This window comes from Camarhynchus parvulus, chromosome 5, assembly GCF_901933205.1.
Source record: "Camarhynchus parvulus chromosome 5, STF_HiC, whole genome shotgun sequence".
Lineage (NCBI taxonomy): Eukaryota > Metazoa > Chordata > Aves > Passeriformes > Thraupidae > Camarhynchus > Camarhynchus parvulus.
In genome coordinates, this window is record NC_044575.1 from 8255426 (window position 1) to 8324037 (window position 68612).

A 68612-nucleotide genomic window follows, 5' to 3' on the forward strand; every position below is an offset into this window, starting at 1 on the left:
AGATGCTCCATTCTCCCAGGAAGGGGATGAGGGAGGGAGGACAGTCCCTGCCTGGGCTGCCTGTGCCCTCTCGTGGCTGCCTGACTGTGCTGCACAACCAGATCCTTGCATGGCTTTTTAACGGAAAATGAAATTAAATCCCTTTCTGCACACAGCTCTCCCACTGTCACCTCCCAGAGGTGATGAGATCTTCCATGTTAATGTGCAGAGCCAAGCAAGAAGGAGAGCAAAAGGTTTTAGTGAAACTAGAGCGACTCAAAACCTCTGCCTGCTGAGAGGAGAAGGGGGAGACTGATCAGGAAAGAGGAAGGAAGAAGATCCTCCAATTACCCAGCACCAGTGCAGTGCTTCAAGCCAGCAAATTAAAGGAGACACAACCAAGTAGGAGAAGCCTCGGCTTCCCTCAGGAAGAACAGGTACCTGCCCCCCAAACTCCATCCTGTAGGATTTTCTCTTGCACCCCAACCCTCCAACTCCAACCAGGCTTGTAGAGGTTAATAGCAAATATTTATTTTCCTTTATGAAAGAGCAGGGTGCAACCATCCCGCTGCTAACGGAGTGACTTCATTTTCCTTCACAAATTGTTCTCTGCTTTGTTTGAAATGCAAGACAACCTCAGACAAGGCATTGCTCCAGTTACTTTGGTCTCAAAGTGCTTTTCAATGTGACACCAAGGGGGAAAAAATATCCCACGAACCAAAAACATCTCCTAGCCAGAGAGATCATCTCATTCCCAGTGCTGCAGTGTTTGTGCAGTGTAGCAGCTCACGGCACAGGAAGACATGGAGAGATAAAAAAGATGGGGGAAGAGATGCAGGGAGAAATTCCAGGGGTGGAATTCACCTGAGCTGAAATCCACAGCTGGGGAAACCAAAGCTGCGTTATTTCTCTCTCCCCTAGACAAAATCCAGCAGCTCAGTGGAAGAAAATAGAGTTCCTACTGTAATGTCCTTCAGGAGAGGATGGAATTATGGAGCCGAGGATGGGCACCAGCTTGCTGAGGGTGGCAGAGAGACAGGGTGACAACCCTGTCAGAAGTGGAAACCCCAGAGTGGGTGATGGCTGAGCTGATTCCAGAGTCACTGAAAAAAAGGCTAAATTAGCTACAAAATACTGTCATGGCTTTAATAAACCTGGGTCTGGGCTCAGGATGTGTCAGGCCTGTGCATTTCTACAGCTCCAGTCACATCCCTCCCTCCCAGCACATTTTGGGGCAGGCAGGAACCTCAGCCACATTCCTCATGGGCACACAAAGAGGTCTCAGATTCCCTCACCAGGGATGGCAGCCCAGAAAAAGTCATGATTCCCAGTGGACAGGCATCTCCAGCTCTGATGTAACACTGGGAAGGAATCTCCGGGCTTTGGGATTGCCCAGCCTGGGCACGCCCCTCCTGGAGGCACAAAGAACCCAACCTGGGACCAGGGTTCTGCCTGAAGAGTGGGAACAGGACTGCCTAAAGCTCCCCCAAGAGCAGGAACAGCTCCAAGACTTGTTTGTGGGTGAGGTTTGTGTTTAGGAGCATCACGGGGGACTTCACACCAGGGACTGTCACAGGGTCCTGCATCTGCCTCTGACAACTCCAGCAGATTCCCTAGGGAATTTCCAGGGGAAAAAATCCTGCAGCCTGCTGGGAGTTAGAGAATTTCTCTGCTCCCTTTCTTCTGCTGGAGGCCCCAGGTGCACAGCTCCAGCCATTCCCCAGCCTGCATAACCCAGTGCCAAACATCCAGCTGAAAACAGGAACAAATCCCTCTTTGTGACTCCACTGGCAACAAGCTTCTCTTGCAGGCTCCTTGAAAGGGAACAAGGAAGTACTTGGAAACAAACTGTTCAAGATTATTGTGCTCTGCTGGCATTTTCAGGGCTGCTGTGGTCAGCAGGACCTCAGGGACAGCACCCCCTCCATCCCAAAAAAACGAGTGGAACAGACAGCCAGCATCTGTCCTGACAGAGTGGCTCACAAGGAAGGTCCAGAATTCCCACCCTGCACAGGCCTGGCCTCGGGTTATGCCAAAGCAGGCTGCATATAAAAACAAAGGGTTTAAAAAAATGGATATAAACTGCATATAGGAGACTCCAGAGTCCATGGATGGCCATCCTGGAGCAGCCAGGGCCAGCCCAGCTCCAGGGGCAGCGTGGCAGCTGCATTCCAGTCACACTTGGAGGAGTGGGACAGCTGAAGATGGAACTCGTGCCTCTTGCTCCTTGCTCCAGGCAGAGGGAAGGTGGGAAGGAGCAGGACAGGCACTGCACTCCAAGCCCTTCCTCCAGGAGCAGTTTCCTCCAGGCTCAGGGCTCTGCTCACATCTCGCTGGGATAAAATCCAAGTTTGGCCAGAGACATCTCCCTGCGGAGCCGCATGACCTCCCAGTACATCAGCTCCACTGCAAAGCACAACGGGGGCAGAGAAGGGGGGAAAACCACCAAAAAGTCAGTAAGGAGGGCACAGCTGCCACCAGCTCCTGCTCTGCTGTGCTCCCAACATTCCCAGAGGGGAGGGAAGCAGGACAAGCCCATCAGGTTACCCCTTACCAGCTCCACCCCTGAGCAAAGCTCGCAGGAAGCTGAAAAGGAAGGAAGGGATGCTCCCCTCATGCCTCTCTTTTGTCATTTATCTGCTTCTCAAAGACACCCCCAGCTGACCCCACTCCTGTCACTCCAAACAGCTCCTCCCAATTGCTCCCAGTTGCCTCCACAGAAAGCATCCCCCTGGAGCCAGCTCTTACCATCCTGCCTCACCAGGCCTTGCTGGATATAGCGAATGTAGGTGAAGAAGTTGCACACTGCTGTGATCTGAGTGACAGAGAGAAAGAGGGGGGAAAAAAAGGAACAAAGATTTGAGACATTACTTTGGTGTAAGCAATGAAAATGAGTCAAACCCATGCACAAAAAACAACTTTTTGTGGGATCAGCTCTTCAAAAAGGCAGCTCAGGAAAGAATTAACTTCTAAAATCCTCCTCTGAACAAGAGCCCCAACAGCAACATTAACAAATGATCCACCTTCTCCCTCCCTCCTTCACAGAAAGGACAGTTTGTTCCCACAGCCAGGCACGGATCTGACTGGAACAGCAACAGCCTCCAAAGAGCAGAAAATCATTGTGTTTTACAAAGGGGAATTAAATAATAACAATAGAGCCAAACAATCAAAGCTCTGTACTGAATGAAATCATGGCAAGTGAACACACTGAAGGTTATCTGAAAGCAGAAGGAAGAGCTGGATCTGCCCCCAGTCACCAACTAAGAGCCACCTCAAGCTCAGGAATGACCTCAAATCCCAGAGTTTTTCCTCAGTTCCAGGGCTGACCCTCAGGAACTCACCCACTGCAGGGCATGGAATGATGTTGGAAGGTCAAGGCACCCTAAGAAGGACTCACCCTGGCCCTGCAGGAAGGGGAAATGTAGTAGTAATTCCCAGAATCCCCCAGCATGATCCGGTGCTTGCAGGTCCTGGGGAGGCCGCTCAGAGCACATTTCCTGCAGGAAAAGGGAACAGCACTTCAACAATCCAGTGGCACAGCACAGATCCAGCAACTCAGCCACCTGGAGAGATGGAAGTGAGAGATCAGAAGCCACCCCTGGGTCAGGCAGCATGAAGGAAAAAAAACCCCTTGGCTGATATTCTTTTGCTCCTGGAAATATTCCATAAATGGCAAGTTTAGGAGACTTTAGATGAAAGCACCTTTTCCCTGACACACAGCCCCACAGAGGAAACCACAGGAAATATTAAAGAAGTGAGGCTGGAGGAGAGCCTCAATGTCCCCTGGTCTCTGCACAGGTCCCCCACATTCCAGCAAGCTCAGGTGTATCAGCTTTCCTGCTGAGATGTAAACATGCTGGCTGGGCACCAAAGCTGCCCTCAGAACAGGTAAATCCAGCATTTGAGCAGGATTTCCACATAGCAAGAACTCAAAACAAGCCAACCCCTCCTTGGGCAGACAGGAAAGGAGCTTGGCTTCCCAATTTTGAGATTTCAGAGGGTGAAAAAAGCCTTTTCCATACAATCATCAGCAAGGGGTGCAGCATTCCTTTATTTTCTTCCCTTTTCTCCTGCTATTTGCAAGGCAGATGATTCCCATCACCACTTAAAGCAATAAAGCAGAATTTACTAGTGCACAGCTATCACCATGTTCCTCAGGGATTCAGTAAGAAGAGGAACATCACTCCAAAACTGCAAAAACCTTCTCTGGGGAGCCACAGGAGGTGACAGCAGAGGGGAGCAGGTGTTTCAGACACCTCCTGAGCTTGTCCTTGCGCTTGTTTTCCACTGCTCTCAAGGCAAACATTAGCCAAGAGTGGAAGCACGGGTTCCAAGTGTTCAGATGCAAGGAGAAGTAATCATTTACCAAATATTAACACAACCTAAGGAGACTGAATTCCCAAGAGGTGCAGGATGACCAAAAACTTTGTAAACAAGATACCTGTAAGAAGCCACATATTTGAGCATTGCAACATTCTGGAAAAGAGTGACTCTTGCTTGATTGGTACTACTTGGTGTTGAACCACAGCTATCACAATCAAACAAACCAAAATAGCCATAAAAATCAGTGTTTTGCATCTGGGGGAAAAGGGAACAAATTCCTTTTGGATCTTTTATTGCTGATGGGCTCCTTCCCTTCCTGCCTGGGTGGAATTTAGACAGAGTTAAAGAGTTAGGTCAGCTCAGCAAAAACCTCCAAGCTGCTAAATGGTGCTGAGTTAGTGACTTGTTAATGCTCCAGAGACCTTTGATCACTGGCTGAACAATAAATATTTCACTTACGTTACGATTTGTGACCGGAAGCCACTGTGAAGACAAAAAATAAATTTAAAAAAATCAAAAGGAAACTGATAAACACAAGATGGGTTGTTTGGGGAATAATTTGCAGGAAAGTGGTAGGAAACCTGCACGTCCCTTCTGTCACAGGGACAACTCAGAAGGTAAGAAAGGACTTCAATTTAATATCTGAATAAAATCCCTCCTCTTTGTTTGGAATATCACATCACTCCCGCTAGTGGGAAGTGGCCCCAAGCTGCCAGTGACACCACTCCATGACAGGGGACAAACCAGCAACAAGCAGGGGACAAGGCAGGGAGACATGGTCCTTACTTGGGGCCACCACACTCTTCTGCTGCCACCTTGCCCACAGGGACAGCCTGGGAAGCCACTGGCTCGATGGTGAGGGTGTTCTGCTCCACTGCCACTCGCACCAGCTCCGAGAGCTGCAGCAGAACAAGGGAGAGCAGGAATGAATTCCAGGAAGGTAACACTCCAGAGCTGCCAGCTGCTCCTGCTTCTCCAGCACTCACCTCCTGCTTGGTGAAGTCCAGACAAGGTCCTACATCTTCTCGGTAAATTCTGTCCAGGAAGGAGCAGGATTTGTCCAAAGTTGGAGATTCCTTCCAGGCCTGGAACTCAGCAAATAAGATGGAGTCGACCTGCAGCGAGTGTCCAAGAGGAGCAGGAAGAGGGACGAATACCTTGTCAGAAAGTACCTGATACTATGCAGGAAACCCATTAAACATCTGCTCTGCAGCTAGAGAGGCTCAGACATCATGGAAGTATCTGAGGGAAGCTGCCTGGCTCCAACGATCTCTCGTGTCCCACCCAGCAGCAGTGCTGTGCCAGAGTGACACAGCCACCCTAGGCTGTGTGTGCCAGAAGCCTGCATGCACCTCTCTATCCCATTTTCCTCCAGGTGGCTTCTCCTCCTTCCTGTGGCTGCAGGAAAGCCACCACACAACCACTGAATAGACAAAGTGCACACTCAACCCATGGCAGGAATGATGAGGGGCAAGAGGAGACTCTCTGGGATCTGGCATTTAAATCCCAGACGGATCACTGGGCAAAGCACCAACCTGACTGACACAGCAGCTCCTACAAGCCCAACAAAAGCTTCTGAAAGGAAAAAATAAAACTAAGCTAAGCAACACAAAGAACATGAGTGAACGCAGCTGGAAAAGTCCAGATTCCAGCACATCCCCTCTGTGCCATGGACACTGCTCACCTGGGACCAGCAACAGCTTCAGAGCCACAAGATGGGAAAAAAATGGAGAAAAGCAAAATGAAAGGGAAAAAATGGAGATTAGCATAAAAGGAAGCTGGAACTGAAAGGCTGGAAGCGTGAGAGGCAGGTGGGTCCCACCCATTCCCAAAGGTTGGTTACCTGCCGTGAGGAAGAGAAGGAGGAAGCATCTGCTCCCAAGGCCTGCCAGCCTGGCTCATAGGTGATGTGGATAGCCTTCCCAGGGAGGATGCAAAGGAGCAGGGAGAGGAGAGCAGGGAAACCAGACTTGGAGGGCAGAGGGAGAGACAGACAGTGAAGGAAGAGGTTTAGAGAGACAGGCAAAGAGGGAGGTAAAAAACATGAGATACAGAGAAAGGCTCAAGTCCTCCCCTGCAGGAACTGAGCATGGTCCTCAAGGCACCACAGGGCCACAAGCCACATCTTTAGACTTCAGCTTGAGGTGCAGAACAGGAACAGAAATTACCATTTTTAGGCCCAATTTAAGATCTTTCCCATAGAGCACCAACTCTCTGAATACCAGGTCCCCTTTTATCACTTCTCCCATAAGGATTCTGAGGGACAAAAAACCATCCCATCCTTGATACATAACATTGGGCACTCTGGAGGCTGAGCCCTGAGATTTGCAACCACAGGAGATCTGCACCCTGTAGAAGTTGCCTCCATGAAGAAATGACAGATCCAAATCTTTACCAAGCCTCTGTGTTCCCTTAACAATTCCTCATGACACAGGCTGCAGCTCCCAAAAAATCACGAGTGAGACATTCCAGCAGCACATTCTTCTTCAGTTTCATTTTTCCTGACCAAGTGCCTCCTATTTGCTTCCCAGGACAGCTGTGTCCGCATCTGGCTAGTGGAACTGGTTTCTGCTCAGCAGCTCTCCACATCTGCTCACAGCACTGGCACCCCCTGGATCGGCCCCTCAGCGATCCCTTGACTGCTTCCTGTCCCGACTAAGAGGAAACCCCCACAAAAGGAAGCCCTCCAGTGCCTGCCTCAGCACAAATTTAGGGAACAGGGCACAAACAGCTGCTCAGTGAGACCACAGAGCTCTGTGGGAAGCCTGGAGCTCCCGGAGCAGCGTCTCCGAAGCTGACGCAGGCGATGTCCCTGACCCACCTTTGTGCACTCCGGGCTGACAGGCTCTGGAGTCACGTTCTGGCTGGCAGCTGACACCATGGCACTGCTGGTGCTCTTGTTCCACCAGTGGCCCTTCCTGAAGCCAGCTCTGGATGCTCAGGATGTCCCCGACCCACCTCTCTGCACTCCTGGCTGGATGTCCCCAGCCCACCTCTCTGCACTCCTGGCTGGATGTCCCCCACCCACCTCTCTGCACTCGCGGCTGACAGGCTCTGGAGCCACGTTCTGGCTGGCAGCTGACACCATGGCACTGCTGGTGCTCTTGTTCCGCCCGTGGCCCTTCCTAAAGCCACCTTTGGAAGGGCTCTGCAGCTGGGGGTGCAGCTCCCGGTTCGGGGAGGACGGCGTGGATGTGATCACCAGCGTCTTCAGGGCTGTCACCTCCGCCTGCAGCATGTCAATCTGGGGACACAAGTAAGAGTCACCCTCGGCACCTGCTGGACTCCAGTTTGCTGCATCCCATCAAACATTGAAACCACAGGGAAGCAGCTAAAAGCCCAGCCACGAAGCCTCTTCACATCCTCCCAGTGCCACCATCATCCAGAATTTTAAACAGCAGCTGTTTGGGAATCTACCCCTTCTGTCTCTTTTCAGAACTAATCACTCCAAAGAAATTTCTCTCTCCTCAAGACGGAGCCATTTGAGCAGCCCTGTGGTGCAGCCATGTCAGGAAATTCCAACTCCCCAGGTTCCTGATCTATCCTTCCATCCCAGAGCTGTATCAATTGAATTCATTCTTTCTCTGTGGATCCATTTCCCTAGTGAGAGCTGGATCAGCAGGACACTGCAATGCAAGGATGTCCGTGAGGCCTTTTTCCCTCTCACTCAAGTGTCTGCTAGAAAGGGACCTCAGCATCTCAGAGAGATGAAGCTGCACTTCACTCTGCTCAGCCAACAAACAGCCCCGTGGCCAGGCTGAGCAGAGATATCATTACACCAACCCCAAAAATTAAGTCACAGAGAGTCACTCACCTTGCCCCGGGCCTCTCTGAGCTGTTTCTCTGCTGCAGCCTGTTTGGTGTTGGCTTCTCTCACCATCTTGTGGGCTTCCTGCACCAGAGAGAGTTTTAATCCACCTGCTGCACCCCAGTTCACACAGCCAACAAGGCAGGTCCCAGGTCTGTCACATCACATGTTCCAGGCAAGGGGACAGACATCCCTGCCACATCCAGGGGGTTTGTTCCTTCAGCCGTACGGAGCCTTCCCTCAGAATTTCCCAGAGAAGGCTCCCAGTGCCAGAGCCTGGAGTGCATCCCCTTTCCAGGAGTGTAGCTGGCTAAGTTAAGGAGTTTAGCTGGCCAAGGTCATCTCTCACTGATAGGGGCTGCTGAGAAGAATGCCAGAAGCAAGGACCTGCCTTTCCTTGCCCTTGAGAATTGCTTTGACATTAGAACCCACCTGTTCCACACCACAGCTGTGCCTGCCCCTATTCCAAGAGCTGTGACTCCAGCCTCACCTCAGCCTGGTTCCTGCAGTCACTGCAGCCTTGCTGGGCGATTCCTGCACTGGCTCCTGACCCTGACTGCTGCCTGTGGCTCTGATCCTGATCCACACTCACTGCTCAGTCATGGTGAGGGCACTGCTCCTGCCTGCCTTGTTAGTGCACTTTGCTCCTGCTCCCCTTTTGGAGCAGCTGGTCCCACTGCCCAGGCATGGCTGTGACACAGCAGGAGCTGGAGCTCACGTGGGGGCCAAATGGTGGAAACTGGCTTAGAAGCTTCTCCCACAGGAAGAGGGGAGTGGGATGCAGCCCAGCTGGGGTCTCCTTGCAGTCTGGAAACAGCATCTGGCCAAGGCCACCAAAGGAAGGGGACAGCCCTCGGCTACACGATCTCCAAGATCGTGCCTGTGCTCAGGCAGCCAAAATTTTTGGAGGGAGTGCTTCCTTGGCTCTCACAGCCCTGCATTTCAAAGGTACAGATGGGCTCTGGCTTTCCTCATTATCCAGACATTAGAGCTGCTGGTGAATAGGATTTTGCCAAGATACAGCTTGGCAAGAATCCCATTACAAAAAAAAAACCACCAAAACAAAACCAACAACCAACAAGCCTTCTGGACACTCACTGGAGCAGAGTGGATGAGGACATCCAGCATGTTCCCACCCCCAACAAGGGCTGGGATGAGCCAGGGAATCATCTCTATTACAGAGCAGCTGCCCAGACTGCAGAGCAGGCATGGAGAGGGACAGGGAGCTATGCTTGGCTCCAGCTCCAGGCATTCCCACATTTTGGAACCATAACTACTGTGCTCTTTATGCCACCCCACAGCTCCTAGAAGGGGAAGGAAATCCAGGTAAAAGCTCCACCTGCACCACTGGCCAGCTCTGCTTCTCCAAGTGGGAAAGAACAACAAGGGAGACAAGGAAATTGTGGGAGGAGAGCTGGAAGTCCAAGAAAAGCCTGTCTTAAAGGAGCTGGATGTAAGCTTAGCTTAAGAAATGATGGGAAAGGAAGAGGGTGGTACCTCAAACAGGCTGGCTGTTAACTCCTCCAGTTCCTGCTCCAGCTGTTCCCTGACTTTTGACAATCTCTCACATTCTTTGTCCTTGAGCTTCAGCTCCTGTTGAGGAAATGGGGAGGGATAGGAATGCTGATCCCTGCCCCAGCCTGTCAATCACAGCCCTTCTCCCACCCCACCACCTGATCCATTACCCAAGATTCCTGTCACCACCTCCAGGAAAGCCCCCTCTGCTCCAACCTGTGCCACGCTCCCCAGGAGTTCCCCAAAACCCTGGGGCTCACCTTCTGTGCTTTGTGCAGCTCATCTCTCAGGAACTCCGAGCCCTTTTCGCGGATCTCCACCGAGGAGCTGCGCAGCCGGGACACGTTGAGCTGCTCCGTGGACTGGGGTTCATGCACACCTCCAGCATCCTGGCACCCACCCTCTGGCTCCTCCTTGTCACCTTTGGATGGCATCAGGGGCTTCCAGTGTCCTGCAGTGGGTGGGTTCTGGCTCTCTTCCTCCAAACTGACCTGGCTGGGGGTAACAGCACAGGGAAAATGAGCATGGGGGTGATCCAGAGCCTTCCTCCAACACTCACAACACATCCAGCCCCGGGCACAGGCAGTGGGAATGTGGCAGGGAGGGTGATGGGGAAGAATCTGTGCAGCAAGAGCTACACTTGTTCCTCTGCCCTGCAACCCTATGGAAGTGCTTCACCCTTTTGGCAAGGTGTCCTTATTAACTCAGGATAACCAGGAGAATGAAGGACAGCTCCTCCAGGGATCCCATTCTCACCTGCTGTCCAAGAGAAACATCCTGCAGATAGATTTTTAGGATTCCAGGATACACCCAGTAGACCTAAGGTCAGACTTCCCTACTGAGGTAGCAAAAACAAAAAAGGAATACAGCTTTCCCATTCTTAATATAAAGATCCCAATCCCCTCTGCTGCCAATCCAGCCTTCCCCTACCTCCTGCATCTGCTTCAGAAGGAAAATATCTATTTTTAACCATTTTTTAACCTATTTCCCCACCTATTTCCCACCAAAATCCCCCACAGAGCTGTCTAAACCAGTGTATTTTCCCCAAGCTGAGTCAAAGCCCTATTTTTTAGTTTCAGTGGCCAGCAAGCAGACACGTCCTAGAAAGAAGAAACCAGAAGAGTGACCCAGGACTGCACTGGACTGACACTGCACCCCAGTGCTCAGTAGGGCTCTGTCAACTCCCAGATTAACACAGAGGCTGGAGAAATTTTAGGAATGGAAAACATCATTTGAGTGCCTGCATGCAGGGCACTGCTGTCACTGTGGTGTTTGCATTTCTCCTCTTCCTCACTGAACTCTCCCCATGGAATCTCCCTCCATTTGAAGGCAGGGGCAGTGTGTCCAAGCCCTCCCCACACAGAAGTTTTCTGCCCTGCCCAGACACAGACACTGCCCTGCAGATTAACCTGCTGCTCCTTATCTCTGGCTCACAAGCTCCGGCTGAGCTCTGGCACCCTTCTCTTCGTGCACGTCCTCCCACACTCCTGGACACTGCTCCTCACCCACCACCTCCTCCTGCAGAGCAGCCATCACCTCTTTTTGCTCAGGCTCGCTTTTTCCTCTTCCCTTGGCCCCATCTCTGTTTTTTCCTCTCCTTCATTCCAGCCAGGCCATGCTCCTTCCCCTTGCTCTGACTCCATACAGGCTGAGCTTATCTCCTCAGTCCCAGAGTGTTCTATCACCTTTTCCACTCTAATTTCTCCCTTTCTGTGCCCCCAAGCTGTCCAAGACCAACAGCTGTCCACAGCCACCTTCCAAAGAGGGTACAAAGCTGCAGCTCCCACTAAATCAGCTCAGGTATCACAGGAAAGCATGTGGAAAAGCACACATGGAGAAATCTCTGAACACTGGGAAGAATTCACACCAGAAAGGAGCAAGGAAACCAGAGCACAGAGGATAAAAATAATAAATAAAAAAGCAGCAAGGAAAAGGGACATTCCACCAGTCTACTGATATAAATACACTTAATCTAACCCACAGGAAGGAAAAATAATGTTGTTCCTTTATGACTCTCTAATTCTCAGCTGAAAGTTGCCTCAGGAGACAGATATTTCAGCGTATTTCCACACGCTATGGAAGAAAACTGGAGGATATGGAGGAATTAAACAGTCCCACCCACACTCTCTAATGCCAAAAACATATCCTGGAAAATCATCTACGACGGAATAGCTCATTCTTTCTCCACAACATGCAAATCATGCAAACAGAATCCCTATGGAAGCCTTAGCTATGCTGGATTCTGCTCAGTGTTCAGGTGGGGCTCTGAAATCCTATCCCAGAGACCAAAGAACCACCAGAAACACTCCCTCTCTTGCTGACTGGCAGCTATCTTTCCAGGAAAAATGGATCATATCCTAAGAGTCATGCACTGACACAAGAAATGAAAACCCACACCAAAAAAAAAAAAATCCCCAACACCCCATAACCTTCTAAAGTTGGTTTCTGTAGAAAAAGCAAAAAAATGTGCAGGATCTGCACTTTTTCCAGCGGGCCCTACATGTTTCCTGCAGCGCTGATCCGACAGGGTTGTTTCCTGTGCAAGCAGCCTCCAGCTCTCTCCAGGTCAAACTCTTACCCCCAGGTTTGGGAGCAGGGCCTGACTTTTCCATCCCCACTGGGATGGACATCTGACCTGCACTACATGGACCAGCATCAGTCCAAAGTGGCTCAGCATCATTCCTCAAATGTTTGGCAGAGCATCTGGCAGTGGTTTATTCTATTTTTATGTTATTATATTATAGCAGAACACACACTGATGTTTCTTGTCTTTGCCTCGGCAATGAAACGTCAAGTCCTGTATCTGGGGACGCTGCTGCCTCCGTATTCCATCTCCTTACTTGGCTTCCACACAACTTGTTCCCTGTGAGGGTGATGGAACGGATTTCCCAGAGAAGCCGCGGCTGCCCCATCCCTGGCAGCGTCCATGACAGGTTGGACAAGGCTTGGAGCAACCGGGTCTAGTGGAAGGTGTCCCTGCCCGTGGCAGGGAAAGATTAACTTCAAGACCCCCTTCCAATGCAAACCATTCCCGGACTCTACGGAGGCACACGGACGCCACTCCTTCCCCGTGCAGACCCGCACCTACCCCCGCAACATCGCTGGGTCCCGCTGCTGCCGATGCTGCTCACGGCGGAGGCGCGCCCGCCAGAGCCCCCATGGCCGGGGCAGCCGCACCGGGAGCGGGAGCCCGGGGGAGAAGCCGGAGCTGTGTCCGGAGGAGAAGCCGGAGCCAGAAGCGGAGACGCGCCTGGAGAAGCCGCAGCCGGAGCGGGAGTCGTGCCCGGAGGGACCCGAACCGGAGCCGCCGCCGGATCCGTGCCCGGAGGAGCCGAGCCAGGAGGGATCAGACCCGGAGGCTCCGGCGGATCCGTGCCCGGAGGAGCCGAGCCAGGAGGGATCAGACCCGGAGGCTCCGCGGATCCGCGCCCGGAGGAGCCAGAACGGGACCGGTTCCCGGAGGCTCCGGAGCCGATCCCGACCAGCCGCGGCCCCGCCGCCCACGTGATGCCAGCGCGGCTGCGCCCTGAGCGCCGCCGGCCCGGGGGGTCCCTGCGGACACGGGCGGGACGGGCTGAGCTGGCAGCCAGCGGCGTTTGTCACCCATCGACTCACCGCGGGGCAGGGAGGAGGTGCAAGGAAATGTCCGACCAACGTCCCTCCGCTCCGCTCTTCGTCCCCGGCTCGGAATCGCTGCTGGCCTCCTCCGCCTCCTTCCCGACAGCGGGATGGGGAATGGGGGCTGCTGTCTCTGCTGCTCCTTCTTCCTCAAGAGGAGGATGCCTCACACTCCGCCCCTGCTCCAGCGTGGGGTTCCTCCCACGGGAGAAGTCCTCCTTCTCCAAGAAGCTCTTCATGCACTGAAGAGCTCAGCCTGGGTCCCTTTCACAGGGTCAGGAATAGGCAGCTCCAGCGCGGGCTCCTCTCTCTGCACATGTCCTGCCAGGACCCTGCTCCAGCACAGGCTCCCTGTGGGGCCACAGCCCCCTTCGGGCATGCCTCTGCTCCAGGGCGGGCTCCTCCATGGGCTGCAGGTGGACCTCTGCTTCCCTGTAGCCCCCCGCTACCAAAACAGTGCCACACAAAGCCAGTACAGAGCCAGTACAGGGATCTAAACGCAGGAAGGTGAAAGGATGGGGGAAATCGGCTGCTGGTTGTCCAGGGTTTTTATACTTCAAGGGGAGCACTGGGCTCAGAACCCAACAGGCAAACCACTCCTGCTGTCACCCCTGTCCCACATTGGATCCCATTGACACCACTGGAATTGACAGCACTGGAATTGTGAACCAAAACCTGCTGCTGCCCTCAGAGGACATTTTCCATGACATCCTACCTTTCCATTGCCCTGGGCTTCCCTCCAGGCAGCCGTACTCCTTTGGAGCATTCACACACAGTGACAGCTCCCTCCCTGCGCTCAGCTTGTCCATCCTGTGCCTCTGGGACAGACCCAACGCCAGAGGCAGGAGAGTCAGACATGGTGATCCTGGTGTCTACTGCAGGATGTTGCTGTGGATACCACACAGGGAGCAATTCTCTGTCCCAGCATCTCCTGGGTGTCTGTGTCACCTCCAGCCCTGCCCTGCCTCATGGCCGGGATCCATGGGGACAGCACAGGCCAAGCCCATGCTCTGAAGTCTGGGAATGGAGTGTCCGGGATGTTTGTGTCTCTGGCTGCAACCTTTGCTATCTTCAGAGAACTTTTGGGAGGAGGGGAAAGATCTTCAGCTCTGCAAAGCACACCAGATGTAATTAGTCTTTGTAATTATTAACTCCTAAGGCTTGGCCAGCAGCAACAGAGGGTCCTCGGATTAGAAAGGTAGAAGTGCTTCCAGGAACCAACAAAGGCAGGGAGGATGAGAACTGATAGTGCTGACAGGAAACTTTGAGAGGGATGTGCTGAATCACAGCCACTTGAAAAAGTAACTTGTCATAAGGGGGAGAGTAGAATGTGCTCCCTTCTTCCCAGAAGAGAAGCAGGAAAGGAAAAAGGGGAAAGTGGAAATAAAAGAAAGGGAAATGATGGGGAAGGAAAGGGGAGAAGAAAAAGAAGAAAGCCAGACAGCAGCTGGGAAGGGAAGGAAGAACAGGCATTATCTTTGAGTTTGGAAAGCAGAATCTGACTTGCTGACACCCCTTACCCAGCAAACTCAAACCAGATGGTATTGCCAGGGAAAGGAGAACAAATGGCCTGAAACTCCAGGCTCCATCCAGCCCCTCCTGGCTGGCTCCTTGGCTGTGCCACATGTCTGCTCAGCTGGCTGCAAGGGCTGCAGCAAGGCTCCTCTGGGGTCTCTGATTTCCAGCACCAGCATGTTTGATCCTCCCTTTGGCACCTAATCCCCACCTAAGGCAAGAGACAAGGGTCCTCACTGAAGACCCTTCCCTCATTTTCATGCTGCATGCACTGAACTGTGCACATCAGAGGCAAAGTGAGAGATTTGTCACCATCCAAGCCCCTAAAAGCAAAATGCAAAGGGTCAGATGGAGCTTGGCACAGGGACAGGTACCCCCAGCTCCCAGGGCAGCAAGAATTAGTGAGGAATTCTGCAGCATAAGGGGAACAAGCCTGGGGGTGGTCATAAAAGCACTGCAGGATCACTGCATCCAACATTTCTGGCCAGCTCAAACCTCTGAGTAAATCCTGTCCATGAAAAACAGCATCTCCCCAGACACTTCCCACTTCATTTTTTTAAAAATTACATCAGATTTCAAGGAAGAATGTAGTTTGCAGAGACACCTCTGATGCCAGCTGCCTCTGTGTCTATCCCAGCACTGAAACTGGAGAAGGGAAAGGGATTTCACCAAGCTTTGGGACCCGCTGTCCCTAAATGCACTTACTGTTCTCTGGGAGAGAGCAAGGAGGGCACTGTGCCTTTCCCAGCCAGCTGCTGCTAACTCAGCGTTGAGAGCAGCCCTTTGGCATTCCCAAAGCAGGGATTAAACTCCCAGAACAGCAATTCAATCTCTACATCTTTAGCATGGAGAAAATGAGGATGATTCCAGGGCTCTGAAGCTGAGGATGGATGTCAGCACCTCTTTGCCTCCTGCTCTGCTGAGCAAGGCAGGCTTTCAGACCATCCTCCTCAGGATCGGAGGCCACAGGAGATCTGGAAAAAGATCCAAGCAGCTCTGCCATGCTGGTAGCCCCTCAGTTATTTACTTTAATATTAAATTCCACACATATTTCCTACTGTCTCTGCAGCAGCTGTGGAGCACACGAGCTGCCAGCAGAGCTGCTCTCAGAGGAGGGCAGCAGAGGCCCCCAGATGCCAGCACATCCCTCCACAAACAGCAGGACACTCCGGGGGTTATTGTTCCATGCCTCCAGGAGCAGCCAAACTGCTCCCAACAGCTGCAGCAAATGTCTCACCTGAAGCATTTTGGTCTCCCCGCGGTGTGTGGGGATGAGGGTTCAGGCACTAAAACCCTCAAGATCTATCTCAGCCTGCCTGTTCAGCAGTTCCAGCCCGGGAAGTGGATGGACCACATTCCCTTCAGAGAGGGTCCCCCTGCTCTCATGTCCCTTCACAGAGCACTGATGCCATGTTTTAAACCATGCTCTCCCTGCCACTGGCAGCAATTCCCAGACTGTACCAGAAATCCCACATCAGGCAGACGCCAGGCAGCACCTGCTCCAGAGGAGCAGTGAAACAATCCACCCCCCTTGTCAAGGATCAGTCACAGGAAAGAGAAAACTACAGCTGGGACAAACTGATCCCAACTACTGATGTTAACTGTCAAAGACAAAGCACAAAGCACAGGAGAAAGTTGGTTATTACAGGAGCCTGGGTCTCCAGCTGCTCTTACCTGCAAGGATCAGACCTGCGCTCCCTCTCCAGTGTCCCACAGCTGCCTAAACGATGGAAGACCAGTTCATTAAAAGATTTTGATTAAGAGCCTCATGGAAGGGGACTGTCCTTAAGACCTGAGCAGAAGCACTGAGGAGGTGGTAGAAGGGAAGGACAGTCACAATTGGGAAGGAGCAGAAAAGGGAGTAAGAACCCTGGGAAGACAGAGGGAAGGAGTTCCCTGGCTTGGTGGAAGTTTGAGGGCAAGGCAAGGACCAATGTTTCCCAGGATGTCATGCAAGGAAGCACAGTGACAGCTCTCAAGCACTGCTGGAAAAGCAAGACCAAAAGAAAGCAAACACATGGAAAGTGTCTTAGAGAACAAGTGGCAGAGTGGAAACCCCCAGCATCCAAACCACAGCTAGAAGAGGTGGCAAACTCATCCAGGGACAGTGAGGGATGATGGGGAAACATCCTGTGAGAGCCAGGCAGAGCATGGATGTTTCACTGACCTAGGGAAGAGAGGGCAGCCCCCAAGCACACCATGTTTTACAGACTTGGTGGAAAATTCCAGCCCTGCATAATCTCCTGGGGTTCCTGTAAGATTGTGACACAAAGAGAGGGACCAAACAGGAAAGAATTAGAGGAAAAATGCCTCTCTTCTGGCAGCCACCATGCCTGTGCCAGGAGTTAGCAGCAGCAGAGCAGCCAGCCCTGCCTCCCCCTCCTCCGGCCGCCTCTATAAACACACAGGGCTTACTCAGAAGATTAGGAGGGAACAGGGCAAAAGACAACAGAGTCTCTTTTGTAATGAGGAGGGATTACGGCATCAAGTGACCGGCTGCAGCTCCCAAGTGGGTCTCAGGCTCCTTAGCACACTGTGTGGGGCAGGTCCAATCCCCCTATGAGCCAAGAGGGCACGAGGATGCGGGCGGTGGCCCGGGCCACAAAGGACCCAGCAGGGACACGTGCAGGACCAAACCTTCCCAGCCTCCAGCACGGCTCAGGAGCCCATGACTGTGAGTATCTGGTCCTCCTAACAGCAGCAGGAGGATCACTCTTTCCTGCAGAGATCCATCTTCCTGCCTATCCGTGATCTGCTCTGGCTCCATCCCTCTGCTCTTTCTGCTCGTTGTCCGTCTGCAATACCTGCTAGGGTCTGTTTGTGGTGGGGGATGCACCTGATGTCCCAGATTCTTGCTTGCTCCCACAACTGAATTCCAGGTCAGTTGACTTCCAGGTGTGTTGGTTAGTCCAGAGGGATGAGCAGGAGATGCAGGCAGTGGCAGGCAGCAGCTCCCTGGGTGGGCTCTTCCAGCCCATCCCGACTCCGGTGTGCCAGTGAGCCACCTCCCACCACAGACCTCAGCCACTAATGGAACGTGCCAGCTGCCCAGTGACATCCCAGGGCAGCCCAGCACAGGCTGGCAGGTGGGCAGGGAGGCACCTTACCCATTCAGGGCTGGAGGGAAAAGCACTGGGAAAAGCCCCATACCCCACACAGGAGCAGAACAGAGTAGAGGTGGGCGACATCCATTATTTACATGGCCAAGAGCTGGAGTTTTCCTTCTTTGGTAAAAAAAGGGAATCTGAATTTGAATTACGCAATGAAGAACCTCCCTGAATGATTTCGAGCCCTAAAGCCCAGAGAAGAGACGCAGCTTTGTGTAAGGGGCCCCAAAAATATATGGGGTTTTGGGCAGGCTTTTCTCTTCTGGGCAGCTTGTGGGTTCAACCTGTGGGGCAGTTAAAACCTACTCTTCCAAGTCTTGTACCCAGAAATCCAAATGGAATGGACACAAGGATTTACTGAAAGGGGCATTTGTACAGCAGGGGACAGGGACAGCTCTGCCCCTCTGTATCACCCTTAAGAGGGGCCTCAGGGACCTAAGTTATGACAGGGAAACTCAAAGGAGGAGCAGCACCAAAAAGCCAAGCCCAGGACAAAGATGTTGCCCAAAAATTCAGACTTTGCTGGTTTTCTTCACAGCAGCAGCTCACTGGGACCTGAGTTGTCACCACCTAAATGTAAATCTTTCACTGGGATGCTTAAATGAGAAACAAATGAGGAACGTGGGCCCAAACTTACCTGCCTTCAGCTGCTTCAGGGTGTGACCTGTCCCTTGAAGTGCTTCTTCATCCCCATCATTCAGGGAAGAGCCAAAGGCCCCATAATCATTAACATTATTACCTCTGTTAAATAGCAATGCCTGGTGACATGTTAGGATTCAGAAATACCAATAGTTCACACTGGATAATTATTTCTAACCCAAGAAATCATTCACCAATCTGCCTGGCATGGATAACACTGGTGTCTTATTGTTTGTTGGGGTGTTTTTAAAATAAATTCAGCTTTATGCAACTATGAGTCTGATTATTAATTGATTATAAAGAATTATTTATGCAAGTTAGACTAGAAGTGAAATGGGGATGCTGCATGTCTGGGGAGCACTTCAGGAGCCTGAATGCCTATTTTTCAGCCACTGTGATTTATTATGCAACATATGGTTCAAGGAGAGGGGAGGTGGAGCTGCTGGAATTTGGGCCCTATGAGCCTGGCTGAACTCCATCCCATAGATCTCCAACAGGGAAGGCTGCTCTGCCTACATGACTAGGACCAGCAGAGTGCAGATAGCTATCCTTGCTGGGATACCTTCATCTGGATCAGTCCCAAGAAATTTTTCTGGGGGTTTTCCTTTCCTTTGGGTTGGGTTTTTTTTTTCCAGCAGTATTTCAGGAAGATGCTTCCCAGCAAGCAGGTTTACAGAAACATATTTGGAACAAAAACTATATTAAGAAAATTACTGGGTTAAGCATAAACTTTGCAGTTTGTGACCCTGAGATTAATCTTACTACAAGTGTTCGGTGGAAGGGAAGCACATGAGCTTTGGCCTCTTCAGCCAACCAGCCCCACTTGAATGCTGACAAAAATTAAATGCTGAAAACAAAGGGATCCACCAGAAAATACATCCTTGGTCACTATAACCAGCTCAAGGACAGAGAAGGATGGGAAACTCATCAAATTAATTGCCTGCTGTCAATTTCCTCCTGGTTTTCTGTGCTGCTGCCTACATCTTACCCGGCTTTTGCTCTCAGCTCATTCTGTTTTTTCCTTCCTTTCCATCTTGCTTGGTGGGAAACATGGGATGTCCCTGTGTCTCCTCCTGGCTCAAGCTCCAAGCCCTGCTTGTCGTGTGCTTGCACAGGAGTTGTGATGACAGTGACCTACACCAACCGCGTGGCTGATGCCCGCCTGGGCACCTTCTCCCAGCTCCTGCTCCAATGGAAGGGCAGCATCTACAAACTGCTCTACTCCGAGTTCCTGATCTTCATCTCGCTCTACTTCACCATCAGCCTTGTCTACAGGTGAGCAACTTCACACCCACAGCCTGGCCTGGGGCAGGACACGGGAGAAACACAGGATTGGGACAAGGATCCTGCTGGGCAGACACTTGCCAGACCCTGTTCACAGGAGGCAAGGGGAGGGGGAAAGGAGAGGGAGAACTGCTTCTGTTTGTCCCTTTTAGGCTGATCCTGAGCGAGAGCCAAAGGCTGATGTTCGAGAAGCTGGCGCTGTACTGCAACAGCTACGCCGAGCTAATCCCCGTGTCCTTTGTGCTGGGTAAGGAGCTGTCTGGAATCCAGCAGGGAGGGGAATGGGACAGCATTTCTTCTCCTTGGGTTGGCAGAGCTCTGCTGGCAGAGCAGGTCCCTCCCTCTGCCTTTGTAAAACTCCTCAGGTGGGATATATGCTTTACTGTCACAGCTCTGAGTGTCCCCAGCACAGGAAAGCAAGCTCCAAGTGGCACCAGATATGCCCAGGGAACCTGTGGCTGCCTCACCCCTGGAAGTTTTCAAGGCCACACTGGGTGGAGCTCTAAGCAACCTAGCCTAGTGGAAGATGTCCCTGTACAGATCAGGGGTTTGGAATGAGATCATCTTTAAGGTTGCTTCATAGAATCAGAACAGTTTAAGTTGGAAGGGAAGTATGAAATCCAGCCTCCTTTTAGCATGGAGGACTGAATTCCCCTCCAGACATTCCTGCACCCATCCCTGTGTGAGCAGAAGAGAAGGAGATCAGACAGAGTGGGAGGAAGAAGCTCTTTTCAGATGCCTGACTCTCAGCTCCCCTCTAGGTTTCTATGTGGCCCTGGTGGTGTCCCGCTGGTGGGCCCAGTATGAGAGCATCCCATGGCCAGACCGGATCATGAACCTGGTGTCCTGCAACGTGGATGGGGAGGATGAGTACGGGAGGCTCCTGCGCCGCACCCTGATGCGCTACAGCAACCTGGTCAGCGTGCTGATCCTGCGCTCCGTCAGCACCGCCGTCTACAAGCGCTTCCCCAGCATGGAGCACGTCGTGAGGGCAGGTCAGCACCGCTCCTTGCTGCTCCTCCAGGGGCAGGGGACCCTGGGAAAGCTTTGGAGTGGTGCTGATCCCTCAGGGAAGGTGGGAATTCAAGCCCCAAGTCTCCAAGCTTAACTGCTGGGCACGCTGCATCTTCCTGGGAGATGTTTTCCTCAAGGTGCAGCAGAGTTCCCAGTCTGCCCACATTGTCTGGGTTCCCTTGGCAATCCAGAGAGAGGCTATTGTTGGCCTCCTAAAAAGAAAAGGCACTTCAGGGACACAAATTATCCCATTCTCAACAAGTATCTATGGACACCAGGCAGCTGCACCCTCAGCAGTGCTTTATCTCCCTGATGGTTTTTATCTGATGTGCTGCAGACAACCAAAGTGAAATCCCATTATCTCACCTCCATGACTCAATGTTTTAACAAGGAGACTTGTCCTTCTGCATGTCTCCCCAAATTCCAAGTCTTTACTGAGATTTTTAGGGAGAGCAGAGGCATCCACCTGAGATTCAGAGGTCTTCATTCCAGACCAGATCAGTTCCTTCTGCCCTCTATGTCCATCCCTCTCCCAGCTGCTCTTTCCCATCCAGGTCTCATGACACCGGAAGAGCACAAGAAGTTTGAGAGTTTGAATTCCCCTCACAACAAGTTTTGGATCCCGTGCGTGTGGTTCTCCAACCTGGCTGTGAAGGCGAGGAATGATGGGAGGATCCGGGACAGCGTGCTGCTCCAAGGCATCCTGAATGTGAGTGACAGGGGACAGGCAGGGCTTTGAGGTCCTGGGGAATGGGAGGCACTTGTGAAACAAGTCCTTGACACATTCCAACACAGCCAGTGCAGGTTTCTAGGATCCAGATGGAAAGCCACAAGGAAGAATGTATCTGGAAGTCTAGGGGACGTCAAAAACATCCTCAACAACTGAGGTCCTGTAGAAAACATTGCTGTTAAAAACTCTTAGATAGTTTTGGGCAACAGGCCATGCTCTACAGGCAAGACCTGGCAACAATCCCTGCCCAGCTGCACAGAAAAAGGCTCTGGAGCAGCTCATCCTTCTTGGTATTCATGTGCAGAGAAAGTCACGTGGTTTCTGTTGCCTGGAGCAGGATTCATCTCCCCAGAGAGAGAGAAACCTCCCTGTGGGATATTTATCTATAGACAGGAGAGATATATGGATACTCTTGAGGGTATTCTTGGCCTCACCTGTTGGCTGCTCATTTTGGGAGGAGCAACTCTGCTGTGAAGTGAGCTAGGAAGGGATCTTGGGCTTAGGGGGAGACATCCAGGCAGCAGGGAACTCCTCCAAGGCTGAGACTGAGCCCCTCTTCCAAAGAAGGTATAAGCAGAAGGGAAAGGGCTGGAGCAATGGAGGACAGGGGTGCTGGAGAGGCTCTGCAAGGAGATGGGAAGTTATCCTGACATGCCATTCCCTTTTCCCTGCTGCAGGAGCTCAACACCTTGCGCAGCCAGTGTGGGAAACTGTATGGATACGACTGGATCAGTATCCCCCTGGTCTACACCCAGGTGAGAAGGGAATCCCCACACCCATTGCTCCACCACTGCCCGTGCACATCCCCACTTACACCCACACCTGGAATTATTTGGGTTGGAAGGGACCATAAAGCTCACCCAGGTACACCTTCCACTATCCCAGGTTGCTCCAAGCCCTGCCCAGCCTGACCTTGGGCACTTCCAGGGCTGGGGCAGCCACAGCTTCTCTGGAAAACCTATGCCAGGGACTCACACCTTCTTAGTAAAGAATTCCTTCCTCATATCGAATCTAAACCCGCCCTCTATCAGTTTAAAACCATTGTTCCTTGTGCTGTCACTATCTGCCTGTGTAAAAAGTCCCTCTCCTTCCTTTCCATAAGCTCCTTTGAGGTACTGGAAGGCCACAGCCTCCCCAAAACCTTATCTCCAGGCTGAACAGCCCCAGCTCTCTCAGCCTATCTTTGTAGAAGTGCTTCATAACTGACCCACCAAGAAAAATGCAGGTTATTCTTGAATCCCTCACCCCTACCTGCTCTCTTCCATTGGTACCTCAGCCCACACCCAGCCCAGCCTCCTTTGCCTTACTCAGACACATCCACCTCTCCAGAAATAACCTCTATCCAGGGCTAACAAATCCCCAGAGACCCATGGAAAACACAGGAACACACAGACACACTCCCTGCACCACCTTGCAGGGATCACACCCTGGGCAAGATCCCAGAAGGTTGTGCCAGGCATGTATTCAGCTGTTTATCAGCCCAGGCAGACACTTTGGCACCACCTTGCTCCTTTGTCTCCTACAATCCAGCTGCTCAGATAACAGGGATGCCCTTCACCATGAAACAGGAGCTGTGGCTGCTGCTCTGGCAGTGCCAGAGGTTAATGGGGAACATGTAAAGTGCATTCCTGTTTTGAGCCCACTTTTTTATATCAAGGGACCACGTGAGAGTCTTGGTTACTTTTAACTTGAAAAGGGGAAGTTTCCAGTCCTGTGGTGACAGGGAAAAGCACAAAGCTCAGCATTGCCCGAAATCTAGGCAGGCAAATATTAATAAAAGCTCAGCATGAGGAGAAGGAAGGAAGGAGCAAATAGCAATGCCAGGGTTCCCTTCCTGGACTTGGAAGCAGCCTGCCAGCATAGACTGAGCCATGAGACAGCTTCCAGCCCACTCAGGATGTCATGTGCTTGCTGCTGCCACTGGCCTGTGACACCTTCACAGATACCGTTCCAGGGACAGCACACAGTGTAGGTAAAAGCTGCAGGGAAAAGGGAATGTCTGTAGCTTTCTGTAGGGAAATGAATCCTCCTGCAAAAAGCCTGTCAGAACTGAATCCAAGGCTTCCCAGAGGCTACAGAGCTTGGCCTTGGAGCTGTGTGGAGTGGAACTGAAGGGAGATGCTGGGAACTCATGCTGCCCTGGTGTGTCCCTTTGGCATCCTTCCCAGGTGGTGACCGTGGCTGTTTACAGCTTCTTCCTGGCCTGTCTGATTGGGAGGCAATTCCTGGATCCAGAGAAAGCATATCCTGGCCATGAGCTGGATCTCTTTGTGCCTGTCTTTACATTTTTGCAATTCTTCTTCTATGCTGGTTGGTTAAAGGTAAGTCCCAGAAACCACAGCTGGAGCTGGAATCTGACCCAGCCAAGGGTTTTTCCCAGTGTGAGCTCACCAGGAACCCTGCTGTGTTCTTTGATCTATGGGCAATAACAGGAAGCCAAGAGGGGCTGAGAAAGTGTCAGGACTTTCTAATTTTCCACCTGTCTCATTCTGGACACCAGCTGCACTTTCCTAGGCTTTGGTCCTTATTAGAGGGAAAAGAGGAGCTCCTTAAGTTGCAGGAGGGTTGTGTGAGCAGGTGGGAGTTATTACAAATTCTAATGTCTCCCAGCCCCTGGGATGCTTCCACTTTTAACCCACCCCCTTTTGGGAAGAAATACATGGCTTGGAATTCAAGGGACATCACACCTGACTTCTCCCTGCAGGGAAAGGGGCAGGGATGACAATGGTGACCTCTGCTGTGTGCTCTCCACATGCAGGTGGCTGAGCAGCTCATCAACCCTTTTGGGGAGGACGACGATGACTTTGAAGCCAACTGGCTCATTGACAGGAACCTGCAGGTAAAGGGCAGGAAGATTTGCCAGTTGAGCCTCACCTGAAGAGGAACACCAAGGCAGGACAGTGAACAAGTTCTCCCGCAACACCTCTGCCTCCACCTCCCTGCCTGCAATAGGAGAGATCCTCCCAATCCACAGCAGGGAATCTGGGGCTTCTGGCATGTCTTTGTACACAGAGGCTGCCTGCAGCTTCAGTCCATGCTCTGGCACATGGGCTAGATCAAGGCTGCTTGTTTAAGGCCTGAGCCGCCTTTGAATGACACATCATTCCTGCCCCCCTTGCTTTCTCACCCTGTGTCCATCTAAAATTGCCTCCTGTGCTTTCTGCCATGCAATAACTCCACACCTCCCACCCACCCTTCTGTCCTAGTGAGTCTATTGCTTTCCTGTCTCCTTCAGCACCATTTTCCTTCCAATTAATCAAATCTCAGTGTGAGAAACAACCCAAATGACAGGAAACCACAGCAACCCCAGCCACTTGCCTGGTTTCCATGCTGCACCGCTTCCTCCAGCTCCGTGTTCCTTCGTCCCTTGATAACAGGCACACCAAATGCTCCTCACTCACCCCATATAACATTCCTGCTGTCCCCCGCAGGTCTCCCTCATGGCAGTGGATGAGATGCACCAGGATTTACCCATTCTGGAGAAGGACCTGTACTGGAACGAGCCCGATCCCCAGCCACCCTACACCGCAGCCACCGCTGAGTACAAGCGCCCGTCCTTCCTGGGCTCCACTTTTGACATCAGGTGAGTGCAGGGACAAAGTGTCACAACACCTGGATCAGGTCTCATGTAGGACATTACACCTGAGGAGCTGTTAGGCTCATCCACAACAGCTAACATTCTCCATGGAAAAGGATAAATCCAACCTCTTTTCCTCACTCACCTGTATGATGAGCATCCCTGTTTTGGGGGGGCTAATGGTAATACAAAGAGGCTTGCCACTGGCAGCAGCATTCCCAGTGCTGCCAGCCTTTCCAGGAAATCCCCCCTCCCTCTGTGGCTCCATAACAGTCCACTTTGCTTTCCCAGCATGCAGAAGGAAGAAATGGAGTTCCAGCCCCTGGAGCAGATTAAAGAGAATGAGGAGGCCAACCATTCCACTCCCTTGCTGGGACACCTGGGCCGCCTCCTGGGTGTCCAGTCCCCGAACTTCTCCAGGTCCTCTTCCCGGATGAACCTGCTGCGCCGGCGAGGAGATCCCGCGTCACCCTTCTCCCATTATACCTACCAGGACATGGGGAAGGCTGGAAGCCCTTGTGGCATCAATCAGCCAAGGGGAGACTCCCAGGAGCAGTGGGACAGCGAAGAGGGAAAACTAAGGGAGTTTGATGCTTTCATGTCCACCCCCTTTTACGAGAGGCCTGGGTTCTACAGCGCTCCACAGACGCCCATCAGCTCCATCCCCATGATTTTCCCTTCCCGGCGCCAAGGGCGCAAGAAGCCACCGGCGCTCTCCAGCATCGCCGCGTGCTCCACTTCCCTTCGGGATGTCATTGTCAACGCCTCCCCTTCCAGGGCCAGCGATGTGGACAAGAGTCAGAGCTCCCTGGGCTCTGCTGCAAAGGAAACCTTTGTTTGGCCAACAGAACGGAGTAAAGGTCCTGACTCCATGGCCGTGACAGTAGAAGAAGGAAAGAGCGGCTCCAGGGAAGCTGCCACCACAGGAAGTCCAGGAGCGCAGTCCACAGCATCCAGCAGCCCCAAATTCCCCTTCCTGCCAGAGCCCCCTGAGCATGAGAAGCACGGCAGCTTCAAAAGCCTAAAGAGTTCGAAAGCCTCACGCCCACCCTGGCTAAACCTGGAGAGCTCGGCCTCAGCCACTCCCAATTCGGAGCATTCCAGTGCCTTTCATACCCCCAGCAACAAAACCCCCGGAGGCAGTGCCTCCCTCTGCTTCTCCTTCACTCCCGTCACCTCTCCAGTGCTGGAAAGGTCCCACAAGGGCAACCTGGGCCCTGAGGCTCGCAGCCTGAGTTTGGAAGATGCAGCCAGCGCTCCAGAGCAGCACCCAGAGGTTTCCAGGAACATGAGAGACACTGGGAATGGAAACACCAACCCCCCAACTCCTAAAGAGGCCAGGAGAGCAGAGAGTCCATCCCCCAACGACTCTGGAATCTCCCTAGCCGAGGGTGACTACGTGGGCCTGATGGAGGTGATCCTGGAGGCCAGTGAAAGCCCAGGGGAGGAGCAGATGGACCAGTACAGCTAAAGGGGAACCCATGGATCCATGGGATACCTGCCTTATCCTGGCACTCACCCAAACAGAGGTGCTGGACATGCAGCTGGAGCTCAGCCTGGCTGAAACCAGCACTAAGGACACACTGCTCCTGGCCTCAGCTACAGCAGCAGGCACAACTTGTGTTGCAACAAGAACAAAAGCACCAAAAAACCCAACCTGTAGCGAAAGAACAAGACTTGGAGTGTTAAATAATGCAGGTACCAGCCTGACCAGCCAAGTGCACCCCAGAACAGGAGCACAGTTAATGTAGCTACTTCTCTCCTCACAGCAAGAATGAGAACTTGAGTCCTTTCTCAGGCAGGACTTGCACTCCTAACAAGATAGTCCAGGGAAAAGTAAGGGACTAAATAAAGTCCCATCACTTGTGATGCAGACACACAGTGCTTCTTCCAGTCCTGTCTGGCTGGTATTTTCCAGTACTGGGATAAGGCGAGGTAAGGGCTTGCCAGCACAGGCAGCTGCAGCATCTGCCCAGCACATTGCTTCTTCCTTCTCAAGTTCCACATCTCCCACCAGGAATTTGACAGTGCTCAGAGAAAGCTGGATGGCAGCAGACATCACTCAGCTGATTTTTACTGCCCACTCTCAGAAAATAAAAAGCGAGGCTCAAGCCCAGGACCTTGGTTTCGTTTCCTCATTTTAGTTCCCTGCAAGGAATTTAAAGAAACCACAGAGATTTTCCTACTTCTGCCTTCAGCAGCAGCTGCAAATCCCCTATGTCACACAACAAATTTACCTCCCACTGCCTTCACTACAGCTGCCTACTCTCCCCCTCCAAACTAAACAGGAAAAGCCAGCTGGAACCAAGTCACTTTATTGGCCAGAGGGCAGTACATAAAACACAAACAGAACAGGGGATATTTGGTACAGAGTATGGAACTGTTTAGCTAAGTAGCTGAAGCTGCATGCATGGCTGGACAGTAAGTAGGAGTCCCACTGAAACCCAGAGCATGGCTCTCGGCAAGGCTTCAGCTGTGACACTCCCCGAGGGTGTGCTTGTCGAAGAGATACTCGGCCATGCCGTATTTGGGGGCCCCCATCTTCCGCAGGTTGGTCACGTGGTCACCCAGCTCCTTGATGGCTTTCACCTGCTCATCCAGGTAATGGGTCTCAATGAAGTCACACAACTGAAAGGGAGACCAGAGGTTTAAATTCAGGCCTGAAACCCTACTGAGGCTCTCTAAGGAGAGGATGCAGAATTTTCAAGCTGAGAGGAAGCAGCCCCTAGGTTTTGTTGCAGAACAAGATCAAAGTGAGCCAGGTTTAGGTAGGCTCATTTGCTCCAGAACCCTGCAGAGCCAGGCAGCTCAGGAAGCCTCTCCTCTTCCTCACGGCAGGAAGCATTAGCCAAGCTCCTAAAAAGATCTGAGACACCCCCACTGCACAGCAAACCCACAGTGGTGAGGATTTACTAATCCTCAGTCCCTCTAACTTAGGCAGGACACTGCCAAGAGTGCCTGGATTCTCACATGTATTAATATCTTCCTGCTATTAAGCAACCACAATCGAGCCTTGAAAAAAACTTCCATCTGACAAGAATTCCGTGTTTTCAGACACTGTTCTGAAACACCAGGGCTTTTAATATTCCAAAGCAGCTCTGGAATTTTGTGGCAAGAAAACCCTCATGACAAAAAGCCTTAAAAAGATGGAACTCAACCCCCTCAGAAATGGTCTCCATAGAGACTGTTCACAGACACTCCAGAGAGAATAAAGCAGGTCTCTGCCACTTTAAAAATGCTGCTGAAAGGACAGCAGCAACCCCACCAAAGGGCTCTGGAAGGGCTGCACCCCTGGTTCACACCTTTTTTTACCTTTAGCAATACCAGGGACACACAGCTCAGGCACAAAGCCACACAATTAACAGGCACATCCTTGGACAGCCACGCTGATCCTCAGCATGCACTTACGTGGGGGTCGTTCTTCTCGGTGGCCAGTTTGTGCAGCTCCAGCAGTGATTGGTTCACGTTTTTCTCCAGGTGCAGGGCACACTCCATGGCAGTCAGGCCATTCTCCCAGTCATCACGGTCTGGCTTCTGAAAGGGGAAAGCACAGGACATGTTTGCTGTAAGAACCCACAGACCAGCAGGGTGGAGAGCCTTTAGGTCACTCTCTGTTTAGACCAAGTTTAGGCATTTCTGCAAAGTCAAAAGTTTGAAGTGCACCCTCAGAAAAGAACTGAGCAAACCATTAAAGTCCCACTTCTCAAAACAGTGCACAGAGCACATCTGCCCTGTGTTAAGTTTAATGATGGTGATGAACCACTTGCCTTCTGGCTCTGCCCTCACCCCACAGCAAACAACCTGGGGCTGAGCACCCTCTCCTTACACAAGAAGTACTTCTTTATTAGTCAATCAGCACAAATAATCAAATTGCTCCACATCTCAAATTATTGTGCCTCTCCAGTGTCAGCTTCTGCTCCTTCTGGGGAGGACCTAGAGGAAGATTGATCCCCTTGCAGTTGGGGGCAGCCCCCAGCTCACCTTGATGTCCTGCAGGAAGATGCGCCCGCCCCTCTGGTTCTGCAGCTTCATCAGCTTCTCAGCGTGCTCCCGCTCCTCGTGGGACTGATGCAGGAAGTACTTGGCAAAGTTTTTCAGGGCCACATCATCCCGGTCAAAATAGTAGGACTGAAAAATAAAAGAGTTCACAGGCTCTAAACCTCTGCTTCAGGATGGCTGCAGTCCAAGCCCAGACCAGAAAGGCAGTGTGGAACAATTCTCCCCTTAGTATCATTTGATTTTTTCCAACTAGGATTAAATTTTAACCTATACTCCTACCAAGGACACAAATAAATGGTGTTTGTGTCCTTGGCTCAGTTCCAAAAAGACAAAAACAAAACAACCTAAAACCCCACAGATATCTGTTCTGAGCACCATTAAACTGCAGCCTTGAAAGGTCTTTTTCACGGAGAAATCTTCCCTTTGTTTGCCTGAGCTTGTTTACAATGACGACATTGCAGGTCAGGGTCATAACTTGCAACACCAGGTAAGGGTGAGCCAAGAACTTTTAGGTACTCCTGCAATAAAGTTCTCTTGCTTCACTAGGCTTTCCAGGGATTAGACTAAGAATACACTTTCTACTTTTTTTGTGGGGGGAAAAAAGTGACATTTAAAATACAAGAGATAAATTGAACTACGGTATGAATTTAACAGCAACTAAAATATGAATTAAGCTACTTTTGTGAAAGCAAAACCAAAAACCTGTAACAGCAATTAGAAGCCGTGACACAGCTTGTTTATTCCTTGGTCAGAGCCATTACCAGGATTCAATGGAAAGTTCTGTATGAACTGCCAATTATTTACCAACCTACTACAGAACTCTCTGCTCTTAGACCAGCGGCCTGGAGGTTCAAGGCAAAGCACTGGTACTTGTGTACCACTATCACCCACCAACAGAAGCTCTAAACAGGGCTCAGAAGCAAATTAACACAGAAAAAAAAACCTACAAAATACGTGGCACAACACGGCACAGTGTCCCTAAGAAGTCTCAATGTCCCAGCACGCCCAAAGCACCAGGATTGCTGCACAGAGGTCAGGGAACAGCTATAATGGGCGCCTCGGGCCGAAGGAGACATGTAAACACAAGGGCCGAGGAAACCATGGATTCCTACCGATTCCTGGAGGAAAACCCGAGCCTGGGAGGCGAGCACGCCTGCGGGAAAGGTGCCAGGAGCCTCCTTAGGCACCTCCCGCTACCCAGCCCGGCCCCAAGGGCAGAGGTGCTGAGCGCGGCTGATAACAGAGCCGCCAAGGGCAACGGCGGCGGGGCCGCGGAGCAGGAGAGATAAAAGGGCCTCACCTACACCCAGGGGACGGCCCAGACGGGCCTGAACGCAGCGGGGGGGAGAAGGAGGTGGAGAAAGAGGAGGAGCTGGGCGCGCAGGCACCGCCCGGCACCCAGGAACCCCCCGCCGAGCAGAGGCCTCGTGTCGCCCCTCTATCCCTCGCAGGACCCTTCCCCCCTCAGCCCGCCGCGCCCGCGCCCTCACCATGCTGAGGTACACGTAGGACGCGTAGAGCTCCAGGTTGATCTGGCGGTTGACGGCGGCCTCGCAGTCCTGATGGTAGTTCTGGCGCACCTGAGAGGGGGGCGCTGCCATGGCTGCTCCGGTGGGTGATGCAGTGACTGTGTAGACGGCGGTGTTAGGGGGGGTGGCGGCGGGCCCGAGCGCGGCCGGTTCCGTCCAAGCACTGTTGACGCAGGAACCCGCTCCGCTCCGCTGCCGACGCGCTGTGAGGGAAGCCCGCCCGCCGGCGCGCCTTTTATATCGCCGCGCTCCAGGCCACGCCCCCACGAAGACGCGAGGCGTCCCGGCGCCCTTCTGCTGGCCCGGCGTGACTCAGCACCCGCCCTGGCCACGCCCACAGCGGGGCGGGGCCTGCTCCCCGCGCGCCGCCGTTTCCCGCCGCGCGCGCGCCGTCCATCCCGGAATGGCCCGTGTTGGGAAACCCCCCCAAAAATCAGCGGGCCCGGCCATTTCCCCTGGGGCACGCTGCCCAGCCTGCTGCCAAGCCGTGTCCCACGTCCCACATCCCTCCGGGCACCGGGGCTCCGCCACTGCCCTGGGCTGTTGGTGCCAATGCCTGAGCGCCCTCTCTGTGAGAAGAAAAAGTTCCTAAAATCCAAGTTAAACCCAGAAACTGAAGGCCAGATGTCCAAAGCTGAACCTGTTGGTAATGAGATGGGTATTTCAGCTGCTTTTAGTGCTATTCCAGTCACTCGATGTGTGTGCCATCATTTATTTTCAATAAATTCTTCAGTCATTCAATTAAATCATTAATTTACAATAAGCACTCGAGTCTTTTAGTATCTGCTTTCTTAAATTTTAACCAGATTACAAGGAAATAGAAAATGCTTAAACTGAGATCATCCCACAGCACTGAACACCCCAATCTTGGCTTTTCCTAAGACACTGTTCAACCCTGGTTTTTCCCAAGCTAATGTTCCTGCTGAAATCCACCAGAAATACAATTTACTGAGCCTGTAAACTCAGAATAAATAATTTTTTCTCCACGTACTGCGCCTGCAAACGCAGATTAAATATTTTTTTCCTGTATGTACTCAGACCATAAACTCAGATTAAATAATTGTTTTCCTCTCACCAGTTCTTTCTACACATTTTTATCTGGTCTTTGACGCTTCCCGGCACTGTGGGATGTCCCACGCGTGACTGCACCAGTGCCTGTGTGTGGGTAAAGGGCAACACCAGAGCTTTTTTCCAGACACTCCAAATGCCCTGGAGGGAACAGGGAGCCTCGGCCTCCCTTTGTTTCAGGGTTTTCTGCTGCTCCTGTCGGTTAACCATCACAAGTAATTAAGATCTATAAGATAACGTGGGTCATACCTATGCTTCGGCAGGCTGCCAGGTACATTTCAAATCTCCTGTTCTCCTCCCACATAAATGCTTATGTAAAAAGGAAAAAAAAAAGTAGCTGCTGGGCAGACTTTTTTTTTAATTTTTTTTTTCTTTATTTCTGTGTTCACAGTGGAGTGTCTTCACAACAGGAACATCAAGCAAACTCCATAATTGCAAAGTTTGTAACAGAATATTTCCTCTGCAGCTCGGACAGTCTGTGCCACTCGTGATCACACGTCAGTAGCATTAGGGAAGTCCCGAATTCTGCTTTCTGGAGTTGCACAATGCACATTGTGTTTGATGACAGCAGATTTACATGGTCAGGAGAGGAAACACGGGGTTGCACAGCCATGGGGGTCATGTCTCAGTAACCAAGGTGAAGAATTCACCACTCTGCTCTCATACAGGATTCAGCCTTTCCCAGATCTTTCCTGTCCCAAATTACTGTTTTAATTTCGACTCACTTCATATTGTTTCCTCATGGTTTGGTTCTGGCCTCCTTTTATCTTGTGCTGCTCTTCGTGAAAATGCATTTATAATGAAATCCCTGAATGATTTGGGTTGGAGGGACCTTAAACATCATCCTGTTCCACCCCTGCCATGGGCAGGGACACCTTCCACTGTCCCAGGCTGCTCCAAGCCCTGGCCACAGCCTGGCCTTGGACACTTCCAGGGATCCAAGGGCAGCCAGAACCTCTCTGGGAAAGCTGTGCCAGGGCCTCACCACCTTTACAGAGAATTCCCTCCTAAATGTGAAAGTCACTTGTGGGAACCCAGGGCACCAGGAATATTTCTCTCTCTGCTCTGGGGTGCCCTGACCCCCAGGGCAGCACTGACTTTGACCCTCATTCATGGAGAAAGTCTCCTAGGCTTCAAGATAGACTGGAATCCACAAAAGTGTGAAATAGATTACAGAGAGCAGTGTAGGTGTATCACTGGGTGAGAAATTGAGGTTTTGGGGTTTTTAGAATGTTGTGGATGGACACAAGGTGGAAGGCACAGAATGTCTTTTGTCCTTGGTTTCTTCTTCATGCTTCTTCTTCCTTCTTCTTCACGGATTTGGGTGGCATTTTGTAATTGGTCAAAAAAGTCTGCACTGGGGGCTCTTTGGGATCAGTTATTGGGTTAAAGGGGAAAATAATCTAGGTGTCAGCTCTTAATTGGATAGTTTAGTCTTAAAAGACCTTGTAAAAAAAATTGTTAGCCATTTTGTGCCTTCTGATGAAAAGCTGCTGAACTCACAGTAATGAAACTGTTTTACTAATAAGAAATAATAAACAGTCGAGTCCAAACACAAATTACTCTCTCAAGTACCTTCAGTCCAGACCCAAAAAAACCTACGACTGGTACCCCCACAGTCACTTGATGGAAAGCTCAGCTGAGTAAGGTGATGCTTTTAGCAGGCTTCTTCCCAAGAATGCCTGTAAAGTTCTTCAGAAAAAAACCTCTTTACTGCTTAGGGAGAAACTCTTCCCTTATTTTAGTACTTTTTTTAACCCTCAGCATTCCCAGCTGCCCAGGGCCTGCCCCATCCTCTTGGTTTGAATTCATGTCCCTCTCAGCTGCTTTCTTGGGCTGAAGTAGAGGCATGTTCATGCTGCCCACAGGCAAAAACAATGTATTGTCTGCCTACACAAGCTTCAAATTGTTGAAGACAATCCCTGTTTTCCTTTGGATGATATCCCATCAGGAACAATGGAGCAAGCTCTCTTGTTGTTTACAGCTTAGCTACTGTACACAGGGCACAGACCCCAAAATCCACCCAGTTAGGGAGAGTAAACCTGGGTTTTAAGCATGCAAAAATAATCAGAGATTCTTTGGCGAGTGTCTGCACATGCTACAGAAGGTTATTAGGTCAGAGATCAAGATGTACCCAAAGGGAAAGTTTCCACGCCTCCTACCCCCACTTTAATATCATTTATCCTGACTCTACCCATGCCCTTCTTGTGCATGACCTTTCCAAAGGGGCAGAAAACAGGACTCCTAAACAAATACTGGACAGTATTTGCCCAAAGTAAGTTCTGAGACAGATTTTTGCTGATACAATCCCTGAGCAAAAACCTTGGCATGTGGCTTAGGCATCCAGTTAGACCTTCAGAGAGAGGGCTGCCTTGGTGTCAGCAGAAAGCCAGAATGCCCAGGAATGCATACATTTTATTTCTTACCTGTAGAAATGGTTCACCTCTAGCTTTAAAACACTTGATTTTGCTGTGCTGGTTTAATGGCCAGAATAATAACAAATCCCCGTTAAAAATCAACAACAGTTCCAATTCCAGTGAGCAAGAAAGTGCTGAATATGCCTCAAATGTAAAATAAACAAAAATACAGTAACCCTTTTTTTTTTTTTCCACCCCCAAAGCTCAAAGTCCTGTAAATAAGAGAAATTGCATCCAGTCAAATATTTGTTATGGAGAACCTCCACTCCATCCAAAAACTTCAGTGTCATTCAGCTTCCAGGCTTTATGCAAACACAAAAGCAACTCTAAACTTGGCTCCAAGGTTGATCATGCGTCTGGAAATTTGACACTGGTCTCAACTGTGAGTTTTGAAAGCTGTTTACTAAAAACATCTGGGCTCCACTTGCTCTGGGAGTTTAACTGAAAACTCCTTCTTGTTGCTCCTTGGGCAAAACACTCAGTGAAAACTTTTCAGTTTGTTTCTTTTAGGTGCCCGAATTTTTCCAAGTGGGAAACCCGGGATTTAGGCAACGAGTTTTCACTGGGTACTCACAGCACAGAATGCAAATGGCTGGGGTTCACAGAGCTGCTGCCTCCTGGAAACACTCTCCAAAGGGAGACAGACAAAGGATGTTTCAAGTTCTGCCGGGAAATTTGCTTTGGAGACCGAAAACGAAGCTATTTTTATGTAGGAAAAAAGAAGTCCAAACACAGAATAATCTGTAGCTTTGTCCTACAAGATTTTATAGACAAGGATTATAAAACCCTCTTTAGACAGACAAACTTCTTCTAAATTGTGACACAGGATTTTTTTTTTTCCTCTGGAGTATTTTTACACACAGTCTAAACAAAATGCTGTAGGAGATTGCAATTCTCTAATTTGCCCAGAACACCCTTTCATTTATTTTTATTTCTTTTACAAGCCTTGTAAAAAATACACTTTGAACCAAGAGAGTGAGGAAGAACAATGTTAATAATACAGTAATTCTGTCAGCACAGCCAGAAGAAGGATCTGGTGAATTTACTTGGATGTGTCATCCCTTTTTAAACTAATTTTCAGACTGACTCCACTATCTGTGAGGGAAAAGCTCCATCCCTGATTCCAAAGGCAGCCTGTGCCCCAGGTGCACGTACAGGAGCTTTCACAACATGGATTTGCCCAGCTGCAAAAGCCACAAGAAGTTTGATTTTGACATTCCACCACAATATTTGCCACCATCCACAATATTTGCTCTACTGTCATGATCCTCCCATGGTGCCATCCACCTTTTTTTCCCCTCTCTCAGATTCACAGTGTTAAAAGCAAGGGGGTGGGGATCATTGCTGTCCCCTGTTTCTGTTGTATTGAACTTTTTCTTCAAATACTGTACAAAAACTGCAAATAGGCCACCCATCCAAAGTCAACAAAAATGGGGAAATTTCTCAATACACCACAGAAATCCCCTCCTTCTGAGCATGAATTTTCCTGGAAAACGCTGGTGAGTGTTGAAGTCCTCACGGATCACCAGGCAGCTTTGATTCTAGATACATGGGTGAAATGTTCTTTTTTTAAAAGAAGTTTTACTTGGGAATCAAAGAGACAAACAGGCTTGTCCCCCCTGAGGCCATCAGGTCATTTTGTGAGGATGCACAAAGGTGTTCCTTGGATTTAGTGCAGCACTGAGTTTGAGCAGACACTGAATCTCTCAGAGGAGGCTGCTTTTGTACTCAGCCACCCAAAAAGGGATGAGCAGCAAATGCTTTCAAGCATGAGGAGAAGAAACAGGCTTTTACAAGGAGCTGGCAGTTAAAGGACATGCAGCAGCCTGATAAAACACCACAAAAACAAGCAGTGGCCCATGGCTGATCTCCGTTGGGCAGGATGGGTGGGGGGCACCCCCAAAACTGCTGAGCAGGTCTCTCCAGGAACTCATTCCATGGCTCATTCAGAAGAAGTTAAGGGATTCAATCCATGTAGAGTGATGTTCTCAGCAGAGGGGAGGCACAGGGAGAGTTTTCTCTGGGAAAAACTGGTGTGCTGGGAGGGGACACTGAAAACACTCCCATGGCTCATGCAGAGGTGCAGCCACAACTCTACAGGTTCCACACCCACATCCACCTTTCCTGCTGGGTGCAGCTTCCTCCTAAGCCACGTTCAGGCCCTTGGCATCAAAGTAAAAACACTGAAAAGCAGCTCAAGGGGCTCAGGTTGGGCCTAAAAACACGGTGTAGCATGTGGAGCAGCGAGGCAGTGCTGAGGTGTGGAGTGCTGTCCTGGACACAGCTCCTTCCTCAAGGTGGGGAACAGACCCACACTGAACAAACTGGGGGGAAAAAAGCGAGGACACTGCACAGAGAGAGAGAGAAATAAACCAGGGGAAATCATCTCTGTTGGGGCAAGAAATGGCTGTGACACTTGAAATGGGGTTGGCCTTCAGGACTGTGTTGAAGCTGTCGTGCTCAGCTCAGCAGATGTTGGGCTGTGCCCACAGATATCAGCGTCCCAGCAGGCCATAAAGCAGGGACAGAGAGGCCACCCACTCGGTGGGACAGGGAGATAAGGGGTCAGGACAGCCCCAGGAGCCCCTGAGCAATCCCACAGGGCTGTTTCAGACACTGCTGGGCTGGGCAGAACCCTGAACCCGGGCGGAGCACCCTGGCCCTCGTGGTCAGAGTCCTGGGAAGATGCTGCCATAACAGCTGTGGAGGCAAAGGCCTCAGAGTCCCCTGAGCCTGCAGCCAGAGGAATGCTCTGCCTGGCCTGAGGAATCTTCCACCCACTTGCTTGCTCAGTCATGCATGGCCACAAACCTGTCGACATAGGCAGCGATGACCAAGACTGAAACTCAAATCAGGAACTTTCCAGTCTGACAAGTAAAAACAAACAAAAAAGATTTCCGCTCCACACGTACTTAGCACAGGCCAGGCCCTTCCTTGCCTGCTGTTTGGTGCTCCTGGCTCCTTCTAAAAGTGTATGAGAAGGGACACAACTCACAGCAGGCTCAGAGGAAAGAAGATGAAACACTCCCACAGCCAAAAAGGCTGCATTCCTCACACAAACACCCCCACACCTCCTGTGTCTCTCTTGCCTGTCTCCAGCCACCCTGCTGACCCCTTAGAGTGTCCCTGCAGGCCCTGAACTGAGCAGAAAACAGCATTTGGGACCAGTTTCTTTTGGCCACTGGATGGGTGTGAAAGCTCCAGAGTTAGAGATACACGGAGGAGCTTAGTGACTCGAGGGCAAAGGGTGATCAAAGAGAATTTCCCCAAAATGCCAGGACCCTGAGGGGCAGGGAGGATGTTCACTCAAGCCCAGAAGGAAAAGTTCTCTGACAAAGCATTTCTCCAGTCAGGAGGTGCAGGTTGAGCAATGGGCTGACACCAGCTGAAACAACAGCCTGGGAGGGAGCAGAGGGATGCAAAACCACGAGGATATCTCTGAGGTCACCATGGAAAACATTCTCTGACTAAGAAGAAGAAGAAAGAAGTCAGAATTGCAGCATTGTTACTTCATCCAGGGAACTTTGTTCAATCAAAACCAGCGGGCTCAGCATGACCACACAAAAAAAAGTTACCAGACTTTTATTGGAATTCCTGCCTGTATCCCTGCCTCAGGCAGGTTTAACTAGCAGTGGACTCTGCCTGGAAAAGGCAATTCCCACTTTATTCCCTGCCTGTGTTTACTCTGATCTACTCTGGAGTCACCAGGCCCTCCTTCCCTCCACATAAATAGAAGCATTTCAAGAGGAACAGGGAGGTTGTCAGCCTTGGATAGGAGAAAACATCCACTTCCAGAGTTTTCTGCTGGAAACCCTTCTCCTTCAAATCACCAGCCTTGCTGTGGTGAAAAATGTTGTCACCACAAAATTCCTCAGATGGGAAGGGTTCAATCCCTTCTTGCTGGATTCCAGAGGCCAGGAAAGCAGCTCAATCCATAGAAAGGAGCATTTCCTGAACTTATTTCAGGAAATATTTATTCACATTTATATTCTATATAATATTATATATTCATAATTTTAAATTCACAATAATTATTCAGTTATTTCAACCTAAACTGTCACACAGCCACTTCACAGGCCTACAGTGACAAGAGTGGGAACAGAGCTGGGAATTGCAGAGACTGGAAAAGAAGGAGGAAGGGGACTGAGAATCTGTGTTTTTACAAGAATCTGTGTTTTTACAGCCACATCAAGCGTGAGAAGCACCAGTGCAGAGAGGCTGAGGAATAGGAAGAGAAAGTGACACCACCTTTACTTTACATCAGCTGGAAACTTTCTCTTCTTCTTCCTGGTCCTTCAGAAGTGGCTTTTTCCAGAAGTAATTGGGAGAAGACAGTTCTACCCCTTTCCCCATATAACCCTCCACAAAACCAGGCAGATCTCTCTGTTTCAGGCAGTTCCTGCTTTCCTGTCAGGTGGGAGGATGAGGATTGAGCAACAGCATCTCCAAAAGCAACCAAACCTCAAGAATGAGGAATTGGGAAGTGGGTGGGATCTTTTCCCAACCATCACATGACTTTTATTCATCCTCCTCCTTGGGAATGAGGTAACATTCCATTTTCAGTCAACAAGCTTTGCCTGGTATCTACAAGAACCAAACTAAGAACGTCATGATTAATTTAAAAAGCAGCTTTATTTTACCTGAAAAAACTTGTGTGATACCATAAACCAGGAAATGAGTGAAAGGTTAATCAGCTGTAATTTCAGTTCAGTTGCTCTGTGAGGGATGCTGTCCTTTACAAAAAGTAATTTTGTTAACATTCCCATTGTGTTCCAGCACTAAGATTACAGCCAACAAACGGGGCACTGTTGGAAGTTGGTCACTGAAGAAGCTCCCAGCACCCTTCCAAGTGATATTTCCCACCTCGCCTGCCTGCCAGAGGCTGCCTGGGAAGGGAGGAATCTCCCTGCTGTGTCCCAGAGCTCGTCCCGCTCACTGTGATCTGGGAGGGGGAGGGAAAAGAACGGGAGAGGGGAGGGAAGCGACCGAGAAGAACGGGGATACGAGGGAAAATGCTGGGCCCAGGGTGTCAGGAGACAGAGAGAGAGAGCTGGAAAAGGGGTGGAGGGAGAAAGGAAAGGCATCTGGAGCCATCTGCCTTTTCTGGGAAGGGAAGGGAAGGGAAGGGAAGGGAAGGGAAGGGAAGGGAAGGGAAGGGAAGGGAAGGGAAGGGAAGGGAAGGGAAGGGAAGGGAAGGGAAGGGAAGGGAAGGGAAGGGAAGGGAAGGGAAGGGAAGGGAAGGGAAGGGTCGCAACACCTGGCCCCGTTCCCAGCCACCAGACTCAGCACGGGGTCCCTCAAGGCAGCCCGGGCGAGGCACGGGAGCGGGGGGCAGCCGAGTTGTTTCGGTTTGTCCCGGTTTGTCCCGGGTTATCCTGGGTTATCCCGGGCGGTCCCGGCCCGGACGAGCCACCACGTGGGGGCGCCCGCGCTGCGCTGCGCCCCCCACCCCGCGGGCCAATCAGCGCGCTCCATGCGCCGCTGCCCCGGGACACGCCGGGAGTTGTAGTCCCAGCGGCGCGACGGCGGAACGGTGCCTACCAGCGGCTTCTGAGCGGTTCGGCGGGGTGGCTCCGCCTCTGTTGGCTCCTCACGGACACTCGGGACCTGCAGGGTGGTTTCCGCCATCCCGCAGCGCCGCCGGGATGCAGCGTCGGTGTCGCGTGGGGATGCCGTCAGCGGGAGGGCCGAGCGGGTGTCATGGCTGTGGGGGAGCTGCTCCCTTACAAACCCGCCCTGGCGGGGGAGTGAGGGAGGGCAGTGCCCTGGGCTGTGTAAACAGGAGCGCGCGTTGAGATAATCCCAGTGGAACCTGTGCCGAACATAAAATGTTGCAACAGAAGAGTGAAATTGCAACCTGAGTTTTATAAGGAACATACTCAAAATATTTGGTTCCTCTGAGAAATCACCATTTCCAGTGTTTATAGAAGTCCTGATTATCACAGAGTCAGACTGCTTTGGGTTGGGAGGGACCTTATGAAAAACGCCAATCACTTGTTTTTAAAAAAGTATAATACTAATAAAATGGTTATAAAATAGTAATATAATTAGAGTAATAAGAATTTGGACAATTGGGATTAGGACAATATGAGACAATAAAAACAAAGAGTTACAGACGGTCCGGGTACCTTTTTCTGGGCAAAATAAGCCTGAAAAAGGACACGCGTTAACAGAGGATTAACCCTTGAAAGCAATAACCTGTTGCATATTCATACACCTCATACATGATGCATAAATTCCATTCAAACACAGGATTCTGTCTGGTCAGTGTCAACTTCTTCCTCTTAATCCTGACAGTGTCTTGAGGGCTGAGCAAGGTGGGAAGAAGTTGGTTTCTCCTGATAATGGAGCAATAAATTCTCTTTCTCTGAAAGATTTCGGTGTCCTGTGGCTGCTATCTTGGTGCGAGTACCTCATTCCTCTCTTTAAAAAAATATCCCACATACATAGTTTCTATTTTAACTTTATGTTATAACCTAAAACTATATTTAGCACACTACCTAAGAAAATTAATACAGCATAACTTTCTAACATAACACATATAATATTCATTTTAATATTTGTGAAAAGCCAATCATAAAATACACATTTTTCACAACCTTAAAAACCATCACATTCATGGGCAGAGACGCTTTCCACTATCCCAGGCTGCTCCAAGCCCCATCCAGCCTGGCCTTGGACACTGCCAGCGATGGGGCAGCCACAACTTCCCATGGAAATCCATTCCAGGGCCTCACCACCCACACAGGGAAGAGGTTTTTTCCCCAATATTCCATCTAAACCCACCCCCTGTCAGTTTGAAGCCATTCCCACTTGTCCTGCCACTCCTTGTCCAAAGTCCCTGTCCAGCTCTCCCTGAGCCCTTTTGTCACTGGAAAGCTCCAAGGTTTCCCTGGAGCCTTCCCTTCTTCAGGCTGGACATTCCCATAACCACCAACAAGCATTTTGTAACACAATTAAGCAGAAATAAAAATCTAATTATGTTGTGGGAAGGGAAACCAGGGCTTTTGGTCTACATGCAAAAAGAGAAAATGGAAAAATATGTGAAAGTGGTGAAATTGTCAAGAAAGCAGGATGAGAACAGGCATGAAAGATGTTTGGTGACAGCAGAACAGGCCATAAAAATATGATAAAATGTATAAAAATTTCATTCCTTTCTCTACAGAGGATATGGCAGAGCTGGCAAACAAAGGAAGTATTTTCCCTGTACAAAAGCTTTTAGTTTTCCAAGTTTAAAATTAAATGTCGCATCTGATTCTGGGATTTCTCACAAATATTTGGTGTGTTTACTTTCCTGAGGCTGATTAATTTTGTAGTATTTAATGGAAAGCAAGCCATGAGCGTTGTTTTTAAATATTCAAACCCAAATATCTTTAGATTTTCCAAGCAATTCCCCTCTCACTTCTTTTTTACCTGAAACTTGAATTTGAATTGGACTCAGTCTGCTAAGAAAGGAATTCTGGATATTATTTTAACCTTACAAGAAAAAGCACATCATTTAACCCTAACTTTGCAAAAGTTAATACACATTTCTGCTGATGCCAGGATAAATTCTAGGCAGGACAGAGAAAGGAAGCCTGGATGAGCAGTATAAATTCCACAGTTTTAGGTGGTTACCCTTGAATGAGATAACACAAAGCTGTCTAAAATGGGATTAATCAACAACCAGATTTTTACCACCCCCAAAGGGATAAATTTCTCCCCAATATCTAATCTAATCCTTCACTCCTTCATCTTAGAGCCATTTAAAGCCAAGAGTTTAAAGAATGGCCACAGAGAGGACAAAGTCTCTTCACAAGGAGCCTTGATTCTGTGAATCCATTTTTTGTATAAGAATTAAAAAACAGGGATGAAAGGGAGGTGAAGATAGCACTGAAACACCAAATGCAACTTTTTTTTGATTCCCAAGGTCCTGGGAATTGTAAAGCCAGAACTGTAGCCCAATATGAACTTCACAAGTGGATGCTATTTTTAGAGGAGAAAAATAAATCATTCACATCCTCTTTTATGTTGCATATTTTCATATCTGGCAGCACTATAAAAAAAAATTAGAGGGGAAAATCTGCTCTGGTTTCATTGCAAGTAATAAAATCCACACATAAATAATAGAGTTGGACTACTTTGCTTAAGGAAAAAGAAAGGTTTGGTTTTGGTGGGTTTTTTTTGTTTTGTTTTGGGTTTGTTTTGTTTTGTTTTGTTTTGTTTTGGTTTGGTTTGGTTTGGTTTTTTTTGAAGGCACATCAAGAATTTCAGGAATTCTTTATCATGGTCTCTCACTAGCTAAGTGAGATTAGCAAATAATAGGTGAAATCTGAATTTCAGTGGCAAAAGCAAAGTGTAAATGCACAGAGGATCACTTCTGTGGGAATTTCATAGACAGAGTATTTTTCCTCGATTTACTTGGTGCTGTCTGTGCTCCCACCCCCATTCCAGCAGGGCAGCTGCACTTCTAGGAATGTAAGAGGATCTCTGTGCTGATGAGTCAGTCCAGGGGTATTGATTTCCAAGAGCAGCCAAAAACAGACATTCAAGGAAAAGAGGAGCAGAAACTGGGTGAGTGCACTATGATCCTTCCCTGCTAAATTTTCCCAGTGGTGCCAAAGAAAATCACAGCTGTCTCCTTCCAGTGTCAGAGGTTACTGGGCCATGAGGAAAATGAAAGAGGACGTCTCAGTTTTGAGGAATATTTAGGGATTAGCACCTCGATTCGTGAAGGGGTGATACAGCTGATGATAAAGAGTGAACCTCTAATGGACACTTCCCACCAGACCAGGTTGCTCCAAGGCCCATCCAGCCTGGCCTGGAACACTTCCAGGGATGAGGCAGCCACAGCTCCTCTGGGAAGAAGGAGAAAAGAAGGAACAAATTCCTTGCCAAGTTACCCAAAGACTTGATGCCAGCTTTTGCTGTGAGCCTTGTTTTGCCCACTGGCAGCAAGCAGCTCCTTACAGTGGATCTTTTTGGGAACACATGGCTGGGGTGGGTGGAGAGGGAGGGAACTGTAGCAGAATTAGACTTGATAATCCAATCTTTCCACCTTCACAAGCCAGGAGAGGCATCAAAATCTCCCATCTGGACACACATTGGAAATCGGGTTCTAGTTTGGTACCTTGGAATTCAGATGCCTCTTTTAAAAGGCAGCCAGGGTTTGGAATAGCACACAGGCTGGTGTCCATCCTTAGGCATCTCTCCACACATTTAGATTCCATCACCTCTGGAATGAGGAGCATTCTCCAGTCCTGCAGGCAGCAGCCACCCAAGGCCCTTCATCTTAACAAGCCCTTTTGGTCATCCTGAAGGAGCCTCTAATGTTCTTAAAACCTTCTTAGGAAGCTCCTGGTGGACCTCCCTCATCCTTCTAACCAGTCCCCAGGGACAATTTCACAGGCACTGAGGAGAAGGAAACTTTCCTCCTTTTTCAAGAAAATGAAAATTTCCAAAGCAGTTCAGTTTGTCCCAACTTCTCCACACCTTGGTTGGAGAATTCATGGCTTGGTCAAAACCTCTCCAGTCCTCCACTTGGTTGGTGCAGAAGTTATGGGAGGAATTTGAAGGACAATTATTGATCCTTCATCATTATCCTTCACCAGCTGCACCAGCAGCTTCCCCTGGCCAACAACTTGTGGTTGGCAGAAGTCACTAAGAACCTTGTGGAAGTGCCTGGGACATCCCAAGGTGGCCATCAACAGCCTGGAACGAATTCCAGGTTCCAGGGGTTCTAGTCAGGAGTGAAGTTGTGCATAAAGACAAATCCAGCTCCTGTGCCCTGGTTGTGCTACCATTCAGCCATTCAGCCAAAAAGATTTTTTTTTCCTTCATAAATATCCTGCTCACAGTTGTAATCTTGTTCACACTGATAAATTTTCTTGCATTTCAGACACCTTAAAGCTACAATTAATACAAAGTCTCATCGCAGAGTGAAAGTATTTAAAAATTCAGAGGCACCTGTAGCTAAATAAAAGAGATTTTATTAAACCTATTTCATCATAAACATTGGGGGTCACCCAAGTGAGAATAATCTCATCATTTTTAGGAATTATTTATTACTTCTCTACAAAGAAAAGAGGTGGTGAAAAGAGGGATGAGATACAGGAAGCAGCATCACCTCTCTTTCATTAGGACTTGATGCAGCAAGGAGAAAAAAAATGGGAAAAAGGAAAAATGTAGAGGCAAACATGGCTTCAGAGATGGAATTCTGGCAATTCCAGCAAACAGAGATACCCAACGAGGGGAGAGAGAGAGAGGAGAGTGATTTCAGGGCTGATCCATAAAACATAATTTAATATATTTGGAGTTGGATTTTGAAAGGGATATAAACTGCTTTCATACAGTGTATCTAAGTATGTCTGAGTACAAATTCCCAGAATTTCTGCCGTAAAATATGCATCCAACACCTGCCTGCTCTCACCTCAGCTTCCTCAGTGCTTAGTGGAGAACAGCATTCCCAGCTGGACTCTTCTCCTTCTGTGAAAATGACCTGAAGATGTGCCATGCAATTCTGGAAGTACACGGCTCTCCCTTCTAACTGCAGAGGGAGCCAAAAGAAGGAGTTTTCAGCCCAGCAGACTAATTTTCAGCCCAGAAAATGAATTTGGATTCCAGCATTTGATTTTTAGATGTCAGAGTTAGAGTGGATCAGTCACAAACTGTAGTTTCTACCCAGCTGATGGTGGAGGCTGAGCGAGGTTTTCTTGTCTTGTTAAAGCCCTTCTCACCTGGCTGATCACTCTTTTTAGGGCACATTTTACCTCTTTGTTCCTGAGGCTGTAGATGATGGGATTTAGGAGTGGGGTGAACATTCCATAGAGCATGGACACGACCCTATCCCAGTGTGGGGAATAGGTGGAGGAAGGGCGGACGTAGGTGCAGATGGTGGTCCCATAAAAGAGGCAAACTACAGCCAGGTGAGAACCACAGGTGGAGAAAGCCTTGTGCCACATCCCAGGGGACTTCCTGGCCAGGATTTCCAGGAGGATACAGATGTAAGAGACCACGGTGACCACGCAGGCGCCGCTCCCCAGCACCCCGGCTACCACCAGGATCACCAACTCCCTGCTGTGGGTGGACGAGCAGGAGAGGGCCAGCATGGGAGGAATGTCACAGTAATACTGCTGGATTCTGTTAGGACCACAGAAAGAGAGTGTGAAAACCAGAGAGGTGTGCAGCAGGGAGTTCAGAAGCCCTGTTGCCCAGGTGCCCAGGGCCAGCTGAGCACACAGCTTCGTGCTCACGATGCTCGGGTACCTCAGGGGGTGGCACACAGCCACGTAGCGGTCGTAGGCCATCACAGCCAGGAGGAAAATCTCTGTGCCCACTACAGCAATGAGGGAAAAGTGCTGGAACAGGCAGCCAGAGAAAGAAATCTCTTTGTGCTCCAGCAGCAAGGCCCCCAGCATCTTGGGCACGGTGATGGTGGGACATAAGAGATCCAGCAGGGATAAGTTGCCGAGGAAGAAGTACATGGGGCTGTGCAGGTGGGAGTCAGTGCTGATGGCAACGAGCAGAGTGATGTTGCCTGCCATGGTGGCCAAATAAATGAGCAGAAAGAGCACAAAGAGAAGCAAACGGATTTCTGGAGCATCAGAGAGGCCCACGAAAACAAACTCAGATACTGCTGAGAGGTTGACTCTCTCCATCTTATCTCTCATTGTGGGAATGAGGCAGCGGTTTCCCTGGAATAAAGATGTAATCACAATTTCATCCCCATTTTAAAGATTGCGAGGGTGGTTTTTTTTTTTTTGGTCTGTTTTGAGGTTCAAAACCATTTCCAAGCATTGCCACACTCAAAATTTAAATTTTACCCACATATTCCTAATGCAAAAGGCAAAATGTAGGTATTAAACTTCATAGCGATTAAAGCAAAATGTTAGGTTTTGCAAGTTGCCACCTCAGAATGAAGAGCTGGAAGTTGAAGTTACCTTCCCTGTGGCATCCAGCTTGGACACAGCTCCAGGCAACACGAGGAGGCTTTCAGGGTTCTCTGAGCAAGGGGAGTGTGGTATAGATCCTAAAATTCCTTTCAACATAAAATACTTAGTATTAATAATACCACTAAAAGGGTCTAGATTAGTAACAGAAGCTAAAACTTTTTAAGGGAGTAATGCTGTCAGAAAAGAATTAAATCTCTTGTAATCAGCAGGTAGATGCATGTTGGGGTTTTTTTTCAGCTTTTGGATGGGGCTTGGAGCAACCTGTTCTAGTGGAAGGTGTCCCTGCCCATGGCAAGGGTTTGGAATCAGCTTTAAGGAGATTTCCAACCCAAACCATTCTATGATTCTATCACAAAAATAAGTTATAATTTGGCATCCTATTAAAGACTCCCAGTTTTCTATAAATTTTACCCTACAGACTTCCATAATACCATTAGTACTTCTGGCATCTATCTGGACTTTCCCCTCATCCCATTTTCCCAGTTCAAAGAAGTCTAAACGTGGCAGTAAAGGATCTTCCCATTTACCCCACACTGCTCCATGGAATGTAGCTCAGTATTTGCAGTAAGGATTTACATACCAGCCCTAGAGGGAGGGAAAGCAAAGTTCAGTCCAAATGGCTCCTTTTTGGGAGAATTTGGGATTTATTTTGAGATGGTGGGAATATTGTACCACATTCCCATTTGTAAGATATGCAGAGATAAATAGATTGATGAAATATTTCATCTGGCCAGGCTCCACTGTGGTCTCATGTTCTCCCAGAAGCTTGAGAGGGAGCAAAGTCAGGGCTTAAACTAAATAAGAAATAGTTAACTCAGCAGAAATAAAAGGGACATCACTTGTTCATGAAATGGGGAGTTCATTCAGGTGAAATAGCACAGAAACAACACAGAAATACTCACTGCTGCACAGAATTAATTACAGGTGATTTATAGTTGTCTGTAGCTCCAGGAGACAAAACAATCCTTTTCCTTCTTTCTACATGTGTCAGAAAAATGATTTCACTCATAAGGAAGAGATGAATCCCAGCAAAGCAGCATTGGAATATTCACACAGACACCTGCCAGCACTGGCACAAGGGATGGCTTGGCTGCAGGAGTAAGCATCTCTCTTCTCTAATGAGGTTTTATAAATATGAGGGAGTGTCTGGGGACAAGTGTGTCTGACAGTTTTTTTGGATGTTGCCTTAATTGCATGTGTGAGGGGTTTTTCAGAACATTGCCAAAGGGGCTGGAAATTGAAGGAACCAAAATTACCAGCACGACTTTGAAGAGCTAACAAAAATTCCCCTCTGGTCCCATTAAGCATCCATGTGTGATTTATGGGAGTGCCACTCCCCATGTGATGTCCAGGATTGGGTGCAGGCCTGTTCCTATTCCAGCAATACCTGACCATAAATTCTGCACTGTTCACGTGAAGGACTCTTGCTGTCCATCATCCTTCCAGCCTGTTTGCTGTGTTTGCAAACTCCTGGAAAATTAAAGATTCTGCATCTTACACAGCAAACAGTGATAGGACAAGAGGGAATGGTTTTAAACTAAAAGATGAGGGATTTAGATTGGATATTAGGAAGAAATTCTTCTGTGTGAGGGTGGTGGGGCCCTGGCCCAGGCCCTGGCCCAGGGAAGCTGTGGCTGTCCCTGGATCCCTGGAAGTGTCCAAGGCCAGCTTGGATGGGGCTTGGAGCAGCCTGGGAGAGTGGAAGGTGTCCGTGCCCCTGGCAGGGGCTGGAACAACATGGACTTTAAGGTCTATTTCAACCCAGACCATTTCAGGACTGTATAAACTGGAATTCCCAGGGGTCACACAGCACAGGCTTATCCTGCCATGGGAGTGCAGAGCTGTGGCTGGAATAAATCCCCATGGCCCAGCCCTTTCCCTGTGGCTGCAGTTACCCCAAGGATCATCAGGCATCACACTTCCCATGGAGTTTTGCAAGAAAGAATTTCATAATAAACCCAGATGCCAGAAAGAGATACAGCAAAGAGATCCATCCCTCAACTCTCCCTTCCAAGCCATACAATTCTGTGATTCTGTTCCCCTCATGAATGTGCCAGTCACTCAGGCTCTCAACTCCAGATCTAAGTTGCTTATTTGCAGGGATAATCTTAGCTGGGTTATTTAGAAGTAGAAGCACAGGATGGTTTTGGAGATAAGTGTTCTGCCTCAGGGTAAATACATAAAAATTATATTCCATTCTATTTTATGATAAAAATTCATTAAAAACACCCTCAAAACAAACAACAACAAAAATATCTCTATTTGCAGAATCCAGATGTGGACTAATTGATGACATGCTGGATTAGACCCCTCTTGCCCACTCCTCCCTGCCATCCCCACTGTTACACAACCAAAGTGATTTGATTTTTGTCCATTCTGGGGCTACCCAGCTTTATCATTGTTTGATTTCCATCTAGGAATGCTTATGATGAGCCCAGACTGATTAGAGTCTGTTGAAAATGCTCCCTTTTCTCTGATGTCCATTTGTGTTTCAGTCTCATAGTCTTTAAATAAATTTGATTAGCCTGGGATCTCTTCAGGCTTCTTGGGATTTAACAAAAGCATTGTAGAGGTCCTGCCAGTTCTCAAAGGATTTTTTTTTTACCTTTGAGGCCATTTTTCACTGTCCTCTAGGTGAAAGCAATAAATCTGAGGATGAGCTCATAGAGCTGATAATTTCCAGGAGAGAAAGAACTCAGGATTTTAATGGTGCGCAGTGGAGCCAATTTACACATAGGGACAAACTCAGCTGCCAAAGCTGCACCTTTGCAATTTGTCAGGCACCAACTTTTTAACAACATCTTCTGAGGCCTTGTTAAAGTCGTGCTAAAATGTTTCAAGGGGAAAAAAATCAATTATATTAAATTGTTTGTCTTCATAGAATAGTTTGGGTTGGAAGGGACTTTCAAGCTCATTCCATTCCAACCCCCTGCAATGAGCAGGGACATATTCCACTGGATGAGGTTGCTCCAAGCCCCTTGTATTGAAATCCCAGCTCACAAAAATATGGAATTTTTATTTATTTTATCAAAATTGGAGCAGTTCCTTCAAATCAGTTCAATGTTGATGCCCCCAGTTTATACCTGGTGAACAAATTGACACCAGCAAAATAACTGGACCACAGCTCCAATTTGCCTTGCACCGATTTATACATAAAATATTTATAGAAGCTTTATTGGAATGTTAAAAAAATATCACAGTAATACATTTTTTTTCTCAATTGAAATTTACCCTAACTGGCCTAAAGAACATTTTAATTTTTCAACATTTTTCTCTAATACTAAAAAAGAAAAGCTCCCTTCCAGCCCAAACCATTCTGTGATGATCCTGAGTAGAAATTCACTATTAAAAAGAAATCTTCTTTGCACAAGGATGGGAGATGGTTGGAAATCTCTTTTAACCAGGAAGATCAATGACTCACTGATGCTTCTGATCCTCCTCTTCCTACAGGTGTGGGAGTGAAGGCTAATTTAAGACAGTGAGGAGAGACTGGGAAAGTGGAAATCCTTTCACTTCCTATGGAGCAATTTAGATTGGATATTAGGAAAAATTCCTTCATGGGAAGGGTTTTCCAGCTCTGGGACAGGCTGCCCAGGGCAGTGGTAGAATGGCTAATGCTGAAGGGATTTAAAAGCTATGTGGATGTAGCACTTGGGGACATGGGTTATTGGTGGCCTGAGTAGCCCTGCATAATGGTTGGACTTGAAGATCTTAGAAGCCTTTTCCCACCTCAGTGATTCCATGATTTTATTTAGGTGGGATGAATCCAATCCTAAGTCATTCTAGGACAAAGAAATTGATGGTGTTCCTCCCATGACAACCACTAAACTTCTATCCCTAATGGACTTGGTGCTGTAACTGCTGCCCTCACAGAGGCAGTTCGGGTGGGAAGAGACCTTATAGACAATCCCATTCCATCCCCTTGCCATGGGCAGGGACACCTTCCACTCTCCCTGATATCCCACATTGCTCCAAGCCCCATCCAAACTGGCCTGGAACACTTCGACGGACAGGACTGCCATGGCAAACCCATGCCAGACCACCACAGGGAAGAATTTCTTCCCAATATCCCATCTAAACCCACACCCTGTGCTAGTGTCAAGCCATCCATTCCCTCTTGTCCTGCCTCCATGCAGGACACTCTTTGTCTGTGGAGTCCATCTCCACTCCTTCTCCTTCCTCTATACATTGTGCCATGTATGATTTTAATAATTCGCTTCTGTGAGAGAATTATGACTAAACATTTTCTTATATGTCAAAAGGAAACCCTACAAGCAGAATCTGTGCCGTCTCTGTCTTCCAGTGTTGCTGGGTGAATTTGGGGACACTTAGTGCATGTGCCTCTGCCATCTGCTGTCACAGCACAGGAAAAGCATGTCACAGAGGGAGACAAGCCTCCCCCAGGATTCATTCCTTTATTTGAAAATTATGATCCCACATGAGTGAAAGTGTTTAGGAAGTTTGGGGTTTTCAGCATGGATATTTAATATTAACAGTAATATGTGTATAGAAATGTGTTTGTACATAATTTGAAATCTGTGGGCTTTAGCCCCTAAGTCTTTATTGTGTAGGAATAGAGTAGGAACGTGACTCCAGGTGTAACTCTGAACTCCAGGGTTCTGCCAACCCAGCCTGTCTCAGAAGGTTCTGCAGCGCTTCCAGAGTCTCCACATGGATTCCTTCACCTCGCTGCTCCTCAGGGTGTAGATGAGGGGGTTCATCATGGGTGACAAGATGGTGTAGATGACACAGATGTACTTGCTGGTGGGCAAGGTCCCAGCAGGCCGCAGATAGGTGAAGATGCAGGGCATGAAGAACAGGGTGATGGCCATCACATGTGAGGCACATGTGGACAGCGCCTTCCAGTTCCCCTGGGAGACGCGGGCCCAGACCTTGGCCAGGATGAGGGCGTAGGAGGCCACCAGCACCAGGAAGCAGCCCAGGGATATGAGGCCGCTGTTGGAGGCCATGAGCCACTCGGTGAGGGTGGTGTCGGCGCAGGCCAGGCGGATGATGGGTGGCACGTCGCAGAAGTAGCTGTGGATGGTGTTGGGGCCGCAGAAGGGCAGCTGGAGCATGAGCACAGTCTGGACAATGGAGTGGATAAAGCCCCCGGCCCAGCAGGCAGCCACCAGCGCCCAGCAGGCCCGGCGGGCCATGATGGCCGTGTAGTGCAGGGGCCTGCAGATGGCCGTGTAGCGGTCAAACGCCATCACCGTCAGGAGGAACATCTCTGAGGAGCCCATAAAGTGCAGGAAAAACAGCTGGGCCATGCAGCCCTCAAAGGCAATGGCCTTGTGCCCTGAGAGCAGGGCCACCAGCACCCTGGGGGCAGTGACTGAGGTGCAGCAGATATCAATGAAGGACAGATTGCAGAGGAGGAAGTACATGGACGAGGAGAGCTTGGGGTCAGTCGTGACTGTCACGATGATGAGGAGGTTGCCCAGCAGGACCATGGTGTAGGCCAGGAGGAAGAGGGTGAAGAAGAGGAGTTGCAGCTCCCGCCTGTCGGAGAGCCCCAGGAGGATGAATTCAGTCACCCGGGAGGAGTTGTCCTGTGCCATCACTGCAGCTCAGGCTGCCATGGCATAGTTTGGGGGGTGGCCAGGAAGGGAAGGGAATGTGCTACAGCTCCAAGGCTCATGGATGGCGTGAGCAGGATGCATTTGCTGCTGCAAAAAGCACAGTGTCATGTCACAAATGACAGAAAGCAGAGTTTGCCCTCACCCCCTATTCTGCCCCTACTCAGGTCTCTGGCTCGCCCTTCCACGCTGACCTTCTCCCCTGAACTCAGTCTGACCACTGTTTTCCTGTATCATGGTTGGTGTGCTTCCATTTCTCTGTCAGAGAGAAATCACAGAATTATGGAATTGTTAAAGCTGGAAAAGCCCTCACTGAGTCCAATTCTCCCCCCAGCGCTGCCAAGCCCTCCACTAAACCATGTCCCCAAGTGCTACATCCATCCTGCTTTTAAATTCCTTCAGGGATTGTGACTCCAGCACATCCTGCTCTCAGATAAACAAGAGCCATGAATGCTGCAAAAATGCTGTGCTGTCTTTTTACCTGCTGGAAATTTGAAGTGACTATAAGCAAATGCTGCCATTCTCAAGCATGAGCTGTTCCATGTTCTGATCCTAATGCCACTCCTCTAAACTGAGGAAAGGACTCTCCAGTTAGTTTATCCACTCTGAAACTGGGCATACATGCACAGAAATCAGGTCTGGGAAGTTCCTCGCTGGAGAAACTGGGGTTTCTAACACAGCAGAAGCTTCAAAACCCTGCGTGGTTTCTCTACCTTTATAATTTTAAAATTAATTTTTCAAGTTTTTCATTAGACAAATATACTCACTGTTCTGTGGAGGTTAAAGTGGGACCAGCAGAGGAATGCACTTGTCCATTTAAAATCCCTCCAGGAAATTCCTTTGCTGCTCCTTTTGCCCGAGGAGTTTATAACTCAGCAAGCAGGAGGCTACAAGTAAGAAACCAGATGTCTATGATGCTAACAGCATTGAATAAAGCTGCCTTAAAAGATCCAAAAGGCCAAATCATTAGACAGGGGACATTAACAGGACACACACATTGTCCTCTAGTATGTTGAATATCCTCTGTATTTCTTCTGCTGTCTTTTTGGGACAATTTCAGTTTAAAGGCAATGCTTCCCTGAAGGAGTGACAGTGAAATCCAAGCCAGAATATGTCCCTGCCATGTGTAATAACAAGCTCTGATCATTCAGCTGAGGAGGGTGGTAGAAAAAATACCCAGCTCCTGGCTATGGTGTGAAACACCCCTGTAGTGAGACTGGGCTAGTGAACGAGATGTTGTGACCCTGCTTTACTGACAAACACCCACAAATCCAGCCTTAGAGCATTCCCATGCAGAACACCAGGATCTCTAGTGTGTGCTATTCCTGAAAGTGCTCAAGACCAAGGTGGACAGGGCTTGGAGCAACCTGAGCAATCCCCTCATTGCAGGGGATCAGAACAAGATGAGCTTTAAGGTGCCTTCCAGCCCAAACCATTCTGGGATTCTAAATCTTCAACTGGTTTTTAAATTTTTTTTCTAAGCCATAAAATAGACCTCCCAAAAGTCACTCACCAGCAATGCTGCTTTGCAAAGGCAGGATTTCAGTGGGGCCTGAGCAAAACAAAGGAACAATCCCAGAACACTTCCACAGAGCTCACTTGCTGTCGCTCCTCTGACGGCCTCCCCAAACCACTTCAGGGGCTTCCATCAGAACCTCTCAGTTCCATCAGAAACTCTCTGCAAGGTGCTGCTGAGAAGTTATGAAAGCAGCTCTGTATCTCTGCCAACTCTAAGCCCTGAAAAGAACAGCCCAACCTTCTGTATTTCCCATTATGCAAAAAAAACCCCACATAAAACCAAACAAAAAAGCAACCTCCAGGCGCATCTTCAAGTGCAATTATTTCTGTAGCAGAAATAGTTCAAGTAAATCACACCACAAAGCACAAGGCTATCAGGAGTAATGAGATCCCAGAGGCAAAGGGAGTTTTGTAAAAAATCATCAGTGGCAAGGAACTAAAATTGATCCTTAGGTAATTATTACTTTAATCCCTGGAGAGAGACATCAGATAAAGATGTCTCTTACATAGGACATTTATATAAATTCATATAAATGCATACAAATTTTGCTTTCTGTCCTAAGCCTGCCTTTCTCATCTACAATCTTATTTCTTACTAACCTACATGTTAACAGCAAAAGCAAAAATATCACTGATGTTATCCCTTAGACACCTGACTTACAACTTTAAAACAAGAAGTAACTCAGGAAATAATTTCAAAAAATGCACAAAGATTTGTGGTGAGCCTTCCTTGCTCACCAGGTATTTTTACTGACACAGTAAAGCAAAGAAGCAACTTTTGAGCTCAAGTATGAAATTCTTGTAAGAATTCATTGCAAAGTGTAGAGGAGCCTGACACTGTTTCCAATGACAATTTCCATAAGCTATGGGTGAATATTTGCTCAGCCGCACTCAGAAATCAGACCTCTAAAAAACCCCACTGTTGCTCACCTCCAAAGAATTTAAAAACACATTTATTTTATTTAGTGCTATCTTGGGCAGAGATAGGTGAAGTAGGTAGAATTATACAATTATGGAATTGCAGAATAGCTGTTTAGATTGGAAGGGACTTTAAAGACCATCTCATTCCAACCCCCTGCCATGGGCAGGGACACCTTCCACTCTCCCTGATATCCCACATTGCTCCAAGCCCCATCCAAACTGGCCTGGAACACCTCTAGGGAGAGGGCAGCCATGGCAAACCCATGCCAGACCACCACAGGGAAGAATTTCTTCCCAATATCCCATCTAAACCCACACCCTGTGCTAGTGTCAAGCCATCCATTCCCTCTTGTCCTGCCTCCATGCAGGACACTCTTTGTCTGTGGAGTCCATCTCCACTCCTCTTCCCTCCTCTATATATTTTGCCTTCTGTGATTTAAATAATGCACTTCTATGAGAGCATTATGACTAGATATATTCTTATATGTCAAAAGGAAACCCTACAAGCAGAATCTGTGCCGTCTCTTGTCTTCCAGTGTTGCTGGGTGAATTTGGGGACACTTAGTGCATGTGCCTCTGCCATCTGCTGTCACAGCACAGGAAAAGCATGTCACAGAGGGAGACAAGCCTCCCCCAGGATTCATTCCTTTATTTGAAAATTATGATCCCACATGAGTGAAAGTGTTTAGGAAGTTTGGGGTTTTCAGCATGGATATTTAATATTAACAGTAATATGTGTATAGAAATGTGTTTGTACATAATTTGAAATCTGTGGGCTTTAGCCCCTAAGTCTTTATTGTGTAGGAATAGAGTAGGAACGTGACTCCAGGTGTAACTCTGAACTCCAGGGTTCTGCCAACCCAGCCTGTCTCAGAAGGTTCTGCAGCGCTTCCAGAGTCTCCACATGGATTCCTTCACCTCGCTGCTCCTCAGGGTGTAGATGAGGGGGTTCATCATGGGTGACAAGATGGTGTAGATGACACAGATGTACTTGCTGGTGGGCAAGGTCCCAGCAGGCCGCAGATAGGTGAAGATGCAGGGCATGAAGAACAGGGTGATGACCATCACATGTGAGGCACATGTGGACAGCGCCTTCCAGTTCCCCTGGGAGACGCGGGCCCGGACCTTGGCCAGGATGAGGGCGTAGGAGGCCACCAGCACCAGGAAGCAGCCCAGGGATATGAGGCCGCTGTTGGAGGCCATGAGCCACTCGGTGAGGGTGGTGTCGGCGCAGGCCAGGCGGATGATGGGTGGCACGTCGCAGAAGTAGCTGTGGATGGTGTTGGGGCCGCAGAAGGGCAGCTGGAGCATGAGCACAGTCTGGACAATGGAGTGGATAAAGCCCCCGGCCCAGCAGGCAGCCACCAGCGCCCAGCAGGCCCGGCGGGCCATGATGGCCGTGTAGTGCAGGGGCCTGCAGATGGCCGTGTAGCGGTCAAACGCCATCACCGTCAGGAGGAACATCTCTGAGGAGCCCATAAAGTGCAGGAAAAACAGCTGGGCCATGCAGCCCTCAAAGGCAATGGCCTTGTGCCCTGAGAGCAGGGCCACCAGCACCCTGGGGGCAGTAACAGAAGTGTAGCAGATATCAATGAAGGACAGATTGCAGAGGAGGAAGTACATGGGCGAGGAGAGCTTGGGGTCAGTCCTGACTGTCACGATGATGAGGAGGTTGCCCAGCAGGACCATGGTGTAGGCCAGGAGGAAGAGGGTGAAGAAGAGGAGTTGCAGCTCCCGCCTGTCGGAGAGCCCCAGGAGGATGAATTCAGTCACCCGGGAGGAGTTGTCCTGTGCCATCACTGCAGCTCAGGCTGCCATGGCATAGTTTGGGGGGTGGCTAGGAAGGGAAGGGAATGTGCTACAGCTCCAAGGCTCATGGATGGCGTGAGCAGGATGCATTTGCTGCTGCAAAAAGCACAGTGTCATGTCACAAATGACAGAAAGCAGAGTTTGCCCTCACCCCCTATTCTGCCCCTACTCAGGTCTCTGGCTCGCCCTTCCACGCTGACCTTCTCCCCTGAACTCAGTCTGACCACTGTTTTCCTGTATCATGGTTGGTGCGCTCATATTGTGTCAGGGAGAAATCACAGAATTATGGAATTGTTAAAGCTGGAAAAGCCCCCACTGAGTCCAGTTCTCCCCCCAGCACTGCCAAGCCCTCCACTAAACCATGTCCCCAAGTGCTAGATCCATACTGATTTTAAATCCCTTCAGGAATGGTGATTCCATCACATCCTGCTCTCAGATAACAAGAGCCATGAATGCTGCAAAAATGCTGTGCTGTCCTTTTACCTGCTGGAAATTTAAAGTGACTGCAAGCAAATGCTTCCATTCTCAAGCATGAGCTGTTCCATGTTCTGATCCTAATGCCACTCCTCTAAACTGAGGAAAGGACTCTCCAGTTAGTTTATCCACTCTGAAACTGGGCATACATGCACAGAAACCAGGTCTGGGAAGTTACTCCCTAGTGAAATTGGATTTTCTAACACAGCAGAAGCTTCAAAACCCTGCATGGTTTCTCTATATTTTTAAGGGAATTTTAAAGTTTTTCATTAGACAAATACACTCACTGTTCTGTGGAGGTTAAAGTGGGACCAGCAGAGGAATGCACTTGTCCATAAAGCTGCCTTAAAAGATTCAAAAGGGGATAATCAATAGCCGGAGACATTAACATGACACACACATTGTCCTCTGGTATGTTGAATATCCACTGTATTTCTTCGGCTGTCACTCATTCAGTTTAAAGCCAATGCTTCACAATGCTTTCAGTGAGTGAAATCCAAGCCAGAATATGTCCCTGCCATGTGTAATAACAAGCTCTGATCATTCAGCTGAGGAGGGTGGTAGAAAAAATACCCAGCTCCTGGCTATGGTGTGAAACACCCCTGTAGTGAGACTGGGCTAGTGAACGAGATGTTGTGACCCTGCTTTACTGACAAACACCCACAAATCCAGCCTTAGAGCATTCCCATGCAGAACACCAGGATCTCTAGTGTGTGCTATTCCTGAAAGTGCTCAAGACCAAGGTGGACAGGGCTTGGAGCAACCTGAGCAATCCCCTCATTGCAGGGGATCAGAACAAGATGAGCTTTAAGGTGCCTTCCAGCCCAAACCATTCTGGGATTCTAAATCTTCAACTGGTTTTTAAATTTTTTTTCTAAGCCATAAAATAGACCTCCCAAAAGTCACTCACCAGCAATGCTGCTTTGCAAAGGCAGGATTTCAGTGGGGCCTGAGCAAAACAAAGGAACAATCCCAGAACACTTCCACAGAGCTCACTTGCTGTCACTCCTCTGACGGCCTCCCCAAACCACTTCAGGGGCTTCCATCAGAACCTCTCAGTTCCATCAGAAACTCTCTGCAAGGTGCTGCTGAGAAGTTATGAAAGCAGCTCTGTATCTCTGCCAACTCTAAGCCCTGAAAAGAACAGCCCAACCTTCTGTATTTCCCATTATGCAAAAAAACCCCACATAAAACCAAACAAAAAAGCAACCTCCAGGCGCATCTTCAAGTGCAATTATTTCTGTAGCAGAAATAGTTCAAGTAAATCACACCACAAAGCACAAGGCTATCAGGAGTAATGAGATCCCAGAGGCAAAGGGAGTTTTGTAAAAATCATCAGTGGCAAGGAACTAAAATTGATCCTTAGGTAATTATTACGTTAATCCCTGGAGAGAGACCTCAGAGTAAAGATGTCTCTTATGTAGGACATTTATATAAATTCATATAAATGGATACAAATTTTGCTTTCTGTCCTAAGCCTGCCTTTCTCATCTACAAGCTCATTTCTCACTAACTTACATGTTGACAGCACAAAGCAAAAATATCACTGATCTTATCCCTTAGACACCTGACTTACAACTTTAAAACAAGAAGTAACTCAGGAAATCATTTCAAAAAATGCACAAAGATTTGTGGTGAGCCTTCCTTGCTCACCAGGTATTTTTACTGACACAGTAAAGCAAAGAAGCAACTTTTGAGCTCAAGTATGAAATTCTTGTAAGAATTCATTGCAAAGTGTAGAGGAGTCTGACACTGTTTCCAATGACACCTATGGATGAATGTTTGCTCAGCACTCAGAAATGAGACCTCTAAAAACCCCCACTGTTGCTCACCTCCAAAGCATTTAAAAATAGATATATTTTATTTACTGCTGTCCTGAGCAGAGATGGGTGAAGTAGGTAGAATAATAGGAGAATTATGGAATTGCAGAATAGCTGTCTGGATTGGAAGGTACCTTATAGACATTTCATTCCAACCCCCTGCCATGGGCAAGGACACCTTTCACCAGACCAGGTTGCTCCAGGCCTCATCCAGCCTGACCTGGAACAGGGCAGAACGGATTTGCTGAAGTGGGAGAGGAAGGGGAGAAGTTTCCCCTCCTGTTCCTTCATCCGCAAACCACCCTGCTAGCTCCTAATATCAGGGTTTTTTTTGTTTTTTTGTTTCCTATGGGGTGCTCCACCTGGACAATATTTTCAGTATTTTTAACTGTATTTAAGCACTGATGTTGCAGCTGCTCAGGAGGCCTTGGTGTGGGCCTGTGCTCACTGACAAGGAATAGGAGGGGAATGCCAGAGTTCCCAATGTCTTTTCCACCATAAAAAGAACTTCTAGTGCCTTCCTAATTACTGCAGGATTAGGCCAACAGGCAGCTGTTCTTTGAAAGGTCCATTCTGGAGCATTGTCACAGAAGAAATTACAGCAAAACCTGCTTGATTTTCTCCAATCCTTGGGAACATGACCACAGCCCTCCCCCTTCCCATTTCCACTTCCCACTTTCCTCCTGCACAATTTCCTCATGGCTCCCTTCACCTCCCCATCCTGGAGGGTGTAGATGAGGGGGTTGAACATGGGTGTGATGAGCATGTAGAACACGGCCATGCTTCTGTCCTCGGACAGGCCGCCAGACGGGCAGATGTAAACAAATGTGCTGGGCCCAAGGCACAGGATCACTGCAGTGATGTGGGACCTGCGCATGGACAGGGCCTTGTGCCACCTCGCCAGCGTCTGGCCCCTCAGGGAAACCAGGATGCCCATGCAGGACATGACCAGGATGGGAAGCAGCTCAGAGATATGACCCCACTGTTGGCCATTGCAGCCAGGCCCTTGGTGTGTGTGTCAGCGCAGGCCAGGGGGAGCAGGGGTGGACATCACAGAAGAAGTGGGCGACTTTGTGGGGGCCACAGAAAGGGAACAGGGTGGTGGGAAGGGTCTGGAGGGTAGAATGCAGGAAGCCCCCTGCCCAGGAGACCCCCACCATGAGGCCACCGAGGCGACGGGGTAGCACAGGGACTGGCAGACAGCCACTCAGCGGTCATAGGCCATGGCTGTCAGGATGAAAACCTCTGTGCAGCCAAAAAAAAATGAAGCTCAAAGAGCTGCCCCATGCAACCTGCAAAGGAGATGGTGTTATTTTCCACCAGGAAGCCAGAAATCATTTGGGGAGCTGTGACAGAGTAGCAAACACCTACAAAGGAAAGGTGGCAGAGGAAGAAGTACATGGGGGAGTTCAGGCGCCGGCTGCTCGTCACAGTGGGAACTGTCAGATTTCCTGCCACTGTGAGCGTGTAGAAAAGCAGGAACACCACAAAATACATTTTCTGCACCCCTTGGTTCTCTGAGAGGCCCAGAAGGATTAATTCCTTCATGGTGCTGGAGTTTTCTCTGCCAATCTAGTGGGCAATGTGCAGTGCAGAGCCTGGAAATGTGGAAAGATAAAGACTAAATGATTCATCAGGTTTTTCTTTCTTAAAAATTAATTCTTTATCAGAAGTGCCTTCTCTCTAAGAAATGCATAGGATTAGAATTAGGTTTATCAAGTGCTTTTAAAATTTGTTTTGGTTTTTGTTTGTTTTTTCATTGTTCTGCCCCCTCTACATATTTAATTTGCCTTATATGAGACACAGCCATAGAATCATAGACTCCTGGAATCGTTTGGGTTGGAAGGGACCTTAGAGACAATCTAGTTCCAACCCCACTCCCATGGGCAGGGGATGCTACCCACTGGATCCCTTTGGGATTGGATCCCTCTGATCCAGGCTCCTATTTTATGATTTTAAAATACAGCAAGATCAGAAAATCCTGTAGAGGCAAAAAGCTGATCAAGCACCCACAGGAAATGCTGAAATGTAGAAAAACCAAAATTGCTCTCGAACTCAAAAAAGTGAAGCCTAAGAGGAAGTTGGGAAAGTTTGTGACTTCTCCTGTGCTTGCAGTTTTACTGACAGGAGGTAAAACATACTCAAGAAAGGGGATAAAAGGGAGATCTTACCTCTAAAATTAACTTTTCAGTCACTGACCAGAGGTACATGATATAGTGCAATCAGTTGGAATATGAAATAAATACAATGTGGACTGTTATAATTAAAAAAAAAAAAATAAGGAATTGCGCCATCCTCTTATTGCAAGGGTTTTCTCCTAAAATCTCAGGTGGTTAATTGAAGAAGAACTCAATAACCTGATTTGGGACTGCAAAACCAGTTCTGCACATGGTTACAGCCAAAAAGAGCCAGAGATGGTTGACAATTTCAGGGGAAATTTCTTTTTGTATTTTCACCTTTGTCAAGAGGAAGGGCAGGGGGGAAAAAGAGGAAAGGAAATCAGGAAAAGGAAAGAAAAGAGGAAAGGGAAAAGATCCTGGAAAATTTACCTTCTCTGTGCTTGGAGATCTAATTTTTCTGTAAGTGCTTTAAGATTTTATGTCCCCAACATCTCCCTTTCCTGGTAGAGGCTTTAGAGAACATAGAACAGCTTCTGAAAAGCTTCCAACACTTGTTTAGGAGGTGCCATTTTAATCTCACCTCATTTAATTCCTTGCTTTCCTTTATCACCAAGTGTATCCTGGCTTTTCCTGCCCATGTTAGAGCTGCTTGGAGGGAGCATGGGCACTGAAGGGCGTACACAGAGCTCAGCAAGAGAGAAAAAACCTGTTTAAGTAACTTTCCTTAAACCTCTCCAAGGAAATCTCCCTCCTCCAGGGGTTAATTCCCTGTTTACACAGACCTACTCCACTCTCTCCAAGGAAATCTCCCAGCTCAAGGGCTCTTGGGGCTGGAGGAGGGAGATGTGAATGCTCAGGGGTGGGAAGGAGAAGAAATTAATCCCGTCCTTCCAGGGGAAGTTTAGATTGGATTTTAGGAAAAATTTCTTCACTCACATGGTGGTGCAGCCCTGGCACAATTTACCAAGAGCAGCGGTGCAGTCATCATCTGTCTGGAGGGATTTAAAACCTGTGGATGTGGCACTTGGGGACATACATTAGTGGTGGCGCTGCTGGAGAATGGTTGGACTCGATGACCCTGGAGGGCTTCTCCAACCTTAACAATTCCATGATTCTTGGAAATAGCAACCAATAGATTAGCTGAATATTAAACTGGGCAAGCATGTGGTGTGCCTGGTCAAGTTAACATTCCCAGACTCTGACATGAATCCATGCTTTGTGTGTTTCCCAAACCTTAGATCCACAGCTTAGGCTTTATGGCACTGTGAGTAACAATAAAATTGCAAGGATTTTGAAATCATTGTGTATCCCAAAAAATTCCACAAGCCCTCATGAAAAAAAAAATCTTTCTACTAGTAAGTAGAAGAGAGACAGAGGGTGGCTTGGGTCACTTCTTGATGACCCTCCAAGTCCCTATTTTCCATTAAATTTCATCACTGGTAGCCCAGGGAATGAGGCTTTTTGCAAGAACTTGCAATGTTTCAGCAAAGGTTAGTGAAGTAGAGTAAGTTTAAAAAAAATCCTTATTTTACAAATTGGGAAACTAAGGGAGGGGAGGAAGTCAGCTCTTGTACATCTGTGCAAGTCAGCTGAGTTGAGCCACTCCAGGCTTTCCTCTGGAAAGAAATGGATCTAGTCACCTAATCAGTAAGAGGAAATGGCTTTAAATGACAGAAGGTGGGTTTAGATGGGATATTGGGAATAAATTCTTCCTTGTGAGAGTGCTGAGGCCCTGGCACAGGTTGCCCAGAGAAGCTGTGGCTGCCCCATCCCTGGAAGTGTTCCAGGACAGTTTGGAGCAGTCTGGGATAGTGGAAGGTGTCCCTTGCCCATGGCTGGGGGTGCAACAGGATGAGCTTTAAAGTCCCTGCCAACCCAAACCATACCAGAATTTGATGAATTTGTGTATTACTGGAACTCCAATTCATCACTGCTCTGAAGTGTACTGTGTATTTTCAGCTTGAGATTTAGGTGCATCAATAAATAGTTTCATCCACCGCCCCTCCCTCTGTTTTGCTGGCATTTACTGAAATTCAGAATGGTCCAATAACAACAAAGGCATTTTGAATGTCTCCCAACATGGAATGCCAGCAATCCATACAGAGAAAATGGAAAACCTCAAATTAATGAGGAGATTAAATAGTGCTCTGGATAAAAATAGTCTTTTAATTTAGGTATCATTTTGTGCCATAGCCTGGAGTCCTGGCCAGGTTAATGAGGGGTGCCAAAACCACTACAGGAAATAGGATTGGGTAAGAAAGTAAAAACTGTCTTACAATCTTTGGGAAAGGAAGAGGAAGAACAGATGACAACACAAGCTGAAGATGTACAAATGCATTTCTGACCTGCTAAGCAAATTTGGGCTGGATCTGCCCATTCCTGTGCCAACTGACACACATGGCAGCAATTTGGGTGGTGTCACACTCCTGTCCCTTTACTTCCCTGGCCCAAGCAACTAAGGGACAAAATGGTTCCCTGTAAGGATGTCAGGAAAGGAGAAAGGTGTTTTCTCTGTTCCCACACCTTTGGATCGGGGTGGCTCAGGGACATGGAGTGTGCATGGACAGGACTGGGATGTTGTGGGTGGATGGTGGTGGGTTCTGTCTGCTTAGGAGACACAAGGTGAGGAAGAACCTGAAGCTCTTGTCAGGGGGAAGTTGTGAAACTGGAAGTGAAAGGCATGGGGCTGGAGGGATTTTGTGAGATCTGAAGTGGCTGAGGTGTTGAAGGGCTGTGCTGAAAGCCTCTGGGGTGTGAAGATACACTGAAAGAGCTCCTGACCCCAGAGCTCCATGCTTAGGGCAGCACAAGCAGGGTTTGGGCATCTGGAACTGCTGAGGTGGAAAGCTTGGGTGCAAGGTTGGATGAAGCAGTACAGATCCCATAAGGTGCTGAACTGTGCTGGGAGAGGCTGTGGGTCAGAGGAGGACCCACTGTGGTGGTGGGTGTGTGACAACTGGGCAGGGACAGGAGGGAATGAGAAGTGCTGAGGGAGGTTGTGAAATCTCCAGCAAAGATGTTATGGGAGAGAACTTAAAATTTCTCTACCTGAATGGCACTAAAATCTCATCTTCAGGGGCTGTGAAACCAGAGCATCTCAGGGCCTTGAGTAGGACACAACACCGGTGCAAAGTCTGTATGGACAGTTCTTGCAAGAATGGCTGAAGAAGGGAGAAGTAGTAAAAAATAATGTTTCCGTGACACTGCAAAGAGGGGAGGGGGAAGTGGTTCAAATCTGAGTGATCATACCCGCACAGGGGAGGTATTTCCCCCATGAGTGATTGGCTGCCTGGAGGGTCATGCTGAAAACACCATGGCTTTTTAAACAGTGACTGCCCAGCCCAGCACTGCAGGATGACACAAGGACTCGAGCTGCACCCTATGTCACACCATCCAGGGGACAACATTGCCGGGCACAGGCACTGAAATTCCCAGGAACGCAAAAAAGGTGAGAAAATCTGAGGTGGGTCTTTGACGTTGCACTCTGATGGGTTGTCAGGCTTTGGGGAAAGGAGGAGAAACAAAAACAGTGGAGGAAAAAAAGATCAAAAATTTACTTCCTTTTCTGGACAGAAATTTGCTGTAGGTCAGGAATTGATGATAATAATTTTCAATATAAGGAAAGCTTCATTCCAGGGAGTCTTGTCCCTGTACAAGTGCTCTTGAACTGCTCTAAATGCACCTCTGTAATATAAAAAGTCATTACTCAGAGACCTGGCATTACAACAGCAGAACTTTCTGTCCATAGTCTGAGACACCTTTGTGGGGTCAGAGTTGCTCTGCCTCAGGAACTACAGGCAGGATTTGCAGGCAAATCACATGGAGGATGTTTAATCTCAAGGGAGAAAAAGATCACCTGGACTCAGGCTGCTGCTGTTTGAGGAGAGTTTTCACTTATTAGTTACATAAGGAAGTGGGATCACATCTTGAATGTATCTTGGAAACAGGAATTCAGTCCTTCCAAGGGACTATGATAAATAAATGAGAATTATGAGTGACTTTTGCAGTGTTCTTCTCCACGGTCTACAGAAGTAAGAGAAGGATTTCATCACTTCTATTACAGCAGAAGGCAAAGCTATTGATGTTTTGTCATTTACCCATTGCAGCCACTTCTGTTCCTGGCAGTCTTTATGCACATACAGCAGCTTCCAATGCCTAAAGGTGCTCCAAGACAGCTGGAGAGGGACTTTGGAGAAGGGCCTGGAGTGACAGGACAAGGGGGAATTGTTTTAAACTGGAAGATGGTGGATTTGAATTAGATCTTGGGAGGAAATTCTTCTCTGTGAGGGTGGTGAGGCACAGGTTGCCCAGAGGAGCTGTGGCTGCCTTATTCCTGCAAGTGTCCAAGGCCAGGTTGGCAGGGATTTGGAGCAACCTGTTCTGTGGAAGGTGTCCTTGGCTCTGGCAGGAGGTTGGAACAAGGTGAGGTTTAAGATCCCTCCCAGCCCAAACCATTCTATGATTCCATGACATGATCAATGGCACAGAGCCATTTAATTATCACCTGCCATCCCTTGAATCCCCAGTGGAGAGAGATGCACCTGTGGAAGCTGCAGTGGGCTGAGACAGAACTTGGATGACACTCAAATATTCACACTCCCTTCAGATCGAGTGGAAGTTTGGTTGCACAGAAGCCAGGAAGCTACTTAACCACCGTGCCTTCCTCTGTTCTCGCAGCAGAAAAGCTGCACAGAACTTGAGGCTGTTTCTGTTAATTTCTGCAAAAAAGTGATCATTTGTGGCCACCCCTGGAGCAGGCTGTGAGGGAGGAACAGCCACAGGGTTGCTTTCCACAGTGTTCATGCTAGAAGTGCTCAAGGTGCTGTAAGAGCTGAGGATGGGATCATCCAGCTCTGCAGTGCCAGAAGTTCCCTGGTTTCAATCAAGGAAATCATAGAATCCTCAAATAATTTGGGCTGCAAGGGACCTTAAAGCCCATCCAGTCCCACCCCTTGCCATGGGCAGGGACACCTTCCACTAGCGCAGGTGGCTCCAAGCCCGATCCAACTTGGCCTTGAAATTTCCTGCACCACACCCTTCTTTTCCCCCTGTCCATGAGGTCAGTGTGCCTGGGGTGCTGGGATGGAACAGCAGTGATTCAGTCTGTCACGTTCTGGGTGCTTTTGGAAGTCTGTCTCTATGTGTGCTGCTGCACCACAAAGAGAGAACAGAGGATTCATGCTGGCTACATGGTTCAGTGATTCACATCTTCCCAGAAAACCCCATTTTTTGTTCCCATCCTCTTTTTAACTTCTCTGCCTTCCATGTCCAAATTAACAGCTGGTTGGGAGACAGAAGAAGAGCCACTGCATTTGTTCTCATCAGACCATAAAAAGGTGTTAAACCCATTTTTTTCACCCCCAAGATTCTCAATCAGATCTCAGTACCATGGGGAAGGAAATAATGACTTAACTCATGGAGTGGCATGGAAAAGTTATCAGAGCCACAGCTCCCATGTCCTGTGAGGACGAGATAATCTGTGGTTTCCTACATGTGGTTCTTGTAGTTTCTGAGGGAGAAGTTGAGGGCTCTGCCAAACCAAAATGTTTATTTGTTACTGTACATGGGACCAAGGAGAACCACATCAAATGGCACTTTATTAAAACAGAAATCACTCATTAATATAAAAAACTACGAATTGTTCTCATGGAATCACAGAATTCCAGAGTGGTTTGGGCTGGAAGGGACCTTAAAGATCATCCAGTTCCAACCCCCTGCAATGGGCAGAGACACCTTCCACTATCCCAGTTTGCTCCAGCCTGGCTTTGGACACCTCCACAGATGGGGCAGCCATAGTTTCTCTGGGCAACCTGTGCCAGAGCTGCACCATCCTCCCAGGGAAGAATTTATTCCCAGTATCCCATCTAAACCCACCTTCTGTCAGTGTGAAGCCTTTACCCTTTGTCCTGTTACTCCAGGCTCTTGGTCCCTTCCAAATCAAATTATTTTGAGAATCCATGAAGTCAAATTCTAGCTACAAAGCCTTGGAACAAACCAAGGAATCCCGCTAGAAAAGTCACCCTGGAGTTACCACCTCTCCCCTCTCTGCTCCCAGGCCCAAATCACCCATTATGAGACCCTCAACGACACCAATGATTCTTCCAACCACAGCCATCCATGCTCCTGGGACCAACCAGAGCGGGGCTGTGGGACAACCCGAGCCATCCTACGCTGTCCTCAAGTTCATGGAGAGCTTCTGCCTGCTGAGTGCTGCCTGTGGGATGGTGGGGAACGGCCTGGTCCTGTGGTACCTGGGTTTCCGCATCCGCAGGAACCACTTCACCGTCTACATCCTGAACCTGGCGGCCGCCGACTTTGGGTACCTGCTGTGCATCGCCGTGGAGACCGTGCAGTACCTGATGCAGTTCAACGTGGGGGTGCAGTTTGGGATATTCCTCTTCCTGGATCTCTTCATGTACGGCACAGGCCTGTACCTGCTGACGGCCATCAGCATTGAGCGCTGCCTGTCCGTGCTGTCCCCCATCTGGTGCCGGACACACCGCCCGAAGCACCTGTCTGCCGTGGTGTCCGGCCTGCTCTGGGTGCTGTCCCTGCTCCTGAACACTCTGGGATATGTCCTGTGCACCGTTCGTCCCTCTCCCAGGGCCTGCCAGCACCTGCTCATCGCCATCGGAGCCTTGGATTTCGTTGTCTGCGCGCCCCTCATGCTGTTCTTCAGCCTCACCCTCTTCCTGCGGGTCAAGTGCAGCTCCCAGCCCTTCCAAACGGGCCGGCTCTTCACCGTCATCATGCTCACCATCCTCTTCTTCCTCATTTTCGCTGTGCCCCTCAGTGTCCTCATCCTCCTGGACTTCCTGGGCCTCAAGTTCCTGTATTCCCCAGAGATTGGCTTTGTGCTGTCCTGCGTCAACAGCACCCTCAACCCTATCATTTACTTCCTGGTGGGAAGCTACAGGGATCGGAAATTCCGGCTCACCCTCAGGCTGGCATTCCAGAGGGCCTTCCAAGACTCAGCGGACGACAGAGACGAGCGGGAAACACGGGACACGATAACCATGTCCTCCTAATTTCCTGATTGGAATGTCTTGGCAGAACTGAAGAACTGTGAGGTACTGGGGAAGGTTCAGCTCACCTGACCCTCAGTACCCTCTTTGTAGATATTTTAGGTCATAATTTTAAGTCGTCGTTATTTTAAGACCCCCTTTGGGTCATTATTTTAAGTGCCCCATATGGCACATAAGCACCTGGACCACAGAATTTACCTGACCTGTATTTAGGACATATTAAAAGTTCCTGTTTCTTTCCAGTGATTACTAAATAATATTAATTTGATAAGGCTGAAATGTCTTGATGTCTGAATTTCAACCCTGCTCAGGATAAATCCTTGTCATTCATAAACTCATAAATTCTGTGTTGCTTTTCACTCACATCTCTGAAAATGAGATCAGTACCAACAATCCTCCTGTTGGAAGCAGACATAAAATTCCTGAAGGAGAATCCATCTATCCCTCTTAACTTAGAATTCCCATCCCCTGTCAGAGCACACACACAACCTTTTGTGGCTCACAGAGCCATTCTGGGCTTCCTAAAGTGAGCATTTCAAGAACTGAAAAGATTCACATCCACCAAGTCCATTTCTTCTCTGAACCAGGGATGCTTCCACACCACAGAGCAGAAGAGGGATCCAACTCCTTCCAACTTGTTTAAAAATTTTCTTCACTGAGTTTCATCTTCACTTGTCCTGTATTTCAAAGAAATATGTGACTGGGGATTAGTATTTTATATTATTATATTGTTGCATGTTATTTTAATTTCCTCCAGCCCTTGGCAGAGTCTCTGTATTTATCTACAGCATGCATTGGGTTGTAATTTCTTCCTTTAAAAGGACATATCAGAATCCATGGCTTATAAATCTCCTTTACCATTAGAAATAAATCTAAGGATAGTGGGAAAAATACAGGAAACAGAGCAAGGTAAATAAATACCGTGATTTTCAACAAATTATTCTCTAAACCAAATCCTTTGAGGGGCAAAATGGGATTATTTGTGCTATCAGACTACCTAACATTTATTCTTTCAACCAACATTATTAGAAAAGTCAATGTGGGTAATTTTCTTTGAAAAACCTCACAAATTCATGTTCAAAATGTTATCTTTTTGATATCTCAAATTTTTTTATCATTGGGACAAACAAAACATTTTTGTATTGTTAAAAAGACCAGAATTCTCTTTTTTGTTGGTTTTTTCCCCCTAAAGGGATAAAAAATGTGTTTAAAGTTGTTGTTGTTGCTATCTGATTTATCAGCTGATAAAAACACACAGAATGTAAACTCAGATAAATGATTTTTTAAATTT

The 68612-nt window shown here is 48.8% G+C and overlaps 7 protein-coding genes and 1 pseudogene across 8 annotated transcripts; 2 read left to right on the forward strand and 6 right to left on the reverse strand.

The window, feature by feature from the left end:
• Positions 1–485: 485 nt before the first annotated feature.
• RAB3IL1 (RAB3A interacting protein like 1) lies at positions 486–13173 on the reverse strand. 2 transcript variants are annotated; one of them, XM_030950177.1, is made up of 11 exons: positions 12714–13173; positions 9886–10120; positions 9608–9703; positions 8117–8194; positions 7331–7546; positions 5289–5417; positions 5089–5201; positions 4762–4785; positions 3377–3476; positions 2728–2794; positions 486–2385 (listed from the first exon to the last, which is right to left on the reverse strand). In XM_030950177.1, the coding sequence occupies exons 1-11, from the start codon at positions 12722–12724 to the stop codon at positions 2303–2305; spliced, it is 1152 nt and encodes a 383-aa protein (XP_030806037.1). In that variant the 5' UTR covers positions 12725–13173; the 3' UTR covers positions 486–2302. The 2 variants fall into 2 exon arrangements, with proteins under 2 accessions (XP_030806037.1, XP_030806038.1); XM_030950178.1 differs by lacking the exon at positions 4762–4785 and having other exon boundaries at positions 12714–13147.
• A 6246-nt stretch (positions 13174–19419) lies between these two features.
• BEST1 (bestrophin 1) lies at positions 19420–26580 on the forward strand. Its single transcript, XM_030949772.1, has 9 exons — positions 19420–19779; positions 19941–20035; positions 20550–20783; positions 21357–21511; positions 22210–22287; positions 23701–23853; positions 24291–24371; positions 24964–25115; positions 25401–26580. The coding sequence occupies exons 1-9, from the start codon at positions 19628–19630 to the stop codon at positions 26578–26580; spliced, it is 2280 nt and encodes a 759-aa protein (XP_030805632.1). The 5' UTR covers positions 19420–19627.
• Positions 26581–27407: 827 nt separating this feature from the next.
• FTH1 (ferritin heavy chain 1) lies at positions 27408–30879 on the reverse strand. The gene is made up of 4 exons (XM_030949298.1): positions 30599–30879; positions 29091–29237; positions 28518–28643; positions 27408–27737 (listed from the first exon to the last, which is right to left on the reverse strand). Exons 1-4 carry the CDS (start codon positions 30707–30709, stop codon positions 27579–27581), a joined length of 543 nt encoding a protein of 180 aa, XP_030805158.1. The 5' UTR covers positions 30710–30879; the 3' UTR covers positions 27408–27578.
• A 13898-nt stretch (positions 30880–44777) lies between these two features.
• LOC115903978 (olfactory receptor 5V1-like) lies at positions 44778–45758 on the reverse strand. The gene has a single exon (XM_030948978.1). The coding sequence runs from the start codon at positions 45756–45758 to the stop codon at positions 44778–44780; it is 981 nt and encodes a 326-aa protein (XP_030804838.1).
• A 4931-nt stretch (positions 45759–50689) lies between these two features.
• On the reverse strand, positions 50690–51637 carry LOC115904144 (olfactory receptor 4Q2-like). Its single transcript, XM_030949316.1, is given in 1 exon segment — positions 50690–51637. A coding segment is annotated over 1 exon segment (948 nt).
• A 3306-nt stretch (positions 51638–54943) lies between these two features.
• LOC115904162 (olfactory receptor 4D5-like) lies at positions 54944–55891 on the reverse strand. The gene has a single exon (XM_030949345.1). The coding sequence runs from the start codon at positions 55868–55870 to the stop codon at positions 54944–54946; it is 927 nt and encodes a 308-aa protein (XP_030805205.1). The 5' UTR covers positions 55871–55891.
• A 2491-nt stretch (positions 55892–58382) lies between these two features.
• LOC115903979 lies at positions 58383–60386 on the reverse strand (annotated as a pseudogene).
• A 5981-nt stretch (positions 60387–66367) lies between these two features.
• Positions 66368–67324, forward strand: LOC115904614 (proto-oncogene Mas-like). Its single transcript, XM_030950133.1, has one exon. The coding sequence runs from the start codon at positions 66368–66370 to the stop codon at positions 67322–67324; it is 957 nt and encodes a 318-aa protein (XP_030805993.1).
• The last annotated feature ends 1288 nt before the right edge of the window (positions 67325–68612 follow it).

Excerpts from the sequence above, each read along its gene's own strand:
- LOC115904614 (XM_030950133.1), top strand. The coding sequence starts at position 66,368 with ATGAGACCCTCAACGACACCAATGATTCTTCCAACCACAGCCATCCAT.
- RAB3IL1 (XM_030950177.1), bottom strand. Across the intron at positions 7,547-8,116 it reads TCAGAGAGGCCCGGGGCAAG|ATTGACATGCTGCAGGCGGA; the intron begins GTGAGTGACTCT and ends TTGTGTCCCCAG. Across the intron at positions 2,795-3,376 it reads CCCCTTCCTGCAGGGCCAGG|ATCACAGCAGTGTGCAACTT; the intron begins GTGAGTCCTTCT and ends TCTGTCACTCAG.
- BEST1 (XM_030949772.1), top strand. The coding sequence starts at position 19,628 with ATGACAGTGACCTACACCAACCGCGTGGCTGATGCCCGCCTGGGCACC. Across the intron at positions 23,854-24,290 it reads TCTATGCTGGTTGGTTAAAG|GTGGCTGAGCAGCTCATCAA; the intron begins GTAAGTCCCAGA and ends CTCCACATGCAG. Across the intron at positions 25,116-25,400 it reads GGCTCCACTTTTGACATCAG|CATGCAGAAGGAAGAAATGG; the intron begins GTGAGTGCAGGG and ends TTGCTTTCCCAG.
- FTH1 (XM_030949298.1), bottom strand. The coding sequence starts at position 30,709 with ATGGCAGCGCCCCCCTCTCAGGTGCGCCAGAACTACCATCAGGACTGC. Across the intron at positions 29,238-30,598 it reads CCTACGTGTACCTCAGCATG|TCCTACTATTTTGACCGGGA; the intron begins GTGAGGGCGCGG and ends TTTATTTTTCAG. Across the intron at positions 28,644-29,090 it reads TCTTCCTGCAGGACATCAAG|AAGCCAGACCGTGATGACTG; the intron begins GTGAGCTGGGGG and ends TTCCCCTTTCAG.
- LOC115903978 (XM_030948978.1), bottom strand. The coding sequence starts at position 45,758 with ATGGAGAGAGTCAACCTCTCAGCAGTATCTGAGTTTGTTTTCGTGGGC.
- LOC115904162 (XM_030949345.1), bottom strand. The coding sequence starts at position 55,870 with ATGGCACAGGACAACTCCTCCCGGGTGACTGAATTCATCCTCCTGGGG.